Source organism: Urtica dioica, chromosome 11, assembly GCF_054948205.1.
Source record: "Urtica dioica subsp. dioica isolate 48M chromosome 11, U.dioica_male_clone48M_v1_H2, whole genome shotgun sequence".
NCBI lineage: Eukaryota > Viridiplantae > Streptophyta > Magnoliopsida > Rosales > Urticaceae > Urtica > Urtica dioica.
The window spans coordinates 5,838,658-5,910,746 of record NC_142766.1 but is presented as its reverse complement, the minus strand read 5'-3'; the positions used below and the strand labels follow the sequence as shown (position 1 = coordinate 5,910,746).

At 39.2% G+C, this 72,089-nt stretch overlaps 4 protein-coding genes and 1 long non-coding RNA gene across 5 annotated transcripts; 3 read left to right on the top strand and 2 right to left on the bottom strand.

Annotated features, from left to right (window-relative positions):
• The first annotated feature begins 29,886 nt into the window (after positions 1 to 29,886).
• Positions 29,887 to 30,443, top strand: LOC149380856 (uncharacterized). Its single transcript, XR_016293954.1, has 2 exons — positions 29,887 to 29,997; positions 30,116 to 30,443. It is a non-coding gene; the product is annotated as an uncharacterized LOC149380856 (long non-coding RNA).
• Positions 30,444 to 37,864: 7,421 nt separating this feature from the next.
• LOC149380855 (uncharacterized) lies at positions 37,865 to 38,458 on the bottom strand. The gene has a single exon (XM_089601229.1). The coding sequence runs from the start codon at positions 38,456 to 38,458 to the stop codon at positions 37,865 to 37,867; it is 594 nt and encodes a 197-aa protein (XP_089457355.1).
• Positions 38,459 to 41,140: 2,682 nt separating this feature from the next.
• On the bottom strand, positions 41,141 to 43,426 carry LOC149380854 (uncharacterized). Its single transcript, XM_089601227.1, has one exon. It carries the CDS (start codon positions 43,424 to 43,426, stop codon positions 41,141 to 41,143), a length of 2,286 nt encoding a protein of 761 aa, XP_089457353.1.
• Positions 43,427 to 45,074: 1,648 nt separating this feature from the next.
• On the top strand, positions 45,075 to 52,270 carry LOC149380853 (PH, RCC1 and FYVE domains-containing protein 1-like). Its single transcript, XM_089601990.1, has 9 exons — positions 45,075 to 45,724; positions 46,452 to 46,538; positions 46,897 to 46,986; positions 47,405 to 47,485; positions 47,613 to 47,807; positions 48,041 to 50,173; positions 50,606 to 50,752; positions 51,168 to 51,553; positions 51,744 to 52,270. Exons 1-9 carry the CDS (start codon positions 45,656 to 45,658, stop codon positions 51,874 to 51,876), a joined length of 3,321 nt encoding a protein of 1,106 aa, XP_089458116.1. The 5' UTR covers positions 45,075 to 45,655; the 3' UTR covers positions 51,877 to 52,270.
• A 4,294-nt stretch (positions 52,271 to 56,564) lies between these two features.
• Positions 56,565 to 58,872, top strand: LOC149380852 (Tetratricopeptide repeat (TPR)-like superfamily protein). The gene has a single exon (XM_089601991.1). It carries the CDS (start codon positions 56,694 to 56,696, stop codon positions 58,851 to 58,853), a length of 2,160 nt encoding a protein of 719 aa, XP_089458117.1. The 5' UTR covers positions 56,565 to 56,693; the 3' UTR covers positions 58,854 to 58,872.
• The last annotated feature ends 13,217 nt before the right edge of the window (positions 58,873 to 72,089 follow it).

Here is a 72,089-nt window from a genome sequence, read left to right as displayed (position 1 = left end):
ATAACATACCATACCATATCATATCATCACAAAGCATACCATACCATATCATATCATAAACTCAGCATATCATAATATCTCATTCCTAATTTATCATACTATACCATATCGTATCATATCATTACATAACATACTTTACCATATCATATCATAAACTACACATACATAACATATCACTCATAATTTAACATATCATACCATACCACACATATGTCAAACAATCACACAATAACAATAAAAAAATATTATTAACTCATTCAGATCATATATACTTATCGTATTTTATTTTGAACAAATCAGTGTTGCAGTGAGATTATTCTTACCTAGATATTAGAGGTTACGATCGTAGATCGTCGGAGAAATTGGACGCTCAAAACGACTTGGAAGCTAAAAGGGATAAAAAACTATCGGAGATCAGCTAAGAAATGGATTCAAGACATACTTTAGATTCTGGAAATTTTCATAAACGACATTCGACGTGAAATTACTAAAATACCCTTGGCCACTAGGGTTCTGGGGGAAAAAATAAAACTCTGTAAAAACTTCTGTAAAAAAAAGGTAACTATAAAACATAAATTTGAGCACTTTTTGTAAAGGCATCACGGCCAAAAACATCCTTTAACTATTTCTTAAAAATAAAAGAAGTGATAAATTTAACTTTAAAATTTTTGTCAAAAACTATCTGCGCACCGTTTTTAAAATAATCATAAAATAATATATATATTATAAAAATATTATTCGATTACTGATTTAGAAAGAAAACATGTAAAATCGGCGTGTTAAAAAAGAATCAACGAAAAGGAAAAATTATCGAAGCCACATTAAGAGTTTTAAGATCTGAAAAACGAAATTAGGTCAAAACTTTGAAACTGATCTGCTCATCAATTTGAAAATAATCAGAAAATATTATGTATTAACGGAAAATATTTTCTGATTTCGCATTTAGATAGAAGACATGTAAAACTAATTTTTTCAAAAAGAATCGACGAAAAATAATTCTTTTTGAAAGCACGGTAAGCATATTAAAATTAGGGTTTGAATAAATCCAAATAAAAAACTTTCTTTTATAAAGTTGTTATTCATATAAATGTTAAAGAAAACCATAAATTTTCATATAAACTAGATAGCTACAAGAATTTACCTTGATTAGGGATGAAGAAAAAAAAACACTTCTTAAAAGCTTTACACTCTAAACAAGATGGATCTAATTAGTATTTGCTGACTAGGGTTTTTAGGAAAATAAGAGAGGGATAGGGAGGAAAAGGGGAGAGAAGGCTGATGGATAGAATGGCGTGAAAAGAAGAGAAAAATAATTATGGGGTCTGGTGTATTTATAAGACTTTTGGCATAAAACCCTAGCAAAAGACTTAGTCATGAATTACGCGTCAACCAATTACTTTCCTATTAACAAACTCTACGTAATAAAAAAAAAAGAATATACATATATCATATATATATAGATATTATTCCAAAATTGTTGATATTTCTTCCCCACTAACACACGTAACCAATAAAATAATATAATATTATAAAGTATCTAACTTATATATAAGTATATATATATATGTTATATATAACATAAAAGTTAAAACATACGTCAGACTCATAATAACATTATATATAGGGAAATATAACCATACATAATATATTATAGAATAAATTACTGGAATGCCCCCTGAACTATGACCCGAGTCCACAATTGTCTCCTCATAAAAAAAAGTGATCGTCTGTTTACTTTTAATTCTTATTTTGTGTCGAAAACAGTCCTTCCGTCTAATTTTCTCTCATTCTGTTATGTTTTGAGGGTAATATAGTAAATGTAGTGATTTCATTTCTTTATCTTATTTTATTTTATTTTATTACACAACGTCAATCAAACTTAACAAGAAATCCATCAATCTCACACTCAATCATCCAGACCCAAACGTCATTTAACAAAGACCCATCAAAACACACGGCCAGAATACAAGTTCAGAAACAAATCCATCAAAATACAAAATCGAACCAATTTCTCAACATAACTCGCACCAAAGTTGCTCCAACCCATAACAAAACCAACAAATCCGCTCAAAATCGAAAACCCCCAAATCAAACCCTAGAAATCGAATTTCAATTTTAGGGTAAATCGGTTTCTCACCTCTGTTATGCGGAACATAGCTTCCTCGGCACTCTCTTCCTCTCTTCTCGGCGATCTCTCTTGGTCCGGGGTCCTCGGCGGCGCGCGGCGGCGGCTCTTTTCCTCGGCAGAACTGTAAAACAGGTGGTGCTCGGTCTCGGTGGCTTGCTGTCGGCTGAGCTTCCTCTTCCTCAGTCGCTCACTCTCTCGCTCTCTATTTCTCAGCCGCTCGCTCTCTTTCTCTCTCGGCCTTTCTCTCTCGGCCTTTCTCTCTCTCTCGCTCAGCCCTCTTCTTCTTCTTCTTTAGCGTTCCTGGCAAGGTGCGCGTCGGAGACCGGAGTTCGGGAGCTGGCGGGCCACGGCGATCTTCGCCGTCTTCTGTCTGGTCGCCTCGCTCGCCTCGGTTCAGATGAACTTCTTCCGGCGATTGAATCACAAGAAAAGAAACGCTCAGGAAGAGAGAGAGAGAGAGAGAGAGAGAGAGAGAGAGAGAGAGAGAGAGAGAGAGAGAGAGAGAGAGAGAGAGAGAGAGAGAATGAAATTGGGAGGTCTGATCTATGAATAAAAGAAATTGAACAAATTTTATGAATAAAAGAAAAATATTAATAATTGTAAATAAAAATTATCAATTGAATAAAAGAAAAATATTAATAATTTAAATACAACTTGTGGTATCCTAATATTTATATAATATCTAGATATATAATAATATAGATGTAGATATAGATAGAAAAACGTATTTAGGGAGAAGTTCATTAAGGACATTTTAGACATTACATCAAGAAATAAGCTCACGTGGTAAAAAAAACCGAGCAAAAACATAACAGAATGAGAGAAAATTAGACGGAATGACTGTTTTCGACACAAAATAAGAATTAAAAGTAAACAGACGATCACTTTTTTTTATGAGGGGGCAATTGTGGACTCGGGTCATAGTTCAGGGGGCATTCTAGTAATTTATTCTATATTATATTATATTATTATATATATGGTTATTAGATATATCACGCACTCACCCCCCCTTTTTTTAAGAACTGAAACTAGCTAAAAAATAACTTTTCTTATTTGACTAAAAAAATGAGATATCACACAAATGAACATAATTTAAAGAATTCGCAAACCCCGAAGAATATAAAGATATTGTTGAAAATTTTACAATACCATCGGGACACTGTGAACTTCGTAAAGATGTATCACCAACAGACTGCGTGCCTTACTCATGGAAAGTCCCCGATTTCACAACCGATGATGTTGTCTAGGAAGAACGTAGTGAATGTTCAAGTCTGCTGCCAACTTTTTCCGCATGTAATATAAATGAGATGTACTTATATTCTTAAATGAAAAATATTATGTTATATGTATTATAACCATTGAATGAAATAGGTAGCACGGAAGATATATATCTTGGGAAGGAGTTTGAGTCCAAGAAACAAATGAAGCAAGAGGTTCGCATTTTTGCTCTACAAAATGAAGATGGTGACAAATTCAAGTACGCATTCTTTTCTATTGGGCGTGTCGTAGAGGGTTCAAGTCATGTCGACCGGTTATATCATTGGACGGTTCATTTTTTAAGACAAAATATGGTGGATAGTTGCTATGCGCAATTGCGATGGATGCAAATTCGCAGTTATATCCACTTGCATTCGGGGTCATAGATAGCGAATGTCATGCTTAGTGGATTTGGTTTTTGAGAAAGTTGAGAGAAGTTATCGGTGAAGACGTTCAAAATTTGGCGTTCATATCCGATTGACATGCTAGCATCATACATGGTGTCGAAGTTGTGTTCCCTGGTATCCCTCACGGAGCATGCTACCATCATCTAAAATTAAATGTCCAACATAAATTCAAGACCGATCATTGTGGCATTGAACTGAATGCCGCCGCTTATGCATTCAATAAGACCGCTTTCGAAGCTCATTTTTCGGCAATTGAGGCATAAAGATGTCGAGATGGCAAAGTATATCGAGGAAGTCGGTTTTGATTGGTGGGTCAGAACAGTTTTCCCTGGAAAACGGTAAACTCAAACCCTTCTTTTGGTCATTATAAGTGTTTAAATAATTTTATAACGTTGAAAATATGTAATTGTTTTTTTATAGGTACGATATAATGACAAGCAATAATGCAGAAAGCTTCAACAATAAGACATGAATGCTAGAACGTTTCCCACCACCATGTTGCTTGAGTTCATTCGATTCATACTTCAAACGTGGTTTTTTGATCGAGAAGAAATGGCTGGGAAATGTGATACAAGACCGTCCACAAAGTTTCAAGAGAATCTTGCCCATCTAAACGAAAAGGCACAATACGTCGCGGCGTACGCACTCGTCTGTATGAATGTCATGTGAAATACACAAGAGGTGACCTTGATGTGGATTTGTTGAGAAAGACATGCACTTGCGGACTACCACAACTACTTGGAATCCCGTGCGAGCATGTCGTCGCATCTGCATAACACAGGAGTGTCGACATTTATTCGTTGTGCAGTCCTTTCTATTCTAAGGAGACATGGATTGAGATGTACAAGTGATCCATATATATATATATATATATATATATATATATATATATATATATATCCTGTTGGGAATGAAGATCAGTGGAACGTTCCGGATGACATAAAAATCATGAAGGTGTCGGAATCAGTTGAAAAGAAACAAGACGGTCGACCAAAGAAAAGTAAACAAGGAAGGCGAAAGGTTAACTGATACCCATCTCAAGGCAAAAAAAGTTTTTATTCACCGTAAATGTGGTGGTATGGGACATAACAGGAAGACATGCACTTGGAGAGATTGAAAACTTTTTTTTTGTTCTTATATCTTGGAGAGACTTTGTTATGAAATTATGACGTTTGTATTTTATGTTTACAACTTTTGATTTTAAATGTTGAACATTTGAAGTTTATTTTGATGTTTATTATTTATTGTTTAATTTCATACCGAACATTATCAATAAATTTAATGACATAACATGTCAAAAAATTTAATGACATAACATGTCAAGATATTAAATGACATAACAAATTCAAAATATTAAATGACATAACATATCAAAATATTTAATGACATAACAAAATATTCTACATATCTAAAACAAAATTCAAAACAAAGAAATAATAAGAAAACATATCATCGCGCTTGTTGCTGAAAAAATAAGTCAGTCAACCATTTCTTCATGAACGTCCTCATGCTGTCGCTTTGAAGTGTCTAAAACCCCGCATCGACAAGGATGTGCTCCACATACTTGATTGCGAACATCCTGCAATAACCATTGAATGAGAAAATCACAAAATGTTATACACAAAAAAACGCTTAAATAATTATACAATTTGCATACCTTGTCACACATTGTGGCACGTTTTGGTCGACTAGCCATAGGAACGGTGGAAGTCGAATTTGGCTGCCATCTAGCTATCGCTCCGCCCTCGGATGCTCGTTGAACAATCCTGACTCTTCCATAACCGCCGGTAACTCTCGACTCCAATTCTACGTTAACATAATAATGTAAGATAATAAACATTTGGTTCAGTAGAGTACTTTAAATTTTACTAACCTCCATCATCGTGTTGAAATCGTTTGAATTGTATTGCATCTTCACAAGGTCTTTCTGGCAATCCAAGACGGTTATGGTCCACTCTTGGAGATCGACTTGTAACGTGAACCGATGCATGTTCTTGAAGTTGACAACATAAAAAATCTCTCGCGCACCAGTCCACGGAATGACTTGCGAATCTCTGCAGCCAGTCATCGGGTCCAACACGCTTCTGTGATCCCATTCTATGAGCTCCACCTATGTGCCTTGTTCAGCGGCTATCTTCTTATTCTCCTATTGCTTTGTATAACAACCGTATATGTTTTGGACCCACCGGGTATCCATGATATAGACGTCTTGATGATACTCCGCATACTGTCGTTGGCATCTCCAAAGCATATCCAGAATAACATCAATATGTTATGATCGTGTATGAATTAACAAACATATTAATTAACTTTTTTTTATTTAAAAACGTATTAAAAGTCATGTAATTCGACGTACCGTATCTGTTAGCCATTTTCCGTTATCCAATAGGATCTTAAAGAACTCGGTAGACACATCGGTGACCTTCACATAAACTCGGCCCAAGAATTTTCCCTTAAGTTTAAAAGTGTGGGTTCACTTCACACAGTCATTGAAATTAGAAGTTTTTGATTCCTTCAAAGATCTGAACGGTGTTACCCACACCTCTGAGGAGTACTTCGACCGCGTCGGGTCCGTGAAATCGGAGGAGAAAGTATCTTTTCGGTGATGCTTTTGAGATGACGTTCGTACCGAGTCTCTTTCCAGCCTCAGCCTCTTCTGGGCTAGGGTTGACAGCGGAAGCGACTTGTTTGATACATTTGAGCCGTCGAGCACGTTTCCTACTCAGAGAGGGCGGCTTCGTCGAAGAGGGCGTCGAAGAGGACGGCTGTGAATGAGGATGAGGAGGAGGATGAGGACTAGGAGGAGGAGAACTACGCGATCGATGTCGACGGCGTGAACCAGCTTGTGTAGTTGGTAACGGTCCCGGAGGTAAACTTGTCACGTCCTCGAACATGGCGTTTATCCTCTCAAGCATGGAAAGTTGTAAGTTGATGACACAAAATAATTAATAAGAAACTAAACATTTATAAAAACGACTAATTTAGAACTTTATTTTTAAAAACTAACCGAGTCTCGCCTCATTCTCTCTAGCCTGCGATCGTTCGTACTCAGAGCTCTCAAGAGGGTCGTCTGAGAATGTACCATTTGATTCCACATATCCTCCGTCAGTGCAAGAGCTTCAGGATGAGCATGAGCACGCTCAGGACGTTCGGACTGAAATGATGACTAATTAATAACTAATAACTAATTAATAAATAAACGACTAACTAATTAATAAATAAACTATTAATAACTAATAACTTATAACTAATTACTAACTCATTAGTAACTAAACTCATATTTAATTACTAAAATAGAATTTACCTGACGAGGTACTCGCGGAGTATCCGAAATATATTCTTCGTCATCGTCTTCCTCACTCCACAAGTTCTCCTCCTCGTCCTCTTCGGCTTGTCTGAGTACGCCGGCTTCTTTCGCCGTTGACTCTACTAAGTCAATCTCTTCATCAATATTACGTGGCTCAATCATGTCTTTGCCTTCAGTCGAATAGAGCGATTGAATGCGTTGCGTCTCTAGTAGCTCGAAGAACTCGCGCTCTCCGGTCCGTGGTCTCAACATATGAAGAATGCCGAGCTACAAGACAACAAAAAATTATAAATATTTAAAAGTTAGAGATGTTAAGGTATTTAAGCTCAAAGTAATTACCGTTTTTTTACAAGGATCTTCTTAACGTCCTTGCGGGTGACAACCCGGGTGCTGGACCAAGAATGCATCCTCGATACTCGGACACCGGCATTATTCCCGAATTGCTGATCAATCTCCGGGATAGCCTCTACGCCCAATATTGCACGTCGTGCAACTTTCCTGATAAGGAATACTTTGTCTCTTTTTGTTCAACATTCTCTTTGGCGGATTTGTCTTTTACTCGTTCGTAGTATCGCGACAGATTCACTGATAGGGACGACAGAGTCTCGGTCCACGTGATGTCCTCCCATGTCAAAGAATAGAAAAACGGCAAGTCTTCAACCATGTACAGGTACTTGTCGTTGATGGATTTGTTGTGTTCTAGTCCGAGGAGATACCGCAAGACAAACACACACAAACCGAGCTTGTACGCGTTGTTGTGATCTTGACATGTCTTGAACGCGTTTACCAATACATCAAACTTGGCGTTTGACACGCCATTCGAGTAATCCGTTACGAGCCTATCGCTCGTTCACTCATCCTACTCTGCCGCCGCTGGATCATCTTCCATCGTGAATCCGGTTATCAACGCGTATTCGAGCTGTCCGAATCTCATGCTTTTATTTTCCAACCCAAAATGAATCTCTCAACGTTTCATTGGGTCGATCTTTCGGAGAAGAAGGGAGTGTAGGAGTACCATCGAAAAATTGAGCGTAGTTCCCACAAAGAATTGGGCGAACGGAGACTCCACGACCCGATCAAGTAGACCAAGAACGGTGAATTTTTATTTCACCATCTTTAAGTATCCCGAACCACCATATGTGATTCGACCCGCAAAATCGTGCTCGCATAGAAACGTCAATTTCTCCTAAAACTCGATTAACATATAATTATCATGACATATTAATATAATTAAACAAGCTATTTATAAGTCTAATTAAAAACTCTAATAACAATAATTTATTAAACAAATATCAACCATTTATAATAAAAACACACATTAATATAAACAAACATTTATTAGTATAATTAATCTCATATTTTTACTACAACAACTAAACATTAATATAATAAAAACAAACTTAATCTCATATTTTTCCTACAATAACTAAATATAAATATAATAAAAACAAACTAAATCTCGGATTTTTCCTACAATAACTAAACATGAATATAATAAAAACAAACTTAAACTCGGATTTTTCCTACAATCTTTAACTAAACATAACTAATTAAAAACCTTAATGACAATAATTTATTAAAGAAATATCAACAGATATAAGTAAATTTATCATAAAAAACACACATTTACCCTAATATAAAAAAAAAATTAAAAATCATTATTTTGACCAAAGTCATCGGATTTTGATCGAAACCATCCGAAACCATCGGATCTTGACCGAACCATTAGATTTTGACCGAAACCATCGGAGACCGTCAGAGAAATCATGGTCATCGGAACTTTTCGGATTTTGTCGAACATTACCGATGAATCTCGTCGGATTTCATCCGATGGTCTCCGATGAAATCCGATGAGATTCATCATAAATTTCCAGAAATTTTCTCAAACCCTAAGTCCTAAATCCGACCAAAATCCCAAAAATAATCACTCCAATCCACTATAATTACTCTAATCCACTATTCTAACTTCATTCTAACTATCCAACAACATCAAAACCATGAAATAAACATAAAAAGCTAACTTTTTTTTTGTCAATGTGAGATATGGAGCTTTGAACCCGGATTCAAGACCTTGAACAACTTGGAACGCTGGTTTTAATGGTGGTTATAGGTGTTGGACTTGCTCGCAGGTGTCGGATTTCGTCGGACTAGCTCGAAAATTCTTGGATTTGGTTTGATTTGAGAGAGTGAGAGAGAGATGAAGAGTTGAATGAAATGGGAGAGGAGAGAAAGAGAGATGAAGGGTTTATTTTTAATTTTTGGGTATTTTCGTCCAAAAGTTAGACAAAAGTCCAATTTTAGATATATTTTAAGAATTAATGACATTTTTGGCCCCTCGTCTTGGACCTCTTTAACACCATGGTCCTTGATTAAAAAAACCTGCCATTTTGGTCTTTTATGATAATCAAATTTTCAATTATAATCCTTCTGTTACTTTTAGTGTCAAAATAGACAGAAAATGCTTACGTGTCGAATAAAAAGAGTAAAGTTATTAAAATGCCCTTCTCATTTATTTAAGTTTTAAGTTTATTTGTTTTTAGTTTTAAGTTTTGTTAAATAAAAAAAAAGGAAGCCGCACACGTACACATACACATTTACATATATACAGAAACACACTACAGACACATACAGATCGGAAAAAAAAAGATTGAATCCCCTCAGCCGATACAACAACCCAAACAAAATGGAGACTCTGGTCGATCTCCGTGGAGGCTCTGAAGCCGAGCGCGACACGTTTCCACAATGCCACAATGCCACGTCAGCTCATCCGGCGACTCTTGCAAGATGGAGACTCTTGCCACGGAGGCCCTTGTTTCAACGTAATTTTCCGGCGACAGAGGGATCCGAAGCCAATCGCCTATCTCGTGTTCTATTTCCGTTCGAAGCCCTAGAAACTCGGCCTCAGCGAAGCTTGGGCATCGCTGAAACCCATAAAAGCTCGGTGGCGATAAGAACCACATGAAGGCCTTGACGCTTTGACCATTATACAGATATCATCGAAGACATCGACGTGAAATTGAAGGATCGATTCGATGATTCATGCTCTGAAGCCTGAGAAGTGAGAACAGAGAATTTTTTTAGTAATTAGGGTTTGCTTTTCTCTTTTTTTTCTTTGTTTTAGGGGAAAATAAATGGGGAGCAGAGAAAAAATTGGGATAATGCGATCGACGAGCAAGAAGATTTTTCTTTGCTTTTCCCATCTGTACTTGGTCGATCTCCTTCTTCTTCTTCTATTTCTTGTTCGTCGGAGGAGGGGGATGTGAAACAAGAGCAAGAAGACGAGGCAATGCGATCGAGGGATTCGTAGAAGCACTCGTCTTCGTCGTCCTCGTCCCCTCCAGTCTTGCTCATCTCATCGAAGTACAATGAAAGTACTGAGAAAGAGAGTCGTTTGAGTCTCTCTCTGTGTGTGTGGGTTTTGGCGAAATCAGATCCGAGAGAGAGAGCCTATGCTGTTTTGTGTTTGTTTGCTGGTTTTGTGAAAGGTCTTTTTTTGGGTTGGGGTTTGAGTGATTCTTGGGACTAATCTGCAAGTTGAGTGTTTTTGGGTTCCAGATTTGTTTGCTGGTTTTACATTTTGTGGATTTTAGATATACCTTATTATTTTGTGATACAAAAGGGATGGGATATTTGCAACTGAAGTCAGGGAGGATAAGGATTAGATTCAAGAGAACAATATGTATCGTAAGAAAATGAAAAAAGAAAAGGAGAGAGAGAGATAGAGAGAGAGAGAGAGAGAGGGCTTTAATTTTTTTTTTTTATATATAATGTTAATTTACTGCAATACCCTTCTTTAAATTAACACGTGACAGACACATGATCGTTTTCTGTCTATTTTGACACTAAAAGTAACAGAAGGATTATAATTGAAAATTTGATTATCATAAAAGACCAAAATGGCGGGTTTTTTTAATCAGGGACCAAAGTGTTAAAGAGGTCCAAGACGAGGGGCCAAAAATGTCATTAATTCATTTTTTAATTAATGAGTCTAAACATAATATTTTGATAACTATTAGGTCTATGAAACGAAATTTCTCAAATGAATTCCCCTCTTATCCTTTCATATTACTTTCGAAGTTGATATTACTGATCTATCCTCACTTAGCTTGTATATGTTTAGAAACTAATATATAGTTAAGCTTATGGTCTATAATTTCCAAGAATATATAATAATACACAAATATATACCAATTTTCGTGAATTACTGCGGAGCATTTAGCTTTAAAATATTTCTTCAGCTAAACTATTTGGACCAGACTCTGACGTAACCAAAAGCAAGATTTGTCCTCTATAATTGTGAACTCACACGCAAGTGAATGCATGTGCATTTGCATGACTGATTACCTTTTAGTTTTCTGTTCGTGACCACAAGATTTGTTGAATTTTTTTTTTTCCCATTCCGTACTCTAATTAATTTCATTTACATAAATATGGAAAAATATTGAAAAACATTCTGGGTTCCTCTTAGGATAAGGTTGGTTCTATTGGTCTAAATATTTTCAAATGATAATCAGATAAAGCAAAAGGAATATTGTTGCACTATAATTCATTGAGTGAAACTTCAATTTTCTAGCCATCTTGTAATTTGTGTGTGTGTGTGTGTGTGTGTGAAAAAACATTTAGTTATTTCGAACAGTCGTTTATGTGGCCAATCAAAGAATTGATTCTGATAACATGGATGGGTGTGATTAGTTATTTTCCATGGCTGTACATTTTAACTCTTTACAGTGAAACAATTAAAATAAACATTAATTTCCAGCGAATCTAGCCACTCCCTTTTATTCTCAATATTCTTCACCTTTTGAGGGCCATATCGTATACTTACCTACCCAGCTGGCCAATAATGAGTAAGGTTGGAAAAAAAAGGCAGTACTTTTCTCTCTTTGGGAGAACATGGCATGTCTATCTTTGCGGTTCAATCCTTTCTAGACAACTCTGGTCATATATTTTCAGTCATATATCTAGCAGCCAACTCTTGAAACGACCTAGGAGTGAAAAAAAAAACAATCTTGTAAAGCTTCACCACTGACTGGCAATAAGCTGTTATATCGGTAGCTTTTAAGATTTGCAAAAATAAAAACAAAAAATGATAATAATATTGAGAATAATGGCAAATATAAATTCTGAGAAATTCCCCATGCTCTATTGATTTGAGGAATTTTCTCTAACTAAATTAATTAACTTTTCAATCACAAAAAAAAAAAAAAAAAAAAAAAAAGTAGAATTAGCTATTAAATTTTGGGCAGCCGAAATTGACCTCAACTCATAAACAAATAACTAGATAGAAAAGACAAAAAATGAGACTCGGTATAAATATGAAAAATGACTCTCAAACATGGAACATAGACTTTTAATCTGACTCTTTTTAAATCCAAAATTCAGGGTAAGCCAAGACGCAAAAGAATATTAACTTCAGAATTTTTTTTTTTATGGAAATTGTCTTGAGATTTTCGTGCCCAAGCCGCCACGACCAACCCTGTAAAAGATCTCGGATGATAACTTCAAATGTTTGCAATTTAAATCATGCGGAAGTAAACAGCGTCAGACAGACGTTCCCATTGTAAACTCTAGTTGTGAAAATTGTTGTAAAGTCTAAATAGAAGACACTGGTCTGTTTAATCTAAAGTCTAAAAATACTAAAATAGCATTATACATATTAATATGTTCTTATTTTTTGTGTTACTAATTATTATTATTATACAATTAATTTTAAATACATAAACAAAAATGTTTCAGATTCGCTTTGTTTTATAAAAAAAAAAAAAGAATGGTCATCCTTTTGTCTTTTTAGATTTAGATTCTATATATAAATGTTCATAACTTTGTATAGATTTTGCAGTTTTTTTTTTTAAATAAATCGAATTACGATACAAGTCGTCCGGAACAAAATGATCAAGCTTAAATTCAAAGATTGATAACCCGGCCGCAAGATATATCTATCCGTGTCAGAGAGGATGATATTTACAGCTCTACATGAAGTGGATATCTTTTTCCCCACACATGCGTCAACTTTTTGTGAGATTGATTTTTGACAACTATAATTATTATTTGCTCGAAGGTAATAATATTGCTAGAGTGTCTTTTCGTTCATACTAAAGCTTTTTTTTGCCTGTACGCACACTACGCACATACACACACACATATATATATATATATACACACACACACATATATATATATATATATATATACACACATATATATATATATATATATATGTGTGTGTGTGTGTATGTGCGTACAGGCAAAAAAAGCTTTCAATTAGATAAATTTCTACACGTTTGAGATGTTATGCATAATGCTAAAACCTCAAAGCTCAAACCTGGCTTTGTTATTTATTAACCCCACTAATGCACATTGCCTTCAATGACTTGTTTTAGCTTTTTCAAAGCTTTTTTGCAAGACCTTTTTCTGGCTCTCCGTCATGCTCATGCATGTACATATAGAAGCACGCGCAAGCGTGTGCATGCATTGCATATCTCTCACTCTCATTGTCTGTCTGTCAGTCTTTTTTTATCGCGTCCCTGCTTACCACTTAAATTTATATATTACATAAAGTCAAATAATTATACTATACATACGTTTCTGAATTCTGATGACAAAATATTATTAGCTTCTTGGCCTCAATTTTCCTTGTTCGCTTTTTCGCCAAAGAAAACGCACCCCCTTTTTGCGTATATATGAACCACAATCAGCCATATAGTTGATCAACGAAATACAAATCGCCTCTTACACAAACTTAATATTCTCGAAACAGTTTAACACACCACCAGGATTGTATTTAAAGTTCATATTTATTTAAATATCCAAACTTGTGAAAAACCATACAAATAGTCATTCTAATATTTTTACTTTATTAGCAAACTCGAGCTTTAATTATTTTTTAATATAAATAAGCCAGAGTTAAAAAAAAAATTTGTAAAAAATAGCTCAGATTTAAAGGTCTAGAAATATTGATACTGGCCATGAAAATCTATATACAATTGTTGAGAACGTATTTAACCATGGATATATGTTTAAAGTTTAAACGATTCAGATACAATAACAAATGCGAGCCCCTCCTTTGTTCGGGTCTATAAAACACCGCTGATGATGATACACGAAGATGTAGCACCACCTCGTGCCGGACAAAATCTCAAAGCATAGTCTCAAATATTATAGACGTAATGTGACCGTTTCAAGGAACCATGAATATAATGTGACCGGTCGCGACATGATATTTTTAAAAATTATTAATTAATAATCATGATGGTCTTTTTCCGTCATATAAACACAACATTCCCGTGGTGGAACATACAATGACGTCATGAAAATACGTAGCGACGGGAAAATAATCAATTGCGAAAATTTTTAGGGTTATTTTTTACGACAGTTATTGTTCCGTCGTAGAATCTCCATGCCATTTTCTCAAATACTGTCGCGACCTAAAAAATAGCATCACAATGAGATAAACATCTTCACATCGGTTATTCACCGTCGGACACGGCGCAAATTTCTCGGTCGCGACTAGATGGAGTCCACAAGGGTTATTAACCGTCATATATAGGTTCTGTCACGACAATCGAATGGTTTGTCACGACGTAATTAAATTCTGTCGCGATAGGAGAACTTTCAACGACGGAAAAAAACTATCGTGGAAATTCAAAGGTACAAATTATTGGTTTGAAATAGCTTCCCAATTTTTAGCATTCCACGTTGGACCAAAACCGTTGTTGAAAATACTTTAAATGATGGTATTTTTTTCCATTGTGAAAACTTTTACGACGTTGGATTCCACGATGGGAAACAACCATCATGGTAAGCTAATACGACGGATAAAAACCGTTGTGTAATCGCATATTTCCACTAGTGTAATGTGACCGTTTCAAGGAACCATGAATAATATTTAGAGAAATTCCAATGCAAGCAATCGAAATTGCTATATTGTTGAAGTGGCATTGCCACTTCACTTTAATTTGGACAACTTAACATTATGGGTAATAATGATTATGAAAATGATGCAACTTTTTAGGACGGATGCCCACAACATCTTTTTTTAATTAATAAAATAATAAAATACACCATTAGTTTGGGTCGAGTGGGACCCACTTAAAAAAAACGTTTTTAGCTACTCCCTTTCTTTTTTGGGTAAAATGCTAGAATAAATGATGGGGATAGAGAAAAACATAAAGTAAAATAAAAATGATGATGTGTAAAAATTTGAAACTTTATGCATTGGAGTTGCTCTTGTAGTCTAATAAGCCCACTTAAATGAGCTAACAATGATTCCTCGTAATTCCCTATTAAAAAACTATTTCGACATTCGATTCCTCTTTTAAGCTCTTGACACATGCATAAAGATGATTTGAACATTCACTTTAGAAAGAGTTTGTTTTATGTCCCTGAAACAAAAGTATATATCTTAACGACTTAGGTTTTGTTTGGTAGTTAACTCAAACTGTTTTTTGTTTTCTGTTTTCTAATTTTTGTAGTTGTACTGAAAAATTATTTTGCAGTTGTTTTCAAAAAGCTGTTTGGTACAGTTTTCATTTTTGTTTTTGAGAAATTGAAAAAACTGGAAAAACTGTTTGGTACAGTTTTCATTTTTTTTTTTTTAAATGAAAACTATTTGGTACATGGAAACAATTTCTTAACTCAATTTTTTTTTAAACATAAATTTAACTACACAAAATATAAATATGACATTGTTGTTTAGATTGAATACAAAATTTTTTTTGTCATCATAAATATGAAATCATGCATAATTATTCCACATAGCTTGAGCAATACAATCTCTAAACTCGGAATGTGCACGTCGAGCTTGTGTAGTTGCGCTTGTGTACGACGGTCCACCAACTTCTGACGCACCTTGACCTCCGACTCCTTCAGAACTTTCGCCTTCAATATCCTCCGGAGGAACATCTTGATTCCATGTTGTAAACAAAAGGTCTTCGTTTGCGTACATTTTTATTAAATTCTGTTATATAAAACATGTCATAATTATACGAACTTGTTTTTCTAACGGATAACTTGACATATAGTTTAAAATCGGGAACCGAGCTTTTACGATGCCAAAACATCTTCCTATCACGTTGCGTAACGACGAGTGCCTGTAATTAAAAAGTTCTTCTCGTCTACGCATTTGCCTATTTTTTCTGAACTCGGATAGTGATAACGTACGGTGCGATACGGTGCCAAAAAACCTGGCTCATTAGGATATCCACTATCCACTACGTAGTACTGTCCTCCTTGTGGTATTAAAAAAGTTGTATTGTCAGACAGTAATAACTCACGTAATATTCGTGAATCTGACGCTAAACCTTCCCATCCGGCATGGACGTACGTAAATAGCATGTCAAATGTACAAGCGGCCATGACATTCGTCGTACATGTTCCTTTCCGTCCTCGATAATTGGGTTGTTGCTCAGTGGGGACGATGACACCAATATGAGTACCGTCAATAGCGCCGATGCAATCCTTTCAAAGAGAACAAAACTTTAGTTTGATAATTAATATAACTTACGTTAGAGATAAAATAAATTCATTAAACTTACTTTAAACCATGGCCAATATTTTGGGTTGTTGGCAATCTCCGTGGGTGTGATTGTATAACCGGGATGCTTTATGACTTCGGGTGCCAACTGAGTTATTGCATCAAGAACATTTCCAAAATGTCTGCTAACGGTCTCACCAGAGTAATTAAATCGGTCTTGAATGACTCTATTTCGGTCCGAATGTGCGAGAACTTTCATGAACATCATGAAAGACTCTTTCTCGTGATATGTGACCGGGCGGGAGCAAATGCCGAATCAGTCCAACGATTGCTATGAATGGCTCCTTGTACATGCGACACATCTCAAACAAGGGCTCTCTGTTGGGATTATTTAACATAGCATACACGTACTGACTTCCACTTTCCGAAGTCGTTCGCCGGGGTAGGCGTTCAACTCGTTGTGATTCTTCGACCATTTGGTTATGTAGCCTTCTTCGATCGCGCCCTATATTACGACGAAGAATGGCGTCTACCACAATCACGCCGTCGTCATCACTTGAATCCATGGCCTTAGGTTAACCAAACAAGACAAAGATTAGTACAAGACTACTAAATAACAAAGAACACTACTAAATATATAATTCTAATAGCTCTTCTGAGCCGAGCTATTCAATACATTATTAGATGAGGAAATATTTAAAAACACATAAAAGCTATTCAATCCAAATAAAACTCAATCCACATAAAACTCAAATCCAACTTAAAACTCAAATCCAAATAAAACTCAAATCCAAATAAAACTAAAAGTAAATAAACCTCAATCCGAAATAAAACTAAAAGCAAATCTAATCTCAATCCCAAATAAAACTAATAATCATCATTTAAGCCTTGGAGAAACGGTAACGTCACTTCATCCGGGATTGACATGAAAGCAATGCGTAAGTCCTTCTTTTCACAAGCTCCATCATGAATCCGCTGTATTGTTTCAGCGAAAGCGAATCTCGATGCCTTGTAAGCACCTCGTCTCTAGTCATCGAGTCCGCGTGACTAGACATTCTCCGTGCTTCTTTCTCTTCCAAAAATGCAAGCAACCGATCACTTGTGTAACGCTCACTTTCAGTTGGGGATTGAATTACCTCTTGCCACATGTTTTTACTGCTCATCGGAGATTTTCTCTTGCGTGCTGTAGATTTTTCTGTCGTTTGTTTCTCGACCTCCCGGACTTCATCAGTTGAGTCCCCTCCCTCTTCCGCATCAGGCGCACTTCCCGCAGTCGATACACACGGGACCTTTTCCCGAGCGGTAGATGCAGCTTTGCTGATGGCGGCTACCTCGGCTGGTCCCATCGCTAATCCACCGGTTACCGACTTACCAGCGAATATTTCCTTTAGTTTATCGTAGTGCGCCAATCCCTTTCTCTTGAACCTTTTTGACTCGGGATATTTCTGCACAAAACAGAGCATTAACCGGTATGACAAATCAGAAATGGGACAAAAACAGGATAATTTTTATGACTATTCCTCATATATTTCACCACAAACAGGATAATGAAAAGGGTGACAAATCTGCCGAGCATAAATTACATGTTGTGCTAATGACTTTCTCACATGATATCACTGAGTAATACTTTGCATGATTAAAACAAGAGGCAGAGATTATTTTTAACCAAACAATCTGTTCATTATTTTTAGTATAAATTATCATGTTGCTTTCATGGATATGGGCCGGTTATATACAATATACAAATGACGTGTTTAATATGATAAAATATGAACAAGGAAAGTAGCACATCTACTCTCACCCTGTGTAAAACCTTTTATGCTACTTATATTTGGCTTTTATGCTACTTATGCACCAATGTACTGGCTTTGGCTTGGCTTTTTATTTTAATTTATTTTCCCATTTTTCCAGCCAAATATTTTCTTCCACATTTACAATCTACACTGACAAATTGCCAACTCAGAATTATATACATACACCACACGCCATTTTGCAGTCAATATTTTTCACTAAGCTATATTTTCCTACAAATTAACTTTCACTCAATGCATGCTTCTAAAAAAATCATAAAGCCCTGTTAATTTAAAACCACGATCGAGATAAACAAATGAGTATAAACCAGTTCACTATAATTACCTATCCGGGATTGACTACAAAGCCCCCAATTGAACCCCAACTCATTCAGCCGATGACAATATGTCAACACAGACAAAATTCCAAAACAACAACCCCAAAGTCCCAACCTTTGTTCACTTGTCCCCAAACCCTAGCCAATTCTACATTCTACAAACTACACCAACAGAAATGAAACAACAACTATATCGACAATTATTCACAGCCACTACACAGAATACACATTTAGATATATATAACCATAATTAGCAGTACATGTTAAAACATAATACACAAAAAAAGCAACATACCTTTATATGCGTCTCTCAAACTTCGTCATCGGCAGTCACTGTATTTATGTCCGTATCCCATCCAAAACCAGTGGCTTCCGTGAGTCCTTGGAAGATCTTAGTATGACTTTTAAGTCGGTGCCACTTTTGCTTCAATTTGTCCACCTTATAGGCTTTACCAAACTTACCTACCATTTCCAACTCAATTTTCATCTAAGATCGTTTGTCAAATTGAGCTGGTCTCATACGGCCTTGGCCTTCTTCATGACAAAGGTAAATGAACTTAGCCAAAGCCTCTTCAGGCCAATGAGCGCCGTCATCCATTTTTTAAAAAACTGAACCATATAAGATATGCGATGAAATGAACCCGGCCAATGCAGTATCATTTGAAATGAAATGAACACAATAATGCTGTCACGTATATAATAATCAACATACTACTAACTAGACAAGTACCATGTATGGAATATCACTACTAATACTACTAAGTACCAACTAACACAAAAACCAATCTCAGTCGCCGTGAATTAAGAGAAGAAAAAAAAAGAACGAAAGTCAAGCATGAATGATAATCTCACAGAATCACAGCCCAATCTCACATAATCACAGCCCTTCAAATAATCCAAACGACATGTTTTAATCAACAACACTGTTACCATACACATAATTAGCATTTCCATGCATGGATCAAACATGATTGATTTAGTGCAAGGTGGACCCCACTACCAGAATTGTCCGATCCGAGTACAGTAAGCAATGTCATATATATTATTTCACATTGTACTCGTGCTCGTGCCATTTCGTAGATCGCATTTGGTGTACCCATGAGTACATTGTATTGTTTTCCTAGAATTTTGGATAAAATTAAAACAAATAATTAAATGATAATTTACAGTTATTTTAATTTAGTAGACAGCTATCACTTGACTAATTTGCTCGAAAAGTACCTTTACATGAGCATGTATAAGAATTTCAGTTAAATTACTAAATATATATCGAAAACCCACATCAAAGCTAGATTAGAAATCAATTGTATGTACGGGCTTAATCTATCTATTATATGTTTCCCCACCGGCCTAACATTGTGGTTAATATCTGGTTTGTTTAACTCTGTTCCTCGATTTTGTGTTACAAAACCAGAAAGAGGTTTTAGCCCTTCTCTCCAGGCTAGACTTGGAGAATGTTCATTTCACAAATTCTCCTCTCGGTATATATTATTTCATACTATTGAGGCAGAGACAGAGTCAGAAAAATTACATAAGCAAAGCACGAGATAATCCGAACCACATCAAAACCCCTAATTCGAAACCTTTTAATCAACAAAACGGTTACCCTACACATAATTTCAGATGAACAACGACCACAAACCGAGCCCAAACCCCTAATTCGAAACCCTAGAAATCGAGAACAAAAAGGAATTAGATTTTTACCTTTATGTAGAACGCGAACCCACAGAGTCTCGGCCTCTCCTACTCCAACAAATCACTCTCAACCTTATAGAGAGAACAAATCGAAGCCAACTGCATTTGAATGAAGAAGATGAACGAAGAAAAATAAGAACAGATACCTACAAAGGACGAATGGAGAAGAAGAACGAAGAAACTTACCGATAACTCTCCGGCGTCTGTCTGTCTGTCTCTCTCTCTCTCGGATCTGCTCTCAAAACCCTCTTCCGCTTTTTTTTTGCTCGACAATGAGAGAGGAATGACAGAGGATAGTGAGTACACGCGAGAAAAAATTTCGAAAAACACCTTCCTCTTCTTTTCAATTTCCTTTACCCTATTTTCAAAACAACTTCAAAATTTTTTAAAAATTTTACCCGAAAATTTTAACCAAACCCCACTTTCACTTTTTCTTTCCTATTTTCCTATTTTTTTTTAACTTAAAAAGTTAAAAACACTTTTTGAAATGACTACCAAACAAAACCTTAGTTTCTAAGATATTTTCTAACTTATTCTCAAGAAAATATCTTCCATAGTTTTCTAACTGAATTTATTTTGAATAAGCGTAAAACTCATGTAAATAATATTAGATATACATTGTATATAAATATGATTGCATTGCACTATTGGACTTACAAGCTATATATAAAATTGGTGGAGAACTTGGGGCAAACGAACAAAAATTCAATGTATAAGATGCAGAGTTAGTCAAGCATGAGTGAGTAAAACCCTTAGCTTCAACTCTCTCCATTGGGCTCGACCCACAGATTTGCAGTTCTTATACATGAGTACATCACCATGACTAATCAATGACTGACCCATTAAACAAACTCGAGTCTTTCCAGCGTGTTTTGTACTCACTCTTACATTTCCCAAAAAATTCGAATGTCTATTTGTTTAAAAGTATAAATTTGAAACAATTGCACATGAATCATTGATTTATTGTAGTGATTTCTAAGGAGGCCATCCATCTTGCGACTACTCCAAGTCAAGCACTTAATGATGAGTTCTTTTATACGTACGAATTCATTCACAAGACGATTATTTCGAGTCTTTTTTTATTATGGAATTCATAAAAAGGATGAAATTCGAGAGCCGAGATCTCTTGAATGCTTATTGGAGCTATTTATGAGCATTCGGGAGCAAAATAAGTCGAACAGAAGTCTTTCGATGAAGAGATTCGCATAAAGAGAAGTTCACGCGCTGTGCAGCCCTCTCCGCATGCCACGAGTCATTTCATGCTCCAAACAGAAGCTCAGAACGCTTCATCGCGCATTGCACCAGACGTCCGTGTGCCGCGCAATCCGCGGAAAGAGATGAACCCAAACATTGAAGAATTATGCGGACCTCTGCTCGCCGTGCTTTGCATACTGTGCGCCGTGCACACTCCCTCGCGCGCCGCGTTGTTCCTCGATTATGGCAAAGATTGTTACTGTTTTTTGACATATTTGGACCGTTGGATCCCATCCGGACCTATATTGCTCGAAAATAACATCTTAACATATATATATATATATATATATATATATATATATATATATATATGAATAACTTCAAAAATACACATTTTACTTTATTTTAGTTTTTGTTATTGTGTTTGGTTACTTTGGAGAGCTTTTGGAGAAGAGAAACATTTTTCTTCGTCGGAATTGACGAGCCAGCGAGACATTCAAACTCTAATTCCCTTGTTCTTGTTCTTCTTTATTTCTCTTTATTTTCATGCACTTTAGATTATTGTTGAATATCGTATATTAATTAATATGAGTTCGTTCTTCATTTCATTGTTTATATTAATGTTTTTTTATTATTGTTTTATCTTTGATTATGATCATGAAAGCGATTAGAGGCCGGTGTTTTGTAGGGTCGCAATGTCGGCGGGATTGATAATGGTTGGGGGGTTCGTTAGGGTTAGATGATGCTTGTATGTTTCAAATTATGTTTTGCTTTATTTAAATTATGCTTAATTCTTTCTAGTGCTTGATCATCTTTAGAATTGTTATCTAGGATTGTTTGTTTTTTTAGAGAGAGTAAGGAATCGTGCAAATATTCATGTTTTCATCGTTTACTTTGGTTGGTAGAAAACTCTAGGCGATTGTGTAGTCGTTTGAACTCTTATTCTTATTGCGTGTAATTATTTTAATAGGATTAGATGATGATAACAATCTGTTAATTGCGTAGGTTTTCTTGAACACTCGAGAGAGGCTAGTGGATAATTTTGGTAAGAGTGAGATTACCTAATTAGTTCCGATGAAATCGTGACCTCTACTTTCCCTTTATTGAAATCTCATGATTGTTTATTGCTTTTAGTTTAATTAATTTAGTTAATCGTTAAAACCATCTCCCTTTTACTTTGGAATCAATTCGCATTCAAGTTAGACTTAGCCGTTAATTTTTGCTAGTCCTTCTGGGTTTGACATCATTACTGACAAATCTATATTACTCGCCATGACATGTGCACTTGCGTGGAATATTCGCGACACTTAACTTTGTAGTTCTCAAGAGATGAGCATCCCAAAACAAGATGCAAATTGTTGCTATAAGTTGTACCCATAAATCTAGTTAACCCATTTTCATTCTAGCTCCATAGCCTCGAAATCATTACACATAACCTATTCCAGGCAACATGGGGTTGCACAACTTACTTAATCTTTCCCTTGTAGATCATAGGACTGTGAATGTCATGTCTCATATATTTTATGATGTCAGTGTCGCCTACACTTCTAACTTGTTCAAGACTCTAATACCAAATTGTAAGGCCCCGCTTCTAGATTTCATTTGGCCTCGACCCACGGACTTTCGATTCTTATACTAGAGTACATCACCATGACTGCTTTATGGATCGACAATTGAACCTACAAGCCAAGACGAGTCTTTCTAGCATCTTTATACTAACTCATATAATTCCTTGGAAAACGTCTTTGGAAGGTCACCCATTTCGAGACTACTCTAGGTCAAGCACACTTAACAATAAAGTTCTCAAGAGACAAGCTTCCGAAAAGAAGATGCATATTATTGGTATAGGTAAGACCAATAAATCCATTTAAGTCTTTCTAAAGTATGTAGTTCCATACTTATAAAGCCTCGAAATCATTACACCTAACTTTCCCCAGACAATGTGAGATTACACTGCTTACCCGGTCTTGCCTTGCGGATCACAGGACGCCAAAGAATGCCTCGAGATTGGGTTAGGTTCAAATATTTTGAAAAAGAGGCAACTTGCGATTTATCAACTTTAGTAAATTTTCACACTTCTACAAAATGCTAAAGCTAATGTTATCTTTGTATTAGGAACTACTTTATTTATTCTTTCAATATTCAACCTGTACCATGTGGATTTGGAATTTATAACTAGCTTGTGTGGCTTAGATTTATATATCTCTATATTGTGGCTTAGAGTGTTAGGAGAAATAGTTCGAAGGGGAGACGTGGTTGTAATGAAGATCTCGACGTTGGACAACATCGCGGATCCGATGACTAAGGGACTGCCTGAACGTGTGTTTGTCAAACACATAGAAAGGATGGGACTTAGATACATGCCACATCTTCTCTATGTCAAAGTGGGAAACTGTTAGGAATCCTTGCCCACGAGAAGATATTATTTGTAACTTCTTGCTGAAATATTTGATAAAATAAAGTTTTGACATATATTATCTTTTTGAGTTGAAAGTGATAGTATCTTAATCGAAAGATTTATCATTCCATAGTCTCTGTATTAAACTGAGTTGCATGCTAGGCATCCCACTGAGTAATCACCCTTCACTCATGTTCCACATATATGAATTTAGAATATGGCTTTCCAGACGCATATCAGTGGGATCATTCTACACTTGAAGAAGATGTATGACCTGGACAAGCTTTGGTTTGGATAGATGCGTCGTTTAAGGACCGTTACGATACACTAGCCGAGGTCGCTTATGATGATCACAGTGACGCTTGATCTAAATCCTGAAGTAATCATGGACTTCTAGATCATGTTACCGGGTTCTTTGATTCACCACGTTAAAGGCTAATGAAACGCTGACTAAATAGGTGTTTTGGGAGGTTGGGACATGGTCGTAGGAGGAAGTGATTTACAGATACGGAATCCAGCCTTCCTGAAAGAAGGTAAATGTTCTCTCACCTTAGGGTTGATTCCAGAACCGATTGATTGCGTGCACTTCCGAAGTTGGCTTACGTTCGGAAGAATCTTTCGCTGGGGAAGCAACTGTGCTTATGGTATATATGTAACGAGAAAGGTATAACGGAACAAATTGACCAATCTCGATACGGGTTGAACCTGGAGGGTCATGATCACGTACTGACTAAAGCAGTTGACACTCGTCACGATGAGTAAATATAATTATAGTATTAAAGGAGAGTGCAGTCTTGGCCTACACGGTGAAGTACTGACCAAGATTAGACAAATCGATATGTAAAAGAGAAAGAACTATTTCGTCTTTTGATCGAGACTGTTAAGTTTCAAATACTAGGTCCATCGTCCCCGATTCAGTTTCGATAAAGGCGAATAAGAACTTTCTAATAATAATGATTTCATTTTTATTATCTCATAAAGCTGTAATGGTGATTAACACATTAATTCTGAAAAACGGGTATTTACGAAATTAAATAAATATTTATAGTAGTACTATTTATTTACTGTTGGATCAAGTAAATAACTATTTATTTATTGTTGGACACGTAAATAAGAGTTAAATTGGTTTAAAGCAATTGGGCCTTGCACTGAGCACATTTCGGCCTCCCCCTACTGCTTATTGGCCGATTATATCAGTTAGGCAAAATGCCAAATTTTTCTCTTTGTTGTTCCTAAAATAAAGGAGAGATATAATAATATATATGGAAATAAGATTGTCATATTCTCTCATTATTTTTAGGAGAATATTTAGGAGAAATATTTTCCTATATTCTCTCAACAAATAAAATCTTTTATATTTTCATATAGAATAAAATCCTAGACACTGATCTGATTGATGAGAGAAAAAGTAGGTTTTATGAGATGATATCCAAGGGCTGAGATTAAATCCATAATGTGAACACACAGTGTGAACACAATAAAATAAAATAGTATATTCTAGAATATTCTAGAAGTTCTCTACTTTTCACTACTATAAATAGGGTGTTCATGAGAGGCAAAAATTAACCTAATTCTGAGATATAGAATTCGACCAAAAAGAGAGCTCCTGTCCTCTTGACCGACTTCTCCTCTCTCTCCTTCTCCCCTCGAAATTCCATGATTCCATTCCCATAAACACGGTGTGATCTAAAAACGTTATTTGAGATTACAATGAGATAAAAGATTGTTGCCCACTCATATTTCTTATTCGCCTCGGAGATTACGTCTCGGAAGACTTTGGTATCATCACATCGAGTCCGTGAAGAAAAGCTCGCAGGTTTGATCGTTGAGGAACTCAAGGAAGGAAGACTGATTAGGAGAAAGCTTGAAGAGTTCAGTAGCTGAGCAAAAAAAATGTAAGTTTCCTATGAACTTGTCATTAAAATATTGGTTGCTTGTCAAAGGCTCGTAATGTCAATTAATTAAGTAATCTAGATCTTGTTAATAACCATGTTTTAATTAACTTATGATAGCATATTTAATTCTTTCCGCATTTAAATGGTTATTTGAGGTGCTAAAATCACCAACATGGAGAACATTAATTCATGCTGACAGCATAGATCAACATGCTAGGACTGAGGCCGCCGATGTTGTAGCAAATAAAGGTGTGTCGTTTATCAATAAAAATGACGCTATTTCTCTCACTCTTCGTTGAATGTAACATGTTATTTCATAGTTTCATAACCCTTATTATAGCAACTTAAACATGTTTCCTCGTTGATCTAACTTCAAATGAGTCAATCATATTGAGATTGAGGTGTGTACACCATCAAGACTCTCGAGCATCTAATGTAAAAAAAAAATGAATATCATTTATTAAAATGACGAAATCAGGAACTTTGCTCAGGTTGACGTGCGCAATCAATCTCTCTTACTAAAACTAGATTCTCTATGCCCAAACTTTTTTTTTTTTTTTTAATCATCATTTAGTTTGAAAATTGTTGGCTGTAGTTCTTAATAGTATATTATGTTGTTGTAACAACCAATATATTAATTGAAGCTATATTTTTACGTTTCTATTAGTTTTTTTTAAATTGATGTAAATTGTCTTGAAATTATGTAATTACTACATAATAACAAAAATATAATGGTATGCGGAATTATAATAAGAGAAGTTAACGCTTGTCCTTATGTTTTGACAAATTAAAAAACTAATCATAACATAAAAAAATCCACAATGAGTTAAGACAATCTTCAACTCTTCATAACTTATCGCATACTAGTATATTTTTGTTATTCTATAGTAATTAGATAATTTCAAGAAAATATACATCAATTAAAAAACTGATAGAAATGTAAAAATAGAGCTTCAATTAATAAATTGGTTGTGTATCTCAAAATTATGTATATAAACTAGTTTGCAAAAATATATGTACAACATATTTTGTTGGAATTGTTTTCTTAATATTTTGCGACACATACGTATAAATGATATCACTTATGCATCACAAAAGTCATTTTCAAAATATAAGAGACATTTTTATACTTGTTACTTTGAGTTAGCAACATTATAGTGTCACATAAGCCCTTAAAAAATATTTATTATATTTATATTCAAAATATACTTTAAAATCATCGAATTTTAAATATATTTGAAAAAAATAAATAATCTAACATAACAAAATGAATGTATGTAATGAAACATTCGTGAATGTGACAATGTTGACCATGAGTAGAGACGTTTGAGAGGTTTGTGTGTTTGTTTTTTTTTTTTCCCAAACAAGTGGCTAGATTTTATAACAATTTTGATGTAGATTTGAAAACATATTTTGAAGAGAAATATAGTAAATATTTGTAAGGGCTTATGTGACACTATGACGTGCTAACTCAATGCATTAAGAATAAACTATCGCTTATATTTTGTAACTGACTTTCGGAATTCATAAGTAATATCGTTTATACGTATGTGAATGAGATAGTGTTGACCAAGAATAGAGACCTTTGAGAGTTTGTTTTTTCTACAAACAAGAGTGGCTGGATTTCATAGCAATGTCACTATGAAATTTATATGGTCACCCTAGCTACTACCCACGTATGCACATAAACATATAATTAAAAAAAGAAGTATGTCTATCATCATCAAGAAGGGTCTCTAGAGTAATATTCATGATCGTCGCTTTGATCATCCTTGGGCTCTTTATCAGAGTCCTCATCCAATCCTCAAAGTCCTTGTCTAGGTCCTCAACATAATCTTTCATCAGATCCTCCTTTACTTCCTTGATTGGGTCCTCCTCGGGATCCTTGATGGAATATTTCCTTAGTTAGAAAAATCCTCACACGACGCAAGTGTACGTGTCATCAAGTAATAAAGCATGATTAAGCACGAATATCGATCCCACGAGGATCTCATCTATTCTTTGATATTAATTAACTAGGAAATCTAAATGAGTTATGTAAAATGTGGTGGTTTTGATGGTTTATGCTTTGAACTTTATTAAAATTTAAAAAATGAACAGAAACTATGAACAAAGACTTGACAAATGATAAGGAGAGTGAAAGGGTGTGACTTCGTTGGGTTCTTCGATTCGGTCGGTTCTAAGGAAAGTTCATCATTCGGCCTTTACCCTTCTCAAAGCTCAAGCTTAACTCTCTAAAAACTCTCCAAAATCAAGTCTAAACCAAAATGAACAATAGCCTCAAGTATATCATTGTTTTCGAAGAATTCTAGACCCTTGGATGTGACCTAAGGGTCAAAATTACATAAAGGCGGATAAAACGAGGTAATTTATGCCAACAGGCGCGTTGCACCAGTTTTAGGCGTAATGCGCCACTTCAGTGTGACGCGTTGCTCTCAATGCGACCGTCGCGTGAGACTCTGTCCTGAATATGCAATAAATTTGAATTGGCCATAATTTCTTGCTCCGAACTCCGATTTTTGCAAACGAATAATATGCGTTAGAAAGCTAAGGGAAATATATATTCAATTAGGGAAAGAATTAATTTAAAATGATTAATTATGAATCTCCAAATCATGCAGAAGAGAGCTAGCTGTTTCTTATTTTACTCTAACTTGTTCGAAAAGTCTTGAAATCACCATGAAACTGCTCAATTACCCTCATTACACTTGTAGCTCTTTAATAACATACAAAATAAAAAGAAACTACAAAAATAACATCAAAAGCCTCAAGAAAAAGTCTCAACTCATTCTCTAAAAGCATTGATAGGAGGGAATGAATCGCACTTATCAATTCTTTTCCGATTCCTCGATCGGATCCTTCTAAGAATCCTCCTCAAGGTAATTCCAAGTACTCGATAGGAACATCCTCATGTAAAACAGCCACATCCATCTCTGTTTGGTCCTAGAGGCATAATCTCTTCTAAATATTATGCTTAGTATTCCGCAGGACATTCTTGGCGGAACGTAGATACCTTCGCCTACCAAGTTGTGATATTGTCGCGGTTTGTAAACCGGTTTGTAATGTATGATTAAAACTCCATCCAATCGGAATATTCTCAATCACAACCATATTGATCCTTTCAATCCAATGCTGTGCGGCTTCCCCTCTCAAAATGGTGTCTCAACATTGTTAACCTCAGAGATATTTTGATTGTTGCCGAGGTAAAATGTGAGAGTGTCTTCAATGTATTTTCTTAGCATAGATATATGTAGACATCTTGATCTCATGACATGATCGGCGATAAAGTACTCGATACACAACTGTTTCAATTCTTTCACATACTTTATGCGGTCCTACGTATCAAGGACTTAACTGTCCTTTTTTTTTTATCAAACCTCAAGATTCCTTTCAACTGAGTTACCTTTAGAAAGACGTGATCGCCCACTTTAAATTCAAATGGTCGGTGTTGACGGTCGGCATAACCCTTTTGCCAATTTTGTGCAGTCTTCATACAATCCTGAATCTTTTGAATGACCTTGTTAGCTTGTTCTACCAATTTTGATCCTAGAGTCTTGATTTATCCCATTTCGTGCAAATAGATTGGTGTACTACACGTCACTGATATCGACCATTTTACTTGAGGGGGTTTTGACAGCAATAATATCATCTTGTTGTCACTTACCATATTTAGCCCAAAACCAATATTTTGACACATATGTTACTTTGACTAGGAAAGAGAAATAAAAATTTCCTCAATTACCCTAAGCAGCCAAAAATATTTTTAATTTTTTTATATTATATTTTCCCCTCCTTTTCTCTCTATTCTCTCCCGCTCAAAACCCCTACACTCATATTTGACTGCTCTCTCTCTCTCTCTCATCTTCACTCTCTTTCATTTTCTAAAAAAATAAATAATAATTCATTCTTGCTCTCTCTCTCTCATCTTCACTCTCTCTTTTCTGAAAAAAAAAAACCCCTCAGATCTTCATTTCCCTCCAAGCATCTCTCTCATTCACGCTCACTCTTCAATCGCTCACCCTCTTCAGCGTGGGTCCAAGTCTTCTCCGGACACCGTCGTCAGATCTGGGTCGAGTGTCTTCTCCGGTGACCGTCAAATCTTGGCGTCAAATCTGGGTAAGTAGCTTGTTCTTCTAACAACTAAGAGCTATTTTTAGTGATTTCGTTCAGTTTGAACGTGTTCCAAAGCTTTTTTGAGTTTTTACTTCGCCAAAAATGGTGTTTGGAATTTCAGTGTTGAAATTTTCCAGGTGTCACGAAGTGGGTACAACCAGGCGTGTACCAAGAGGGTGGTACTCTTACACTTCTACTGCCTATCAACTTGAATTACCAAAGCTTGATGCAAACCGGGAGTTTTGGGCTACGTTAAGCTTAATGCAACTTCGACACGGGGGTCCCACTTTAATCGCCGCTCTGGGGGAAAAAAATTTGGAGTCAAACCAAAGACAATCTTAGACTAGCTTTTAGTGTAAGATAAAATTAGGGTATGTTTTTGTATTAGTCTTCTACATAAATTGTATCATTCAAGGAGTTATTCAAGTAAATAGGGCATGTTTTTGATTTGTTATGATTTTTTTTATATCTCATGACCCACTGTGTTGATAAAAATTTGGTCTTGGGTTATGGATTTATGGTGTTGCTATACAATATGAGTTGGTCCATCACATAATAGTAGAATTTTGGTGGAATTCAACAACAAAAAATCATCAATAAATCACATACCCAATTCAACAGAACCACTTTATTCTCACATAATTCTCGTCAAGTAAAAAAAAAACAAATGCATTGAAGCTCGCATATATAACAACACTCTAGACTTAACAGTTACATACCAAATCACACACCCAATTCAACAAACTACATTTCCTTCACAGAGAAAGAATCAAGAAAGAATAGTTTCATCATCAACAATGGCGTTCAAGAACCATTCTTTCTTCTTCTTCCTCATCTTCTTCTTCTCATTTTCTTCTTAGCGCCAAAGATCGTATCTTTCATGGGTATCATAAACACATATTTCACTCATTATTACCCACTTCCCGCTATGCTTAGCATATAAACATATTTCCGCCATACATGTATACGTTCACTCGTATTAGATATGAGTATTAAAAAACGGTTATTAACATGGAAAAACATCCAGTTCGTGACACTAGTGTCACGAAGTGAATCCAGTTCGTGACACTAGTGTCACGAAGTGAATCCAGTTCGTGACACCCTGGAAAAACCTGGTAGTGTCACAAACTGGATTCACTTCGTGACACCCTGGAAAAATCGGGAAGTGTCACGAACTGGATTCACTTCGTGACACTAGTGTCACGAACTGGATTCACTTCATACATCAATAATTCAAGACCAAAAGACTTCAATAATTCAAGGAATAATTTATGCAATAACACACAAATACACAAACATTGGACGAGCTTGGTAACCTCTTCTTTCAAGAACAATAAACAAGGCATCAAACACGAACATAAATCAAAAACTCATTTATGTCATCATCGAAAACAAACTCTCAAATTCATACCCACCAAGTCGTTTATTTTAAATGTTCAACTATATCATAATAAGTTAATACTAAACACTAAATCGAGACTTTGCGAGTCTCCGAACAAAAACCGAAGGCCTTTCCTACTCGGCCCACCCTCGGCTTGGTCCTGCCCCGCCTCGTCAACACTCGCGCGACAGCTCTGCCACCTCTCGGACAGCGTCCTCGTCGTCCCGAATCCGCTGCCCCGAGCCCTGTACAGTTACCTAAATCGAGCCTAAATTCTCGACCATCACAACTCACACGCACACCAACGAAAACAACCATTAACTCCTAGTAAACAAAATTCTCAGATTCTAACCATCATCACAAAACAGCTTCACATCATTTCAGTCCAAAGCACAATAAAAGCTTAACAATTTCAGCCAATACACAGCACCAACAGTCTCGAATCATCAACAATTCAGCATCACAATTAAATCTATCATCACACGGCCAAGACCCAAAAATCAAACCCAAACTCGTCCAAATAAATTTCCAGACTCAAACCTATCACGTGATTCTCAGACATCTTCCAAAGGAATTTCCTTAACCATGATAAACAACCAGAACATCAACAACGTCAAAATGCCAAAATTACACTCGGCCAGAAGAAACAATTTCAGAACCAAATAGAATCCGAGCCCAACCAATAAACAAGGCATCAAACACGAACATAAATCAAAAACTCATTTATGTCATCATCGAAATCAAACTCTCAAACTCATTTATTCAAAACCCTAATTTCATTTTTCCTCAAATCCGAACCATAGAGGAAGAGAAATTAAAAATCGAGATTACCTTCTCCGTCGCCGTCTCTCTCTCCTTCTTCTCCGGCGAGCTCTTCTCAGCCGGTGTCCTTGAAGACGCACGGCGGCTCTTTTCCTCGGCGGAGCGCGCGCGAGTTTGAGTTGAGTTCGCCGGTGTCCTTGAAGACGCGCGATTTTTTTCTTTCCTTTTTTGTTTTCTTTTCTTCTTCTCCTGGGTTGAGTTCGCGTTGGTTGTGCCTTCACCGAGTGAGAAGAAGAAGAAGATGAAGATGAAGAGGTGTGCGTGGGAAGTTTTGAGAAAAAAGAGGGAATTTGTTTGGGATGGTTTTTTCGTTTAAATGAATTTTGAGGGTATAATAGTCTTTACCCATTGGTCTAGGTATTACATGTGTCAAATTTTGGGTTTTGGGCTATATTTGGTAAAGGACATTCATTTAGTATTATTAGTGTCAATATCCCTTACTTGAGTTGATCTAATATATATATATATATATATATATATATATATATATATATATATATATATACACATCAAGTCAGTAGCTCATCATTCTTTTTAAAAATAGTCAAAATTTAATTTTACTAAGAAAATAGCCCACCAGATCGAAGTAAATTAAATTAACTATTTCAATTAATTTAATTTATGTCGATTTGGTGAGTTATTTTTTGATAAAATGAAATTTTAGCTAGAATCTAAAAAAAAAAAAATGTTGTCACTCTTGTATGTTTGTCACGAGTCAACTTATTCATTTATTTTTTTTATTTAAAAATTACTGACTATTGTTGATGTCGAAATCTGTTTCTCAACAATCACGATATTATATATATTATATTGAATATATCGACTTATTTATATGAAGTGGATCTCAAGGATTCGTCGTAACTAGAATTGAATTTCGGAGTAATAATGAAGAACGACTAAGATAATAATAGAAAATAAATTGAAAAAATAACTTTTATTATAATTGATCGCGATCGAACATAGAACAACAGAATATATTTTGGGAATACATATTATTGAAGATACAAAAATGATGATGAATAATGTCCCCTGCGAGATCTGCTGTTTCCTTTATTATAGATGAGATCGTTGCTCTTCTTCCGTCGATCTGGTGGACACGTGGTCGGTCTGGAGCGTTCTGCGATGCTGCATGCGGAGTGATTTGGCCTATTCCTTCGCGGGATGGTCAGCTCGGAGACCGCTTCTTCTGGACTCGCGGGGTGGTCAGCTCGGGGACCGCTTCTTCCGGACTCGCGGGGTGGTCAGCTCGGAGACTGCTTCTTCGGAACTGACGGGGCAGATGCTGCGAGCTGGTTTTTGGGTGTAATCCTAATCCGAGCGGGCTGGGCTTGGTTAGATTTTATTCATCAATCGGGGCCCAGGATATAAATCGGGCCTTTGAGAGGTGGCCCAAATTACAAGGATTTATTCTGGTATCCACATTAAGTCCCCCAAAGCATAGTTAATTTATGCGAATATTAAGTATGCTTTTAAATTTCTGAGCTCGAACTCCTGAACTAAATCCCGAACTTGCATGTCCACGTGTCGTAGTCATGACGTTCATAATGACAGGTGTCAAACTGAATTTCTCCTTTCTAGGATGAATCAGTTATGATTCCTACTTGAGTGGAATTTGAAACGACGCTGCCATCCCATCGCTATTAATAAATAGGGCTTTTCGCATTCTAATCGACTTACTCGCTTTTAATCCCTCGAAGATTCAAAATCAGGTATCTTTCGTCTTTTTTCACTCTCTCTTTATTTATTTTTTCGTCAGAGCTTATCTCTCTAGGCGTTCATCTCACTGGTTTTTTTTTTTGACTTCTGACCGGGTTACAAAAGGGTTTTCTTAGATGTCTATCCAAAGCACTCCAGAAAAGCTTGATGAGATTTCTAAGGACCTCAGAGGTCCTACCACGGTTTCTGAGGACGAACTCGTCGGATTTTTCGATGAATTTGATATTCCTCAGAACGTGGCCTTAGCCCTTCCTAGTCCCGAGTTTACAGCCTCAGATACCTCTGCGGGCTATTGTTGCGTATATGAAATATTTTTCAGGGATTGCGGGCTTAGATTTCCTGTGGACCCTTTGCTTTTAGAATATCTAGAAGCCCTAAAAATATCCATTCCCCAAATGTGCCCCAATTTCCTTAGGAAAATATCTGGGTTGATTACCTTAGCCAAGGAGAACGAGGTCGAGCTCACGGTGGCCGACCTGGTTCGTTTAGGTCATATCAAACGTAACTCCAAACTTACCCCGGTTACCTTTTATCTTGCTAATGCTGCGGGTCGAGGTGTTTTAGAGGGGTTACCTGAGAAAGACACTCATTGGGGTCGGAGAAGATTTTTCTTTGAGATAAATGAGCACTCGGTCGGCTCGTTTCATCAAAGGTTACGCCTCGAGTGGGCTTCTTCTCCGGGTATAGAATTAGGATTTGTCATTCGCTACTTGGCTTCTTTATGATATGTCAAGAAATAATTTTTGTGATTTTTTATTTTTACAGCGAAAATCACGGCGCCCAAGGTTGACGCGGAGTTCCTGGGAAAGCTCGAGGTGTTGCGAACTGGAAGTTTGGATTGGAAACACTTTAACTCAGATCGTTTCGTCGAGTCGGGTTATTGGACTCATCCTGAGATTGATCGAGGTGTTCCTGGTGAGTATAATCTATTACTTGATTAGACTTGCAGAAGGTGTTGTATTGATGGGTTTTAAAATTTTTAACCATAGGCGAGGATTGCAAGCGGGGTGGCATGGATGCCGAAGTTGACTATGTGGCTGAGAAGAAAAGACTTCGTCAAGCCAAGAAGGATGCACAGAAAGGCGAGGTAACCCAAATTATCGACGGTTCGGCCGCTCCAGAGCGAACAGCGGAGAAGGAAGATACTTGTGGGGCGAGCTCGCCTGGTCCGCCTGATGGCGTTGGAGTTGAGGGACGCGTTGAGAAGAGTCCTCAACCCGTCCAGGCTGATCCCGAGGTGGCGTCACGATCGCCTGTGAGTGCTGTGAAGAGGAAAGCCGGGGTGGTTAAGCCGACTCCCGAAGTCGAGGTCGTGGCCAAGAAGGGCAAAGGAAAGAAGTCTTCGAAGGAGGGCGTTTTCGTTTCGGCCGCCGAGGTGGAGAAGGAGGAAAAACGGGCTGCCAAAAAGAAAAAGAATGAGAAGGTTGGCTATGTGGGAAGTGGTGGTGATGCGACTATCGAACTGCCGGGATCGGTTGTTCCGATTGAGTCCTCCAAGAGTGACGGGATGGTGGATACTGAAGGGAGCTCGCTCCCAAAGAGTGTTGCTCCAAAGGAGAGGGGCGCGGTGATTGGTCCCGGCGAGCTGACTTCTTCGGGTCCCACGTCCCCTGACGAGGTGCCTAAATCCGACTCGAAGCTAAACAAAGTGGTGATTCACTTTGAGCGTAACCACCCCATCTACGAGGACGGCAGTTCGTCAGCCTTCCTGATGAGGCAGATCAGGTACCCCACTGCGCCTTTGGGCAAAGTAAGGGCTCTGAGGGGTGCCAACATCTATAGGGGGATGTCTATGGCGGCTACGAAGGTATTAACTCTTATTGAGTTGTTTGTATATTATCCAAAAAAAAATTTTGTTGCTGATTTCGTCTGGTGTTTGTCTTAATAAAGTATCAAGCAGAGATCAACAAGGGGGTTTATGCTTATGAGCACAAAATCCGAGTGGCGGAGAGAAGGATTCGCGAACTGGAACGGTCTTTGGAGGCTTCGAGGGAGCGTAACGCCGAGGTGAAAGCTTTGGAGGGAGAGGTGACCGGGCTCAAGGGCGAGCTGGCGAAGAAGGAGGACGAGCTGAAGCATGCTCAACTTGACCAAAAGATGCTCCGCGACCTTGGTATCGAGGCCCAGACAGCTCGTTCAGAGTTGTCAGAAAAGGAGCGGCAGCTTAGCGTTGCTCAATCGGAGATCGAGAAGTACCGGGATCGGGTCACCGCGCTGGAGTCGAGCAACAAGGATTTGAGTGCCTTTGCCAATCGAGCTGCTGCTGACTTCAAGCGGGCTAACGCTCTTATCGCTCAGATGCAGAAGAGTGCCAAGATGATCAAGGCTCAGGCTACTCGATCTGGCCGGAAGGCAGCATCTGCGAAGTATCGGAGCATCATCTCCAAATACCAGGCTCACCTCGCAGCTCGTGAAAAGAAGGCTGTGATCGTGCGGAAGCTTGATCAGTGCCGTGCTGCGGCCGGGGTGCCGGAGGACGTGGTGGCTGGCGAGCTTGATGATGCCACCGAGGTTCTTCAGGAGGCGAAGGACGATATTGCCAAGTTCACCGCGGATTTGTCCGCTGAGCCTCTCCCCGACCTCGCAGGTGTGGAGGATGTGATTTTCACTCCGTACTCGGAGCGGGTTACTCCCGACGGCGGCTCTGAAGATGTCTCGGTTGTGATGGACATCGATCAGTATGGCTCGAACGCTGGTCTGACTATGGCGGGAATTCCTGAGGGGACCGAGGTCGTCCAGGATGTTCCCGAGTCCGGAGCCTAAGGGTTTTCATAGTTCATTCCAGTTGTTTTTTTCTTTTGAATAATTATGAGCCCATTTGTTTTTTGGCAAGACTATTACGCCTTTTTCTTTGTAATAATTATTAGCTCTGATGATTTTGGCCATGGGGTCGCTTTCATCGAGCTCGTACTTTTGTTTGACTCTGGGGTCGGAGTTTTTATTTGGCTTCTATGCATTTATGATTTCTCAACTTTTGCTAAGTCTTTTTATTTCGACTGCTCTTATGTAGGATAGTTTGGATCCATTTGTTACACATGAGGAATTCTTCCCCATACGTATGTATTAATTGAGTTCGTCATGGGTGAGCTTTCAGTTCGCTCAATATACTGCCGAGCTGATTGATCAGTCTGCTGCCTAGTCGTTTACAGGATTTTGCTAAGCCTTCTAACAACATTTAGCGGATGATTTATTGTATCAACTTGATCAGTTCTTATTCGCATTTCTCGGCGAACTATTTCGTTGATTATAGGTTGCATGGGAACTGCTAAGCGTTTTTAGCTTGGTCCTTATGGTTTTGTTATAGGGTAGATCAAAAACTGGATAATCAATCCTATGCCGAGAATGGTTCGGGTTTGCTTGTCGAAGAAACTGTTTTGGTCCGTAGTTGTTTCCTTTTCTTTTTCTGGTGACATGTTGTAAAAACTTGCGTCCCGATTGTGCTTTATGTGTGTCTGAATCTCCGAGGAGTGATGCCTTTATCTCTGCCCGCTGCTTGATGTTCATCGGACTGAGACGTATTCTGATCATACTCTCGATTTGTGAAGTATTGTTTTATATATTGGTTTTCAAGAGCGTGTGAATGATCCTTTAGTGAGGTATTTAGACGCTTTGATGGCCTCGATGCCTATGGGAGGTGTTTGCGTTTTATTTTTATCCCATCTTAATTTTCAGTATTTCAAAGGGATCCCATCTTCGTGTTACCCAATCATACTGACAGCCTCGATGCTGTGAGGATATCAAGGGTCCGTCCTTGATCCTGTGAAGGTTGATGACTTGGTTGGTGGTGATGGGGCACCAAGCGGAGTCAAGAGTCCGTTACTCGTTGTCTGTCGCGTTACAGACCTCGTGTTTAAAACTTTGGATGGGGCTGAGCCTTGGAATCAAGGTTGCCTACGTACCCAATGAATGGGATCAAGCCGTGACGTAGTTCGATTCGGGGTTCTACGTGGTTTAGACGTAGTATTTTTTTAGGTTTACGATGTTCCAAGACCTTAGAACGCGTGTTCCATTCAGAGTTTCTAATTCGTAAACTCCTGGGTGGACCATTTTCGTAATGCGGTAGGGTCCTTCCCAATTTGCTCCCAATTTTCCAACGTTAGGCTCTGCTGTGTTCTGGAATGTTTTCCTGCGAACGAGATCTCCTACTATGAAGTGGCGGAAGCGTAGGTTTTTATTGTAGTGCCTGGCGATGCTCTGTTGGTATTGCAACATTCTGACCATAGCTCGATCTCTTTTTCCCTCGATGAAGTCGAGGGAATCGGAGAGTGCCAAGTTGTTGGCGTCTTCATTCTCGCGTGCACACATCGTCCTTATGGTTTGGATTTCGTGTTCTACAGGAATGACTGATTCGACACCGTGCACTAGAGAGAATGGGGTTTCTCCAGTAGGGTGCCGAGGGCTGGATCGATAGGCCCAAAGGGCTCCCGGAAGCTCGTCAGCCCATCGACCTTTCTTAGCGTCAAGTCTTTTCTTTAGAGAGTTTACGATAGTTTTATTGGCGGCCTCGGCATGGCCATTGCCTTGTGGATATCTAGGTGTAGACATTCTCAGTTCTATTCCGTGGTATGAGCAGAATTGTCTAAACCTTTTTTATATGAATTGGGAACCATTGTCGGTGACGATCTCTTGCGGGACCCCGTGTCGGCAGATGATGTCCTTCCATACGAAGGTCTGGACGTCGATATCCTTGATTAGGGGTAGGGCTTTGGCCTCCATCCACTTAGAGAAATAGTCGGTGAGGGCTAATAAAAACTTTAATCCCCCAGGGGCGGTAGGCATTGGTCCGACGATGTCCATTGACCATTTCATGAATGGGTATGGGGACGAGATTGAAGACAGCGCCTCGGCGGGTTGCTTTATGTTTGGGGCGTGCCTTTGGCACTTATCACAACGTCGGGAGTGTTCTTCGCAGTCCTCCACCATCGTTGGCCAATAGTATCCTTGCCTTTTGATTTTTATGGCCAAGGCTCTTCCACCGGCGTGGTTCCCACAATCCCCTTCGTGGATTTCGGAGATAATGCGGGCTGATTCGCTCTTGGAGATACACCTTAGATATGGTCCAGCGAAGCTCCTTTTAAAAAGAACATCGTTGATGATGCAAAATCTAGCGCAAATTTGTTTCAATTTTCACCTTTTTGACTTGTCGTCGGGCGCGTTTCCCTCTTTGATGTATTTCAGGATGTCGTCCCTCCAATCCCCCACTTCTATTGTCATTATTGTGTTAATGCTAATGGCGATAGAAGGTTGTTTGATTGATTCGACCGGAATGACTCTAGTGAGTCCTGGGTCTGATGTTGAGGCCAGAGCTGCTAAGGCGTCGGCGGATGTATTATCTCCTCTCGGGATCCTTGTGAGTTCGAAAGCTTCGAAGTTCTTTGCGAGGTCCCGTACTACCTTCACGTAAGCTTCCATTCGTTCGTCTCTTGTTTCGAACTCTCCACTAAATTGGTTAGCAACGAGTTGGGAGTCGCAATATGCACTTACTTTTTTTGTCCCGCAGGCTTTAGCTAGTTGCATACCTGCGATTAGAGCCTCGTACTCAGCTTCGTTGTTTGACGCGACAAAGTCGAGTCGGAATGATTGTTCGATTACCTCGCCATGGGGTGATACCAGACGTATCCCCATGCCAGATCCTTGTTTCGATGAGGCGCCATCTACGTTCAAGGTCCAAACACCCTCGTCGGGGTTGGTCTCGGTCACATTTCTCGGCAATTCCACAAGGAAATCAGCAAGAACTTGTGATTTTGCACACGTCCTTGCTCGGAATTCGATGTCGTACTCGCTTAACTCTACTGCCCATTTAGTCAACCTTTCGGATTGATTTGGACTGTGGAGGAAGGTTCGCAGCGGCTGGGTTGTCATTACAACGATCGTGTGTGATTGAAAATACGGTCTTAATTTCCTGGCTGAAGTGACGATAGCTAGTGCGAGCTTTTCCATAGCAGGGTACCTTGTCTCGGCGTCGACAAGGGATTTGCTAATGTAAAATACTGGTTTCTGGTCTCCTCGATCCTCTCGAACCAGAACGCCACTTATGGCAGCGTGCGACACAGCCACGTAGAGATAGAGTGGTTCTCCGATTGCGGGCTTTGCGAGGATTGGGGGTTTGGCCAAGTATTCTTTTAGCTCACGGAATGCTTTCTCGCATTCGTCGTTCCATTTCGACTCCTTGTTTGATTTCAGGAGCTGGTAAAAGGGTAAACATTTATCCGTCGACCGAGAGATGAAGCGATTAGGGGCAGCTATACGGCCTGTGAGTTTTTGTACCTCTCTCTTATTTCGGGGGGACGGCATTTCGCGCAATGCGCGGATTTGGTCAGGATTCGCCTCGATTCCTCGTTGCGTGACCAAATATCCTAGGAATTTTCCGGAAGATACTCCAAACGAGCATTTCTCGGGGTTCAGTTTCATTTGATATTTATTTAATACCTTGAAACATTCTTCCAAATGTTCGACGTGATCATCCTCTCGGAGTGATTTAACTAACATATCATCGATGTATACTTCTATATTCTTGCCGATTTTCTCGGAGAACATTTTGTTTACGAGTCGTTGATACGTGGCCCCGACATTTTTTAGGCCAAAGGGCATTACTTTGTAGCAATAAGTCCCTCTGTCTGTGATGAATGCCGTTTTTTCCTGATCGTCCGGATGCATAAGGATTTGGTTGTATCCTGAGAACGCGTCCATGAAGGAGAGCATTTTGTGCCCAGCTGTGGCCTCGACCAACTGATCAATGTGTGGTAAAGGGAAGCTGTCCTTGGGACAAGCTTTATTGAGGTCAGTGAAATCGATGCACACTCTCCACTTACCATTTTTCTTTTTTACTACTACGGTGTTCGCTAACCAATCCGGGTATTTTACTTCTCGGATTGATCCGGCTTTCAGTAGTTGCTCCACTTCGTCATTGATCACTTTGGACCTGTCGGGGCCGAGTTTTCGCCGTTTTTGTTTGATGGGTTTGAAGCTGGGGTCAACGTTGAGTTGGTGAGACACCACGTCGAGGCTTATGCCTGGCATGTCCTCGGTGGACCATGCGAATGTATTTTTATTTATTTTTAGGAAGGCTATTATATCTCTTCTTACTTTTCCTTTGAGCTCGGATCCGATCCCAACATGGTGGTCTGGGTTAGATCCATCGAGCTGTACTTGGGTTGTTAACTCGGGACGAGGGGAATCCTGGGTGTCTTCCAGGGTGGAAACAGTGGTTCCGACAGTCGTTAATTGCTATGGGGCACCATTCAATAGTTCTTTCTTTATTTTGTGGTTGCTCATGTAACACATTCGAGATGCTTCTTGGCTTCCACGGATTTCCGCGATCCCATTTGGACTGGGAAAGCGAACACATTGGTGGTATGTGGACGGGACGGCTTTCATACTGTGAATCCACGGCCTCCCAAGTATCATATTGAAGGGTGATGGACAGTTGAGAACCACGAACTCGACGAGCTTATTAATTCCGGCTGCTTGGACAGGGAGTTTGATTACTCCCATAGAGGGCGTTACCAGGCCGTTAAAACCGGTCAGCTCTGTTGGTTCTCTTTCGATGTCGATTTCGTCGATGTTCATCCTGTTCAGAGTATTTCTGAAGATCGCGTCCACTGAGCTTCCTCCATCGATCAGGATCCGAGACACAATGCAGTTTGATACATCTAGTTCGACAACCAGGGCATCGTCATGCGGCGTGACCAGCCCCTTTACCTCACTTCCCTTGAAGGAGATTAACACTTCGTCTTCACCTTCCGTGGGAAGACTGGTAGAGGTGTTCTTTAGCTGACGCTGATGAGCCTTTATGGAGTTTATTGATTCCCTACAGAACTTCGAACCTCCAATAATGCAATCGATTCTAGGTTTTGTTTGTGGTTCGGGTTGAGTATCCTGCTCATCATTTCTTCCCCTTTTTCCGGGAGAAGGGTTTCCTCGGGGTTGTGAGTTGAAAGTCTTTTTCTTCAGAGGGGGTCCCAAGTCAATTCCTTTCAGCTCCCCTTTAGCGAATTTTTCTGCTAAGACTTTTCTCATTGTTTCGCAATTGAGCGTACTGTGGCCATTGCTTTTGTGGAATTCGCAATAAGCATTAGGGTCTCTAGTCCATTTCTTATTAGTGGCTTCGCTGCGATTCCCATCGTTCACATTGAACGCGAAGCCTGGTGGGGCCTCCGCTTTCTTTGAGATTGTATTCCCTATCCTGTTGGGTCCTACCCCTTGCGAGTTCCCGGGGATTAGACTTCCCGGTGTACTTTTCTTGATACCATGTTTCTTAGCCAGGAAACTCCTTTCTTCTTCGGCTCTTGTGAAGTTCGATGCGCGGTGAATCGCATCTTCAATGGTAGGTGGCTTGTTGACTATCATCTCTTCTCGGAAACGAGAATCATGCCACAGTCCATTTTTTAGAGCGGTCAAAGCCGAATCGTTATCGATGTTCGGGATTTTTGCCATGATGCTTTTGAAGCGAGTCATGTAGCCTTTGAGGGACTCGGAATTGGTTTGCTGGGTATTCCACAGGTCTGCCATGGTGGCCTCGTCTTCAACGAGCATAGAGTAATGCTTAAGGAATTCGGTAGACAGTTTTTGAAAGCTGCTGATCGAGCCTTCCTCAAGCCTGGAGAACCAATCTAAGGCGGCCTCGGTTAGGTTTTCGGCAAACAGTTGACAATATCCTGCCTCGAGTTCGTGTTCATAAAGATGAGCTCGACCCATGGCAATTCGGAAGGCTGTCATGTGAGACTTAGGATTGGTCGTACCGGAGTACTTAGGGAGTCGGACCTTTCCCGCATCTCCAATCTTGACCTTACTAATCTCTTTTGAAAAGGGGGTTCGTCCTGTTTCGGCTACTAGACAGTCGATTTCAGGGGCCGAGCTAGTGGCAGAATGCATCTTGGAGTGAACAGCGCGAAATTTGTCGTCTACCATTTTGCGAAACAACTCCATTTCGGTCAGCTCGGGCCTGGTGGTCACGAGCTCGGATCCTCCTGGGGTCACAAAAGCGACGGTAGCAGCAGTACTAGTGATTGGCTGGTTTTGCGCTGGAGCTTTGTCTGAGCTCGCGGGGTGATCAGATGACGCGGGGAGTCGGGCTAATGGGACTTCCCTCTCTTCAGCGCCAAGCGGACGAGGTGCGGGCTGAGGTGGCGATCCTCCCGGGGGAGGAGGAATCCTGCTGGAGCTTGGCAAGGATCCCGGGGTGATCACTCCGGGATGTGAATACATCCCTGGCTGAAACACTAGGTAGGATGATCCTATCCCTGACGGGGTGACCGGGATCCTAGAGAAATCCAAACTAGTCACCGTCGGGAGAGCTCGATCCCCTATCTCCAGGGCGACAGGTCGAACTGATGAGTTCGCGATTTCAGCTGCAGCCTTATCGGCTGCGTACGCGGCTCTGAGCGCGGCCTGTTCGGCAGCCAGCGATTCCAAGGCAGTCCGGGTAGATTGCTGGAATTCTCTATTCTCGGTCGATCCAGCGACCAGAGTTTCCAAAAGAGATTTGATCTCGGAGGTAACCTCTCGATTCATTATTTTGTTCATTTTCGTTAGCCATACTTCGTGATTTGAGATTAACTCAATTCTTCGAGGTTAGAATTCTTGATTTCGAGTATGTCCCACAGACGGCGCCAAATTGTTGATGTCGAAATCTGTTTCTCAACAATCACGATATTATATATATTATATTGAATATATCGACTTATTTATATGAAGTGGATCTCAAGGATTCGTCGTAACTAGAATTGAATTTCGGAGTAATAATGAAGAACGACTAAGATAATAATAGAAAATAAATTGAAAAAATAACTTTTATTATAATTGATCGCGATCGAACATAGAACAACATAATATATTTTGGGAATACAGAATATTGAAGATACAAAAATGATGATGAATAATGTCCCCTGCGAGATCTGCTGTTTCCTTTATTTATAGATGAGATCGTTGCTCTTCTTCCGTCGATCTGGTGGACACGTGGTCGGTCTGGAGCGTTCTGCGATGCTGCATGCGGAGTGATTTGGCCTATTCCTTCGCGGGATGGTCAGCTCGGAGACCGCTTCTTCCGGACTCGCGGGGTGGTCAGCTCGGGGACCGCTTCTTCCGGACTCGCGGGGTGGTCAGCTCGGAGACTGCTTCTTCGGAACTGACGGGGCAGATGCTGCGAGCTGGTTTTTGTGTGTAATCCTAATCCGAGCGGGCTGGGCTTGGTTAGATTTTATTCATCAATCGGGGCCCAGGATATAAATCGGGCCTTTGAGAGGTGGCCCAAATTACAAGGATTTATTCTGGTATCCACAACTATTATTTCATCACTCTATCTATCTATTATCTGTTGATATTTCTACTCTTTTTTTTTTTTTAGTAGGGGCACTATCGGCCAAGATTACATGATATATTAGCAGTGCAGAGCGCAGGTGGCACTATCGGCCAATATTACATAGTAGATGACACTATTGGCCAAGATTACATACTTATTAGAATAAATCCTAAGGGGCATGCATTTCTGCATCCCATGTGGGCTTGAACCCATGACTTCTCCGTCGAGGTGAGTGTGAGATTACCGCTAGACCAAGTTAGCTACCACGTTGATATTTCTACTCTTAGTTAGAACAAATTCGTCATATACATATATATTTAAGAATTTACAGTCTAACTATTAAATAATTAAGAATTTAATTTTTAATTTTATTTATTTAAGCAACTTCGAACACAGAGCTACAAAATAAGAAGTTCGACCAAAATTAGTTTTGATGAATTTTAATTAATTTAATTTATTTAGGAAGAGATGTACTATATTTTTGAAGAAAAATTCGTTGGAACTTCTATTACTACGATCAGAGTTTGTTAATTATTTATTGTTGTGATTACAAAAGCATGTTTAAACTATTTGGATTAGAATATGCTTTCATGGAATATAAAGTTCAGACGTGTTTACTGTCTTTCCTGTACCAAAAATAAAGTAAAATAAAGTTTTTATAATATATACATATATATCATACATGTATGATATGTGTGTGTTTGTGTGTGTTTTTAGGGAAGTATCTCTTATTATCTTGCTTGATATTACTATTACAAAAAATGAATAATTATTATCTAATATACGACGTAAATATCATAACATAATTAAAAATAAAATTAAAATAATTTCAATTCTCTTTATCTGGTGAAAAACCTCTCTCTCTCTCTCTCTCTCTCCTCTGCAACTGATAGTCAGATCATATAGTTTTCCTAGATTTTCCCACTTTTTTCCCGTACTTTCTCGGTCAGAATCTCGCTCTCGAGTTCAGCGACTCGGGGACTCAGCAAGACTTCAGCTACTCCGCGACTGTCGGACTCAGTGGACTCCTCAGTCATTCACTCACATTTCGTTCCTTTTCGTTTCGTCACTCAAAGCCTCATCACGCCGAGCTAGAAGCCCTTCGAGCTGAGTTCGCTCGTACCTCCCAACTCGGAAGATTCTATTCGAAGTATCGATTAATTGAATTACTTTTACCATTTGATTCTAAGCTGGTCGTGGTAGCTCTGGAAGAGCTGTAGGTGAGAGATTACGTAGGTCCTCGAAGGAGTGCGCTGTGCTGTTCGATTCGACTGTCGGTGACGATCTGGGACTGTTTGGATGAGTGAATTTGGAGTTAGCGTCAGAGTTCTCGCTAGGGTTTCGTGAATGGCAGGTTCTGCTTCCAAGCGATTCTCTTCCTCGAATCGGAGTCCAGATTTAGGGTTTGATTCGCAGGAAAAAACGTGTCTCAATTTCGCGTAATGTCTCGAACCGATAGGATGGCTTCGGATCTCAGTAGGACTGGTACTGCAGAGAGGGACACCGAACAGGTATTGCTCTAGTGATCTCATACTTTTCTTGGCACGCCTAAGTCATAGCTTGTGCCTTTTATTTTGTTCGATTGTCTAGATGCTAGCAAATGCGGGAAAGTTATACCTATATAGGTTTATAGGTTGTCTGATTATTGTTTAAAGCCACTAGTGTTTATGATGTAAGCTATGATGATGTTGATATTTAAGTCAAATGTAGTCCATAATGTTGCTGTGGCACTTTGAACTAGATTAAGCTTTCCTGCTGAAATCCAACATTCTCGTAGCCTGTAATAACGGAGGACTTGCAACCAACCCTCATTTTTGTCATTTTTTGGGTTAGCTGTTCTAAAGTTTTATGCCCAAATTGATGCTGTCGATAGATTTATTAGTGACGCAAATCCATGTAGAGTTAGTTATTTAGACATATTTCGCATACATCTCCAGTTACTGTGGGGGAAATAGAAAGCTACATGGATGATCAAGAAAGGAATCCCATTCTATCGTACTTCGTGGGAAATAGTGTTTTGTACTCTGAAACCATCCAGTGGATTTTCCTATACCCTGGTAGTATGAACTACCATGCCTCTGCTTTTCCGTATTTCTTCCCCTAGAATTTATTTTTTTCTTTGCTACCTTCTCTTTGTTGTTATATTGTTCTTAATTTCACAAATCATTTGAATTTCCGCATGTTCGTTTGATTCCAATGTGAATCCTCTAATCATCCATGTGAACACCTTTGCCACAGGCTATTACTGCTCTTAAGAAAGGGGCATGCTTACTAAAGTATGGTAGGAGAGGGAAGCCCAAGTTCTGTCCCTTCCGACTTTCCAATGTAAGTGTAGTTCTAATTATTGTTATTTTTTTTTTTTCGTTTTTTTGAAGACTGGTCTTGTCTCTTTATCTTTATTTCCGTATTTGCAATTCCTAATGTGCAAATCAGCAGGCTACTTGCTTGCGGTTTACTCTTTAACACTGTCTACAACTAGTTCTTTTCTTATCAGTAGTGTTTTTTAGTAAATTTTCAATGCGAATGGAATCTAAAACTTGTTGGGGCCGGAAACACACTGGGAATGTGATTTTTTTCCTCTTCCATGTCCTGCATAATTTATTTGCTCATGTCATTGTGTTGTAGCTGGTCATGTAATAAGATTTCATCAACTTATAGCTGTTACTTACTTTATTGATTTCAGGATGAATGTGTCTTAATATGGCTATCAGGGAAAGAAGAGAAGCACCTTAAACTCAGCCATGTATCTAGAATTATCTCTGGACAACGGACGGTAAGTGTTATTTTTAAGGAGACTGTATAATTAATAAGCCCTCCGACTTAAATGTTTTGATGTTTGTTGCTAGAAAACATTAAATTTCCTACTGCACCGATTTTTTTTTTTTTTTTTTTTTTTTTTTTTTTTTTATAAAAAATGCTTTGAGACTTTTGAAAAGTACATTGAACTTTGAACTTATTGTGATCACACTCTGTGTGTTTTCTTTACGTCTGCTAAATTACTGTAAGCAGTATCAGCATCGGTATCTTATTTTGTTTTTTTGTTGAAAATGTTAGCTCCGGTCTCAAAAAGTGAGATAGGTATTTCCATGTCTGCCGATGCATCTAAAATTTGCTGCTTCTATTTGTTTGATAGCTTTACACTTATAAAGAAGATCCTTATAAGAGACTAACTTGTGAATTAACCTTTCCAGCCCATCTTTCAAAGGGATCCACGACCAGAGAAGGAGTATCAGTCATTTTCTTTAATATACAATGATAGATCTCTGGACCTAGTAAGGATTGCGCTTGCCCTTTATATACTTTCTGGCTCTCTTCTTTACTGTTTCTGTCACTTGGTTATGTTTTACGAATTTGGATTTGCCAACTAGAGTATAGCTTATTCCCGTGCCTTGCCTGCAGATTTGCAAAGATAAAGATGAAGCTGAGGTATGGTTTAGTGGGTTAAAAGCATTGATATCCCGTAGTCATCAACGTAAATGGAGAACGGAGTCAAGGAGTGAGGGGATCCCATCTGAGGCAAATAGTCCCAGAACATACACTAGAAGGAGTTCTCCTTTGCATTCACCCTTTGGTAGCAATGATAGCTTACAGAAGGTATGAACTGTGAATTCTCTTACACACACTTATTATCCTTCTTTGCTCTTCTGAAACTCTGCTGATGTACTGAAGGTCTTTAGTTTCGTAACGTTATTTATCTTTTGGTAATATAAAAGAGCTTATATCGTCAAACTCATCATTAATCTTGTCGTTAGTAACTTGTAATACCTTGTAAAGAACAGGGAAACATAATGCCTCTGTACTTATCGGTCATGTTCTATCTAATCCAGGATGGTTCAGATCACCTTCGTCTTCACAGTCCATATGAAAGCCCTCCAAAAAATCTGGACAAGGCACTATCTGATGTGATACTATATGCTGTTCCTCCAAAAGGTTTCTTCCCCTCAGATTCTGCCAGTGCTTCAGTCCATTCTATATCCTCAGGGGGCTCAGATAGCGTACATGGTCACATGAAGGCTATGGCGATGGATGCTTTTAGAGTCAGTCTATCAAGTGCTGTTAGCTCATCTAGCCAGGGTTCTGGTCATGATGATGGTGATGCTTTGGGAGATGTCTTTTTATGGGGCGAGGGCATGGGAGATGGAGTTTTGGGCAGTGGGTCACACAGAGTTGGAAGTTCTTCAAGTGGAAAAATGGATTCTTTGCTACCCAAGGAGTTAGAATCTGCCGTAGTTCTTGATGTACAAAACATTGCTTGTGGAGGACGTCACGCTGCTCTGGTGACAAAGCATGGAGAAATTTTCTCTTGGGGTGAAGAATCAGGAGGCAGGCTTGGTCACGGTGTAGACTCTGATGTTTATTATCCAAAACTAATCGACGCGTTGAGCAATACAAACATCGAACTCGTAGCTTGTGGGGAGTACCATACCTGTGCAGTGACTCTTTCCGGTGATCTCTACACGTGGGGTGATGGTACATACAATTATGGACTTCTAGGACACGGGAATGAAGTAAGTCACTGGATACCGAAAAGAGTTAACGGTCCCCTGGAAGGAATACACGTCTCTTATATCTCTTGTGGTCCCTGGCACACTGCTGTAGTAACATCTTCCGGGCAACTGTTTACCTTTGGTGATGGAACATTTGGTGTTCTGGGCCATGGAGATAGGACAAGTGTTTCCATACCCAGGGAAGTGGATTCACTGAAGGGGCTTCGAACTGTTCGAGCGGCTTGTGGTGTATGGCATACTGCTGCAGTTGTAGAAGTCATGGTCGGAAACTCGAGTTCCAGCAACTGCTCTTCATGTAAGCTGTTTACTTGGGGCGATGGTGACAAAGGCCGGCTTGGTCATGGTGATAGGGATCCAAAACTGGTTCCTACATGTGTCGCTGCTCTTGTTGAACCAAACTTCTGTCAAGTTGCCTGCGGACACAGCTTGACCGTTGCACTTACAACCTCGGGTCATGTGTATACAATGGGTAGCTCGGTTTATGGTCAGTTAGGAAACCCTCAAGCTGATGGAAAGCTTCCGCTCCGCATTGACGGGAAACTCGCCAAGAGTTTTGTGGAGGAAATAGCGTGTGGTGCGTATCATGTTGCAGTTCTAACCTCTAGAACTGAAGTTTACACTTGGGGAAAAGGAGCGAATGGCCGATTAGGTCACGGGGACATAGATGATCGAAATACTCCAACCTTGGTTGAAGCATTGAAAGACAAACAAGTGAAGAGCATAGCTTGTGGTACCAATTTTACCGCGGCTATATGCCTTCACAAGTGGGTGTCAGGAATCGATCAATCTATGTGTTCTGGTTGCCGCCTACCATTTAATTTCAAAAGAAAGCGCCACAACTGTTACAACTGTGGACTTGTTTTCTGTCATTCATGCAGCAGTAAGAAATCTCACAAGGCGTCCATGGCACCAAATCCCAACAAACCCTATCGTGTATGTGATTGTTGCTATAGCAAACTTAGAAAAGCCCTTGAAACTGATGCCTCGTCTCACTCTTCGGTAAGCCGAAGAGGGGTTATTACTCACGGGTCTGAGTTTATTGATAAAGATGAAAAGATGGATACAAGATCGCGAGTTCAACTTGCAAGATTTTCTTCAATGGAATCGTTGAGGCAAGTAGAGACCCGGTCCTCAAAGAAAAACAAAAAACTTGATTCAAATAGTAGTCGAGTCTCACCAGTTCCAAATGTTGGGTCACAGTGGGGTGCTATCAATATTTCTAAATCATTTAATCCAGTGTTTGGATCATCGAAAAAGTTTTTCTCTGCTTCTGTTCCTGGATCAAGAATTGTTTCTCGAGCAACGTCCCCAATTTCAAGGCGGCCAAGCCCACCTCGTTCAACGACTCCAACTCCAACTCTCGGAGGACTTACATCACCAAAAATTGTTCTAGATGATACCAAAAGGACAAACGAAAACCTGAACCAGGAGGTTATCAAACTAAGAACACAGGTATCTCTACTTTGAACTTAGTGTATTATTATCAGTTTTTTATTTATTATTTTTTTATAATTTGCTAATAAATTTTTGAAAAGTGCATGGCTGTGTATGGACCTAGAGCTGGATAATTAAGGCCTTAAGTAAGGAATACCGCCCAATCTTATTTCTGTGGCGAGACTTAGAATGCCTAGGAAGTCGAATCAATTCTATTATCTTAGTCATATTTGAAATTGTTGTTGGATCTATATTTCTTTTAATTGTCATCGGATATTGAAAACTTCAAGCCTGTTTGGTCATTTATTGTTTTGTAAACCTCAAAAAGTTCTGCATTTTGCAACACTTGTTCGAAAGTGAGGATGTCTCTCTATACATTGTGCTTGTTTTCCCTTGCACTATGCTTGCTTATTCTTCCTCAGCACGATGTCTTGACATTCCTTGCCTTAGGTTGAAAATCTTACACGGAAAGCACAACTTCAAGAAATTGAGCTGGAAAGAACAACTAAACAACTAAAGGAAGCAATAGCAATTGCTGGGGAGGAGACTGCAAAGTGCAAGGCAGCAAAGGAAGTTATCAAGTCACTTACGGCCCAAGTAAGATTGATCTAAACATTCATTACTTTTGTTAAAAAAAATTTGCGCCTCTTTTTTTTCTACTAATGCAAACTGTGTATGATCAGATACAGCTATCTTTTCAAACTTAAATGCAAGAGTTCTTGCATAAGTTGCATGTGGATCTTCTATATTTTCACCATTTTTTATGATGTATATGAAAACCTGCTCTACGGCATAAGGTTACACAATTTAATAAACTCATATGCCCTATAAAATAATACTGGAAATATTTTGCCTTACAACTCTTCCATGTATGCTTATTACTCAAATGCTGCATAGTGATTTTTCACATGCCTGTGCTTAGGTTAAACTTCAATATCATCAAGGCTTTCATTTGATTAGCTTTTGTTAGTTTGTTTCTGTTTTTAATACACAAGCATCTATATGGTTGCAGTTAAAAGACATGGCAGAAAGATTACCTGTTGGGGCTTCCCGGAATGTCAAATCACCTTCCGTTGTTTCGTTGAGCTCTGATCTTCTTGGCAGTGACGTTTCAAGTTCTCCTATTGACCGATTGACTAGTCAAATGGTATCCCACGAACCAGATTCAAACGGACCAAACAGCCAATTGCATACAAATGGATCGACTACCTCCAGTAACCGTAATTCAAGCCATAATAAACAAGCCCATGCAGATCCAACATCTAAAAATGGGACCCGGACAAAAGATAGTGAATCAAGAAATGACAGTGAATGGGTTGAGCAAGATGAACCAGGTGTTTATATTACACTGACCTCCCTACCTGGAGGTGCCAAAGATCTCAAGCGTGTTCGTTTCAGGTATGTTATACCTCCAAGTTTCTCACTTAAATGTGTGTTGGGGAACATGACCTTACTGACGATAAATCTTCCACGGGCTTAGTAGAACTGAACAGGACCATCTTTTCAAAACAAACCATGGCGAACATATTTGAACATACATCTTATCGGATATCTGAAAACATCCGTATTTATTTTTTGTCGAATGCAGTCGCAAACGATTTAGTGAAAAGCAGGCAGAGCAGTGGTGGGCTGAGAATCGTGCAAGAGTGTACGAGGAGTACAATGTGCGTATGGTAGACAAATCTAGTGTCGGTGTTGGGAGTGAGGATTTGGCTCACTGACCCTGTTGAAGTATCATATGTAAATGATATGGGTCTTCTTTAGATTCCAGGTATGAGTAACAGTGAAGTCATACTATTTTAATTAGAGTTTGGCTTCCATCCTTATAAAAAGGGTGAGAGAAGCAAAGGCTTGGGTATAGGAGTGGGAATTGGAAGGGTTTGATTGTGTTTTCTTTTCTCGCTTTATCCAATTCGTCTTTGATTTTTTTTTTCTTTCTTTTACCCTTTCTGATTTGTAATCCATTTTTTCCCTAATGCTGCCTTGTGTGGGGAGATTGAGGGTCAGAAATGTAAATTTGTAGTAGGTTGCTGGCTCTTGTTGAAAGCAGCTTCCATGTAAATTCCATAAGCAAATGCATATCTGCAGATTTTAAAGTCGCATTTGTTCCCCGTCTCTTTGGTTTCGTCTTACCGTTTCACGTAGCACATGTATTTGTTTGGTTACCCTACGAGCACCTATCATACTTATTCACAACTAATTTGCACACAAATGATTGAATATTCTTGGTTTCTTCTTATTCAACTATTTCTGATTGCTCACATATGGTATAATAGAATTGTTGCAATTACTAAGCTCCCCCGTGATATATAGCGAACCAATCCATGTTTTTGCATGATATGTCTGGTAAGAGAAATTTAATGTTAAAAAAATACACTAATTTTAGTGTTAAAATAATTTTACATATAAAAGCCACTTTTCAATATTAATTTTTTTTTATTAGATATAAATGTATTTTAATTAAAAAGGGCTGAAACTTTTTCAAGGGCCGGGGTCAACATAGGCCGGCCTAGGGGCCCGACTTCCCAAGTTCATCATAGGCAAATTTATCCGACCTGATTTTGGTTGACCGTTTTTGAAGGAAATATTGTACAAAATAACCATTTGAAACTTATTGATTAACGAAATAGATAAAGTTTCAATTTTTTAGTGCGCAATAGAATTGTTTTCTGAACTTCACACCATTGAGGAATGATAAGTCCTCTTAGCAAAGCTGATTAGGACTACCCTCGAAGGAACTGCTCCCTCCCTCATTAGCATTATGAGTCATCAACAAGTAAATTTTGGAGAATTTGTTGAATGGCATTCTCAAAATTCGAGAATTAGTCATCCGTGGATAAACTCTCGAATCTATGCATGTCGACTGCTGGAACAACAAAAAAAAGTAAATTAATGCATTCAATCACTGACCTTATTTATATATTAGACTCGTAGTGGTTTTTTTTTTCTTTTTTTTTTTTTCAGAGATTACTCTCAAAGGTACACACGCAAACTTTGCCCTATAAGTTATACTTATATTTCCAAAGCAATTGAGTACAAACGCCAACACCGGGACAAAACCGTTAAAGAGAGGAAATAAATATAGAGGAGAAATAATTATAGGGATTATTTACATCAATGCCCCTTGAACTCCTGCACGTGTAACATTATGCACCCTCGATTTGACAATCGTACACAGCCAACCTTAAAACCTTGCATCGTAGCAAACTTAGGCTTTTTGTCACATACTCTTGACGGACGTTGGGTGTGTGGTCACGCTTTTAGCACGTGACAAAGGAAAGTATCAAAATGCCCCTATCGTTGACGAATATAAGACGTAATTTGAGAATTTAGGGTTTTGAAATTCCCAAATTAAATCGGTCGATGAAAATGGAATCGTCTCCGTCTAGAAATAGCGATTTGATGAGCTGTGGTCGACATGATGAAGCTCAATCTTCCGGCGATGCTCGTCGACGACCTTATTGTTTCTGTGGATCGCTGAGCCTTCAACGCACAGCGTGGACCGTTGACAACCCAGGACGACGGTTCTATGGTTGTGCTCGGTATAAGGTATACAAAAATAATATGTATTGGGATTTGACGAGTAAGCTGTGGATCTCATTGTCAAAATGGATTTTCAAAATGTCTAATACACGACCTTATTCCTTTCTGTGGATCTCATTGTCATCTGATTGAATTTGCAGAAGGGTGCTTTTACTGGATGTGGTTTTATAGACTGGATCGATCCACGAATGTGTAAGAGATCGATTGAGGTTATACCTGGATTATTGAGAAAGATAAATCGATATGAAGTTGAACTCGGCAAGGAAAAAGAGTTCGGTCCCAGCGACAGAGATGTGAAGGGTGGAAAAAAGAATGAAAATTGGCGACAAATTGAAGTTGAAACCAAGAAAGTGAAGCTTATGTTGATGATAATTATTGTAGGATTACTGTATTTAATTTTAGTGAAGTAAAATTGTAGGCCTATGTAATCTAAGTTTTTGTGTTTTGGAATGTAATGAAAATGAACTTATTCATGTTCAGCTACGTTCCGTATGTGGAGTTGAAATTTAATGGAATGGCAGTGAACTTACTTACATCTTTTGAGATAAGAAAGTACCAAAATAGAGTACACGTACAATATGGGTTATAAAGTACCAAAATAGATGTTCCATACATAGATGTAATGTGCCCGATTACAGGTTTTAGTACACAAAAAATAAGCCAATGTAATCAGAGTTGTTGTTTCACAAAAAAGACATTGATCTTGGCTTCCTAAAGTTAAATCATCTAGAATAGGACCCTTGGCTGCAATCCATTCTCATTTCTTGGCACCATGTTGGTCTGCAATCGTGGACTCCTCTGCACAATGGCGATGCTCAGCCTTTACTGAACCTTCTTCACATAGACCATTTAAGACCTCTTTCAACCCCTTCTGCTTGTCTGTGATGAAAGTCCAATGATGGCCATTGTTTATTTGCACATCCTCTTTAAGCCACTGCAGAAACCACGTCCAAGTTGATTTCCCCTCGGACTCAACAACAACAAATGCTATAAGGAACATACTGTTATTAGCATCAACCCTATTGCAGTAAAAAGCTGGCATGTATGGTGTCCTTTAATGTGGCAACCGTCAAGACCAATGACTGGTCTGCAACTTCTGAACCCACTCTTGCACCCCTCATAGCAAATGTGTACCCTCTTGAACACAGGGTTGCCTTCATGGACAACATCACAGTCGAACTCAACAGTTGACCTCGGGTTAGAACTTTTGATCTCAGCTCCGTAATCCAAAGAACAACATACTGCTTCTCATAAGTCCCTTGAATAACAAGGTCTGCAGCTTTCTTTGCTCTATATGTCTTCATCCTAGAACATTCCAAAATTTAGTCTCTTTGTACCTTGCTCATAAAATTTGATGTTGACCATGACTCATTGTCTTGGAAATCCTATAGATACGTCTTCGAAAGCCGGGTAGATGTTGCAGATATGTTTTTGTTCGTCCTTGCACATGTATGTTCACCTCTGAACGTTTTGATCATCCAAGTTGATGTCTACCAAACACATGATGCAAAACATACCCAATTACAGTTAGGGCCTCTGCACTCGGCACGTACTCTGTTAACATCATTCTTCTTAAAGTATATTTCTTTACCAGCCTTTATTGAGTACTCTTTGATTGCATCCTTAAACACTTTACCACTCGGGAACACTAGTCCAAGCTTGAACTCCGGATTGCGCATATCAGTGTCTGGTCTAAACTCCGGGAACTTGGGTAATTTCTTCTTTGTATATCGTCGTGACAGCTTATACGTACTACTGCCTCCTTCTTCTTCTTCTTCTTCTTCTTCTTCTTCTTCTTCTTCTTCTTCACTCTCTGAGTCGTCACGTATCCTCACATCGAACTCATCTTCGTAGTCACTGTCTTCATTCAGCTCTTCATTGACTTGGCCTTTCCCTTTCTTATTCAACCTACCGAGTCCGACATCTATCCCTTGTCCGTCAATACCAACTTCATCTTCACTGCGTTCATATCCACTATCTTCTTCTACCGGACCTTGCTCTTCTACATCATCTTCTTCTTGCTCTTCTTCATGTATTTGGTCTTGCTCTTCTTCATCTACTTGGTCTTGCTCTTCTTCATCATCTTCAACTTGCACTTGTTCAGTGCTTGTTCTTTCTCTTGCCCATGCGGATGATCACAATAAACAACTACTTCTCGTGAGATGTCAATTAACTTGCGCAATGAAATAAGAAGGGTTTCATCAGTACAAATGTGCTCATTCTCAGTTGGGGACCCTACTATAGGTAGATAATACTTTACTCCTTTCGCGTACCCTAATTTTTTTTTTCTCAAAAGGTTGTCTAAAACGACGATGGATATCAAATCCAAGTCACACTTGTCTATATAGATGAACCCCACCAACATACGTCATAACTTCATCAATCAATTCCATAGAACCCTCGTGATAAAGTTTGATGGGAACAAAGTCGATGCTAGATCTGAAAAGGTCAAAATATTCCATTTTAAAGTACTATTAAATTACCTTGTATTTCTATACTAATATTCCAATGTCATATACGAACGAATATAAAATGGGACCACAACCACCACCAACAACTCGGGGATATAAATTAAACAGACAAAACCCTATTTTTGGGACCACCAAAACGAATAATCACTACAACACAACCAGACAAAAACCGAAGTTTGAGACCACCACAACGAACATTTACCAACCAAAAACCAGACAAAGACCACTCGATTGCAATAACCCTTTTCATAGAAATAAGTACCATATTCAGGCATTTTTTTCTTTGGCGGCGGCTTTGCAATATACCTTTTTTTCTTCTTATTTTCAAGGCACTAATATAAGTTTTTCTCGTAATCTAGTATTATTCAATACATTTTTGCTGTGCTATTGCAATATATTCATAACACATGCCATGCCATTCTCTACATTTGTTAGTAGTGATCGGGGTTTCTTTAAGCAAGTGATTCTTATGAAATGACACCGAACTCAAATCTCCTAAACTCGGTGCACGAAAGACTGAGAAAATGGACATATCGTCAAATCTTGTATCTCTTCTCAGAAGATTTACGAGTTCCAAGTCAATATTACAAGGCAAGCTCATCCACCAGAAGATACTCACTCTTGGCCTACGACCCAACTCCGCTCTCTGCTCCCGCCTCGTCAACTTCTACTTCTCTTGCCATCTCTACGACTCTGCTGCGAATCTTCTCGTCGGAACCATCGAGAAGCCTACAAACATTACTCTTTGGAATGGCCTTTTGGCAGCTCATACGAAGAACTCCATGTTCGTTGAAGCTCTCGAGCTCTTCCAACAGTTATTGAACTTTCCTTGTATCGCAGCTGATGAATACACGTACCCGAGTGCTCTCAAGGCATGTGGCGAATCGGGCAGAGTTGATTACGGGAAAAAGTTGCATGGTCATCTTGTGAAAACTGGGTTCTTGTCAGATATTTTCGTTTCGAGTTCGTTAGCGACAATGTACTCGAAGTGTAACCGTTTCGTGAGTGCAGAGAAGGTGTTCGACGAAATTCCTGACAGAGACGTCAGGTGTTGGAATGCGGTTATTTCTTGTTATTATCAAAACGGCCAGCCTGAAAAAGCGGTGAGATCGTTTGAGGAGATGAGACGAGCTGGCTTTGAGCCCAACTCGGTCACGTACATGATGATCATCTCGTCCTGTTCGAGGCTCTTGGATTTGGAGAGAGGGAAGAGAATCCATGAAGAGGTGGTGAGAAACGGACTCGTATCGCAGGGTTTCATACGTGATTCTCTGGTGGACATGTACGGGAAATGTGGGTGCTTAGAGCGGGCCAAAGAGGTTTTCGAGCAGATCGCTAGAAAGAACTTGATCGCTTGGAACTCCATGCTCGCAGGTTATAGCTCAAACGGCGATGTGAAAGCTTGCCTCAGACTTCTCAGGAGGATGATCGGAGAAGGAACGAGGCCAAGCCTCACCACTTTCAGTACCCTTTTACTGGGTTGCATAAGGTCGGTTCAGCTTCGTTACGGAAAATTCACACACGGGTATTTGTTGAGAAACCGGATCGAGCCTGATGTCTTCATCAACAGTCTCCTCATCGACATGTACTTCAAATGCGGAAGCGTCTCGGCTGCGGAGAATGTGTTCAACAAGATTATCACAACCCGAAAAGATGTGGTGTATTCGAACGTCATGATTAAAGGGTACGTTGATGCGGGGAGTAACTCCAAAGCCCTTGGAATCTATGACGCCATGAGAGAGAGCGGTCCGAAACCCGATAACATCACGTTCGCCACGGTTCTACCAGCTTGTTCGAGACTTTCGGCTCTCGGAAAGGGAAAGGAGATTCACCAGAGCATCTCGGATGGTAGTTTTGAGAAGCAGGAAGTTATTATAAGCGCTCTCGTCGATATGTACGCGAAATGCGGCGCTCTCGATGAAGCGATTGAAGTTCTCCGCGGAATGCCACGGAAAGACATTGTGATGTGGACCTCTGTGATATCGGCCTACGGGTCCCACGGCCGAGCTTTAGAAGCCATAGAGCTTTTTGAGGAAATGAAAAACTGCAGCGATATCGAAAAACTCGATGGGGTCGCTTTCCTCTCGGTCTTGTTTGCTTGTAGCCACGGTGGACTTGTCGATCAAGGCTACGAGTATTTCAATCAAATGGTCACTGAGCATGGGATCAAGCCGAGTGTAGAGCACTACTCGTGCTTGTTGGACCTTCTCGGGCGCGCCGGGAGATTGCAAGAGGCTTATCAGATTATTTTACGGAACCCTGAGATTGGCGGTGAAGTTGACTTGTTGAGCACGCTACTCTCAGCTTGCCGTTTCCATAACGAGGTTGATTTGGGTGTGAAAGTGGCTAGATTGCTGATCGAGAAGAACCCAAATGACCCATCAGCTTACGTCATTCTCTCAGGTTTATATGGCTCCGATAGGAAGTGGAATGAGTTGAGGGAATTGAGATTGAAAATGAAAGAGTTGGGGATGAGAAAGAACCCTGGGTGTAGCTGGATTGAGATTGACGATAAAAGGATTTACACTTTCTTCGCTAGGGATGATTCTCACCCACAAACGGAAACAATTTATGAGTGTTTGCGATTTCTCGCCACTCAAATTCGGAGAAATGGTTCATGCCCAAGTATTTCGTCGGATTTGGGCATTAAGAATGATGAAGAATATATTGGGGAAATATTATAAGTTACATTTTTTAGCCACAAAGACGCGTTTTTTTTTGTTGTTGTTGTTGTTGTTGTTTTCTTTTAGGAGAAATTGCCTAATTTGCCACCAAATTCATAACATTTTCCCATTTTTCACCAAAACGCTAATTTTTCCCAAAATGCAATCTCTATGTCAAACAATGTTGACATCTAATAGTGAAGGGCAAACATAGATGTCAACATTGTTGACATAGATGATGACATTTTGGGAAAAATTAGCATTTTGGTGGAAAGTTGGAAAATGTTATGAAATTGGTGACAAATTAGGCAATTTCTCTTTTTTTAATACAAAAATATCAATTACATTCGGTTCATTCAACCCAACTTTAATTGACTTCACTATTATCAATTATCATTAAAAGACTAATGACTCCTAACAAAAAAAAAGATTAGGTAACCAGTTAACTAAAATATTTGAGATTGCTATATAGCCAACGTTTCATAAATTTTAGGTAAATAACCACAAACATGACATAACATTCATGATTTGCCCTTTTATTGAAATAAAATGGTGGGGTATTTATGTCAATTTATGAGTGTAAATACATGATTGTTACTATTTATCTAAGATTTACAAAACTTTGGTTATATAGCAATGTGAAATTATAAATATGACTATATACCTAATGTATCCTATAAAAAATAATGTGAAATCTTATTATTAAGGATGACAATGGGTAAGTTTGAGTAAGGCCTTACCCATAAAAAATATTAAAACTATATCTTACTTTCATTTATTGTTAATTTATTGTTAGTAGGTATGGATACGGGTAAACTCTATAAAATTAAAAGTAAATCTATGGGTAGGGTCTGTCCTCTTTTTGGTGTATCTCTTGTCCCTACAATCAAAATAACTCATGTCACTATTTTATTTAATTACTAGTTTATATTTATTTAAAAATAAATTGAAATGATCAAATTAGCTTATATTAATTGGAGGGACACTAAGGGAGACATCAAAAAGGGATGGAGGATCCGGGTTCTTTATCCACTGGTCTAAATACTTTAAATTCAAATTCCCTGCCTTCTTTGCACATGTCTTTGGCTGAACTTCCTTTTTAAACCAAAGTGGGCTGGACCACACTGTTAAGACCAATCCTTGGTGTTTTTATGTAAGGACAAAGTCCTACATAGCTTTTCAGTCCCCCAATTTGTTTAATACAAAGTGATTAGTGAACTTAAAGGGTGTAGGAATCTGCATCTATATTTATGTTTTTAAATAAAAAATAGGATCGATGGAGAAAGGGAGTTACATATTTGAAATCTAGCTCCCGTGAAAGAGAGTAAATGTTCGCTCACCTGATGATTGAATCCATGATGGAATGATTGTCATTAACACTTGCATATAAGAGAAGAATATCCGTTCACTTGAACGAGAGTAAATGTTTGATTCCATAAGGTTAGCGAATTATAACTAACAATATGAATCTAGTTGTTTATTAATTTATTTTATTATAACAAAAATAATATAATGGTTATGATTTTGTTTTATTATAATACAATAAAAAAACATTGAAAGAATAAAGATATGAAAAATTTATAAATAAAGGTATGGTATAGAAGCAAAATTTGATCAACGTACCTGTTTAGAAAATCACAAGAAAATTCTCTCTCTATCTCATGATTTTCGAATTCACTCTTCCTAGACATGTTTTATTTTATTTTATTATTTCAACGATCCCCACGTTGATTCTTTATAGGAAAAAAAGAAGTCAACCGATACTATTTGGCCCGGTCTACCTAGAGAATAGTTTGGAAGACTAAGTTGTCAGTCCGAAAAAGAAGAATGAAATTATATGAGGAGACCGGGTAGATCGCAACGAATGAGCTCATAGTGACGGCATTGTTAGAGAAATTTTTACGTTGTCATTTTATATTTGAAAATCTACCTAGTTAATTGAATAGGAAAAATATTATTTGTAGAAGTCAAGACCCCACGCCTTTAATTCATTATTAAAGCGTATTTAATAATTAATTAGATCATGATTTGAATTGCAATAAATAAACATGTTACATCGTATATGAAAAGAAATCAAATCCAATCCAATTACCAACTGATCAGAGTAGGAGGAATTAGACTAGCTCCGGACTCCTAATAATTGGAAAAGGAGTTGGATCGCTGCGATATCTAACAACTGATATTAGAAGCGACTTGTTGATTTTAATTAGAAGCAACTGGTCACTTTTTAAAGCTCTCCGCTTCTAAAAGCGGCATTGTAGTGTTCTGGAGTATTTGTATAGTTTGGTAGTGTTTCATTGGTTGCTTACAGTTTACGGTATCTCCACACCATTTCGTTTGCTCTTATTAGTCGTTTAGCTCATACTTCTTCTCGTATAGTATTTGAGCTAATGTATTTAAAACCAAATCTTGGCTCTTGATTCATTAATTCAATTCATTCACTCAATTATCACATATCAAATTTTTCCTTTTTCTTTCTTTCTTTCTTTCTTTCTTCTTCTTCTTCTTCTTCTTCTTCTTCTTCTTCTTCTTCTTCTTCTTCTTCGTTCATCTCTGAAATTGGAGATCTGAAATCCAATATGATATCATTGCGATTCCTAGATCTGGAAATATTTCGAGCTCCGTTGACCTCTCTCGATCGCACACTTCTGATTCTCATCATCAATGACAGAACCAGCAGTCTCATTGACTGGGGTCACCAACTCTGGTATTACCGGAATTCCCAAACATAGATTGACAATCGATTATCCACCCTATCATCTCTATCTCCACCATTCATACTCGCCAGAACTGTATTGGTGACTCATGTACTCACATGAGAGAATTACATGCCATGGAATGCTTCGATGTTAATTGTGCTCGAGGTGAAGAACAAGCTATGGTTCATCGATAGAACCATCATGAAACCATCAACATATGATCCTACTCTTCTTCACCTGTGGAAACGCAACAGTAGCATCGTAGTCTCGTGGATTCTCAATTCCATGAGCAAAGAAATTTTGTCAAGCCTTTTCTTTGGGGGCACAACGCGAGACGCATGGAAGGATCTCGAGGAGCGATTCCAGCAGAGTAACGGACCGTGTATCTTCCGGCTGAGGCATCAATTCGTTAATCTTGTTCAAGAACAATAATCTATCCGCCATACTTCGCCAATATGAAGATGACATATGAAGAGCGATGCAATTTCAAACCAGAGTGTTCTTGCATTTGTTCTTATGGAGGAAAAGCGAAGATCCATGAATTATCCCAAAATGAGAACGTTATGCAATTTCTTATGGGAATTGAACGACTCTTCCACACATGCTCAAGGCCAGGTTCTTGCTGATTGAGCCAATTACCCCGATCAATAAGGTCTACGCGATGTTGAATCAAGAAGAGAAGCAAAGTTCAGTCCGCATCAACTCTATTGCCTCTGCTGATCAGACAAATTCTTTGGCGATGATAGTCCAAGAACATCAGAAAAGGTTTAACAAGAAGGAATGGCCAACGTGCACACATTGCAAGATGCTTGGGCACACCATCGACAAATGTTATAAAATTCACGGATATCCTCCACGCTATGAACTGAAATCAAAAGCTAAGTTCAAATATCAAGCTAATACGATGGTAGGTTCAAACTACGCCGGTAGGTTAACTATATTGGTGACATTCACTTTAGTGCTGATCTTACCTTACATAATGTTCTATATCTTCCTTGTTTCAAATTTAATCTCATCTATGTAAGTGTAGTAACTAGAGAATCAGCCATGATTGTCTCTTTTTTAAATGATTCTTTTCTTATATAGGATATCAATCATTCAAGGACGATCGGCAAGGGTAGAAGACGCAAGTCTCTACATTCTTAAACAAGAAAACATCATCAAACCTACTACCTATATGAATAAAGTGTTGTTCAAACATGGCATCGAAGACTCGGTCACTTGTCTTACGAAGACTCGAACTGTTAAAGCAACATTTAGTTTATCACAACCCTAGTATAGACGATAGTAATCCATGACATATTTGTCCTTTAGAAAAACAACATAGATGTTGTCGGTCATTCTAAAAAAATCCAAAACATTAAATGCAACGCGACTTGCGTCGGATTCCGAATCCAAAAACCCAACAAGCCGAGTCAATAAAAAGCTCGTCAAGGCCCAAAAGGAGCACAAAACCCATACAAAGAGGGCCCAAGCTGAGCCCACGCTCGTGCACGTCACAACGTTGCATGGAGCGACCACACGCGATATGCAGGGCTCAGAGCGCGACACACGATGAACTTTGAATCTCACGCGTGCCTCAACAAAACTAGCGCGCGCCTTACAATATGAGGTTGCGCGCCTGGCCATGCGCCCAAGGGCTCCTTAGAGCCTCATAAGCACTATAGAAATATAAATGCGCCTCCTTAGAGGGATCAAGGTACACACACAATTCTCTAAAATTACTAGATTATAGAGTTCTAAAACGTTGTCGAGCACGCTTCGCACACAGTTTCCTCTAATCGAGTCTCCAATCTCCTAAATATTCACTAACGAATATCGGCACCCATCTCAAGCATAAAAATAAGACTAATGTTGAGCGTCGGAGCGCGCGCCATAGACATTGCCTCTGCGCCCCTCTAAGCTTATTTTCTCTTATTCTTTCGCTCATGACGTTATTGAACTAGAGGAGTGACACTCTTGACTTACAAACGCCTCAAAGATTTTGAGGATATCGAGACTTCTCTCCCAAAGGATGAAGAACTCCCCACCGTGAATGTAGCTGGTCCATCAAATCTTCCGCCAAAGATGAAGAGCGCGCCTGCAGTTTCCGTAGAAGGAAACTCCCGACGCTCAGCCCATGACCGACTTGGTTAGAGAGGAGACATCGCAGAAAGTCAGGGTACATTAAGAGCGAGACATCTTAGATGAAGATCGCAGATTCGAGTCGCCAACCAAGATCGTATGGATCATATCACCGCCCAACGCACTGTGCATGGTGAAGACCTAAGAGAACAGCTAAGTTCTCGACCTAACGATCCTCCGGCGGCTCTTACTAACATGAATTTATGCACAAACCAAGGGTCAAACAAAAGGCGACAAGTGACTTCTCCTGAGAAAGGGGCTACTCGGACCACTTTCCTTGATGTCGTCATGATGATCCACAACCTTTGAAACGAAGTCCATGACCTTCGAGAATGCGGCGTAGGAGATAGTGGAGACTAGGGGTTGTCAAGGAATCTTCCTCGCTTTTCACTATCCAAATATTGGCCGAAATCTGCACGGGATACTTGAAACTCTCGAATCTCACACCCTTCGACAAGAAGTTAGATCCTACCTACCACATCCAGCACTGCGAGACCTGGACGGCGAAGCAAGGCGTTACCCCTGGGGCCATGTGCCAAGCCGACCGAGCTCACACTCGCCGAACCCGGCTTCGAGTAGTTCAAGAGCTTGAGACCAGATATCATCCAATCATTCAAAGACCTAAAGGACACATTCTTAGCACACTTTGTTACGTCTATGGTCTAAAGGAAGACTAAGATGTATTGTGGTCCATCAAGCAAGAGAGTGGTGAATCTCTTAGAAGATATCTTGTACAATTCATTGAAGAATCGAATAAGGTTAACGGATTCCACGACGGTGACGCGATAACCGCAATCATTAAAGGCTTGTGCACTAGCGATTTCCTAAAGTTCGTCGTAGGTCGTGTCCCTTCCACCATGGCTAAGTTAATGACTCGAGCAAAGAATTTCATGAGAGTCGAAGATTACCTCGACGACCATAAGAGCAACAACTAAGGCTCTAGCTGCCAAGACGAGCCTGGCCAAGAGGACGGCGACTCCCAAAAAAGACAAAATAAGGGATGTCAGACTTCTAATAGTCAGCCGCCCATGCCCCAGAAGCCTCGACTTTCGAAAAACTTCAGGGGCTACTCCTCGTTCACACCACTAAACACAACGCTGGATCGAATCCATACAATAGCGTGTGTTAAGTTCACCACCTCGGCTCCATTAAAAAAAGGACCATGCGACTGGTCAAAATATTGAGAGTTCCAATGAGATCATGGTTATCTAACCTCTGAATGGTTTCAAGTCAAGAGGTAAATCGAGACTTTGATCCAACGAGCTTAGCTTAAAGAGTTCATGTTGCGTATGATCGGCGCTGCTGGTCCTACCTCAAGCGGATTACAAACTAGCAAGGGAGGAGAACAGCCGCCACAATCAACCAAACCATGATTACTGTTGGCATCGATCCACAACTTCATGTCGTGACCAACATAATGAGTGGTCCACAAGGTGGTGATTCAGCTTTACAATGAAAAAAATTCCTAAGGCCCGTATCTTAAGAAGGCGCCGCTGAACACATCAAACTCACATACTAGGAACCTCCGTCCGTGCTACACGAGGCAATGTACTTCACTAACGAAGAGGCAAAGCGAGTTGGCACCCACACAATGATGTAATTGTCCTTAAGGCTCAAGTGGCTAATAACTTGGTGAATAGGGTTCTCATCGACAATGGCAGCTCCATTGACGTAATTTTCAAGACCATCTTGGAGCACATGAAACTTTGGGGGCTATGCCCGACTCCGATCCAAACACCCCTCTGTGGGTTCACTAGAGAGATAGTCATACAAAAGTCATTATCGACCTTTCGGTCACCTTCAGGACTCTCGGGGACATCAAAATTATTCACATGTTTCTCTTCTTAGTGGTTGACCAGCTATCGCTGTACAATGTCACCTATTGGTAAAATTCCCCACATAAAAGGGAAACATGACCATGGCCGTCGATCAAGCCCATGCCAGAATATGCTATAACCATGGGGTTGACAACAAGGCTGCCAGAAAGACGTTTACCAGGATCTTCTGATTGGAAGACGATTACCCATGCAACCTTAAAGATGCACCGAAGTTTGGGGAACTCGACCCTCGTGATGACTTCCGACGATCTCATCTTGATCATCCTCAATGAATCAAAACTTGACCAAGTTATAAAGATTGATGCCCAACTTTCACTTGATATGAAAACTCAACTTGTCGCCTTCCTCTGGGAGTTCAAGCATGTCTTTGTTGGCATTGGTGCCCAAAAAAGAGTAGTAGTCATAACTCGTATACATTTGATGTAACAAAGTCTTACGAAGACTCTTGCTTGTAACTGCTGAATAATTAATAAAAGTTGAAACTTTCATTCATTCTTCCTCATTTGTTTGAAGCTTTATGATAAACCTTAGTCTTTAGTCCTTAAGAAAACCTAACAACAAATGACGAGTCAAATATAGATTTACATGAACAAACTCTTCATGGTTTGGTTAAAACAGAATATTCACAATCTAAGGATCAAAGGGCTATTGATCTCATTGTGATTGTTAGGAGAATCTATGATGTCTGGTTATGAGACATAGAGAGTTGGAGACTCTATAGTTCTTCCTAGGTATCTCATGAAGGTACTGAATTGACCAGTGCAATTCTAGGGACATTGTAAGAACAAACCATTTAACCTCTTCTGTCTCAGAGTCACTATATATGAATTGCATCATGCTTACCTCAATCCTGAAATGAGACATGTCGTTTCATAGCTTACGTATTCTCATTTGAGAAAGTCAGAGTTCTAGATTGACTATGTGATATAGACAAGACTTAATGGTGAAGTACTAAGTTATGAAGATGTCATGAAAAACTTTGTGAAGATCTCATAGATATGGAATTCATGTACAAGATTGCTGAAATGCAATGTATATCACCTCATGCTTTGTTCCTTGGAATGTGAATAAATGAACTGGCCAGTGTCCAAATTGAGTCATGACTCTTTTGGATGAATCAATGTGACTTGTTAGCTCATCGTCAATACATTGTTTCTAACTTATTCACAAGCGAAAAAGAGTTGAGGAAATAACAACTAGAAGGGTAAAATGGTAATTTTGTAAATCCCATCTAGTTGATGATATTCATGAAGGGTAAACATAGATAATATTCAATGTATCCACTCATTACAATTAAGTAGAATTCTTGAGTAGAAAATATATTCATTTGAACCGAGAGATTCTCAGTGTCAACTCTTTAGTGGAGTCAGTTGACATTAAGCTAGAATTTGGAAAAGGTTTGCAAACTTTTGAGTCCAAGTATGCTAGCTCAAGCTTTGTTCATTTGGATCCATGAGGTTATTGCCACAAGTCAGTATAGTAGGATTAGTGAAACAAGAAAGCTAAGTCAAAACAAGAACTAGACAAGTTTTACGAAAATTGTCTAAAGGGTAATTTTGTCATTTTGGACATAGGATGGTATGAATGTCAATAAATAAGTTTTTGGACATTGTCATATGATGACAATAAATTTAGTCACACGGCCAACTTAAGAAATTGGGCCTTAAGGATTGAATTTCATTTCATGGAATTTTATGTGAAAATTCTAAATGGGGTTTTTTTTTATATTATCATGAACAAATAAAGAAACATCTAGAAGCATGTTCTAGAAGCTCATTTTCGTCCATACCCAAGAGAGAAAGAGAGTTTATTTCGTGCATTGATGTATGAAGATACTTGCCGAAAGAAAAAGTAGAAACAAATTTCCTCTGAGGAAACATGTTGGGAGGCAAAGAGAGAGCCAAAGCAAATGAGGAAACACATCCAAGTGCCTTGATGACATATGTTGGACGTCCAAGTGGGAAAAGAGGAAACAAAGATTTGCTCATGAATATGTGATATTCAATAGAAAAAGAGTAAACTACCTTTTCAAGGCAAAACCTCCCCCTATAAATACCCCACCTCATTCACAATTCAGAACACACGATTTTAGAGATTGAGAGTCTCTCTCTCTAGAATAAAACCGCCCCCTCTCTCTCTATCTCTCTTCTTGTTATTCTTTTGTTTTGGCACCTAGGTCCTCATTAGACCTAGTGTTTTGTTTTAGCTCTTTGGCTCCAGGACAAGTTCTTGAGTCATGGTGTTTAAAAGTGCCAAACACACTAAATCCTAACCATACTCGAAATAATCTAGTGGTAGAAACGTTCGCGGTTACTCACATGTTCAAGAAACCAGATCAAATCAAGATGACCTTCGTCACTTATCGTGGTCTCTACTATTACAAGGTCAAGCCTTTTGGCCTTAAGAACGCGGGAGCTACATATCAACGAATGGTCAATCGAATCTTCGCCTAACAAATCGGAAAAGAAAGGGAAGTGTATGTGGATGAGATGCTCGTTAATAGCCTACATTCAATTAATAATGTACACAACCTAAGTGAGATGTTCAGTATCCTCCGCCGATACAAAATAAAGCTCAACCCTAACAAATGCGCCTTTGGGGTAGGGTCGGGAAAATTTCTAGGCTACATAATCAGCCATCGCGAGATCGAAGTGAATCCCAAAAAGATCAAGGAACCTCAAGCCATCCCTCGAGACACACTATAAACGGCCATAAACAGTGTACCCTAACATGTCCCTCGAGACGCACCTAAGACGTCCCTTGAGACGTACTATAAGCCACCATACACGGCGCAACCTAAGATATCCCTTGAGATGCACCAAAGTCGTCCCTTAATGATCGAGTGACTGGCCCCTGAGCTGTCCCGACTGGTACATGTGCGATCTGAGAACAAGTAGTTGCAAGGGCATTCAAATCTCGAGAAGACTTTGTCAAGCGTGCCTGAGCCGTCTCTTTGGATGAGGAACCTAAAAAAGCAAAAAAGTCAGAACACCGAGCGTGGACGCAAAATCATATAACAAGATGACAAAGGCAATGACTACCTAATAGGTCAAGGCTCATGGGAGAAGACGCATCGCGATGGACTTCATTCGCTTGTGGAAGACTCACGGGTCCGGTATGGAAAACGGGAACCATCCGATTGACGCCATCAACTTTTTCGAGTGAAAATGCTTGCCCACCTTTTGATTGTCCAAATTGCCTCGGGTTGCCTTCATGAAGTCGAGATTATCCACCCTTACGTCGATAAAAAAAGTCAGCCAAGTGGCTGAACTGAAGTGGCGCTGCTCCTAAGGCTTCAAGATGGACCCACACCCAAGCCTTCCAGCCAGTGGCCTCGGTATCGGTGATGAGCTTGACGTTTCGACGATCTCAAGCCATATGAAACCCAGGAAGACCCAGCACCATGAAGAATTTGACGAGATTACATAAATCTTCCATGATCATGGCACACTTTGAATAGCTATGCCACTCCATGTGGCACATTGCGACCAATCAATATAAATCCGGGTGAATCTCATAAGTATACATCCCCAATTGCACGAGGAGCTATTCGACAATGGTCTGGAACAAGCGCAACCCGTACTGAAGACTTGCCATATGCATCGCTACAAAACCCTACCTCGGGAGGAAAGGCTGGTCCTTCGATTATGGGTGAAGAAACGCCGCCAAAGATAGAATGCTGTAAGTATCCCAAAGACTGGTGAACTCATGGTGTGTAATCGAACTCTTGATGTCAACCCCCGCACAGTCAAAGACCTCCAGAGAGACAAGGCCCCCGGTCGAGAACCACTACATCTGTTCCAAGCAACTGGTCGAAGCGCCAGCTTCCACTTCTGAGACTTCTGAATGGGCGCAATTTGACACCAAAAAGGAGCAGTCACCCTCTGAACCGATTGCCACGGCTGCCATGGTCTACCTAAGACGGACCACAACATAACCTTTATCGCTCAGAGAAGTCTTTGAGTCGTCGCTGAGCCCCTCGGACTCCGTCTAAAAAATTTCATTGAACGAGATGTTGTCGAGAACATATTTGAATGGGATCCCGCCAAGGATAAATGAAACAAGATGCGCACCGCCTCCCAGCATGCAGGGGGCATCCAAGTCAGATGCCTGCTGTGGCATGCCATCATCCTTGATCAGGCGCGTCAGGCATTCCCATGGCGCTCTGTGCGAAGCCTAGGCCCTCGCATGCATGATGCGCATACCTGACGCGCGACACGTTTGCGCGAAAAAAAGACATTTGCGACCGCGAAGATCGGGGAATTCACTTTTCTTTGAACACTCGGCGGTAGCGTCTGAAGTTCATCGCCCCGAACCCTCGAACGGCGGACTTGGAGGGAAAATGTTGTCATTCGTTCTCGGAAAAACCAAAACATTAAATTCGATGTGGCGTGCGTTGAATTCTGGGTCCGAAGGCCCAACGGGCCAAGTCACCAGAATTCCCATCAAGGCCCTAAAGAAACAAGGAGCTCATTCAAAACGGGCCCAAGCCGAACTTCCACTAACACACGTTGCAGCCCTACACACAACGACAACGCGCGATGCGCAGGGCCCACCGCGCGACGCGCCATCGTGAATAGCCTTGCCTTCTGCGCGCACCTAAACATAACACTTGAGTGCGACCCATCCGGCGCGATGAAGAGTTGTGAAACGTTGTCGAGTACCCTCCGCACACTGTTTTTTCTAATGGACCACAAATCTCCTAATATTCCCTAATGAATATTGGCCCATATCTTAACCATATCAATTATACTAATGTTGAGCGTCGGATCGGGCGTCAGAGGCACTCACTCTGCGTCTCTTTAAGGTTAGATTCTCTTATTCTTACTCTAAGATTTCTGCAACGAACAAAGAACATTCTTGAGCTAGAGGAGCGACATTCATGACTTACAAGTTTCTCACAATTAGCTCTGATGCAGCCACTTAGTCCGGCCTTGGGTCAAACCACCACAAGCTCTAAACAATTGTTCAATTTTCAGCGATAACATACATTAGTTTTCATGTGTACAAACACCTCAACCAAACTCTGCAGTTGAGCGTAAAGATCAACATTCGTAGCCACATATCTTATCAACAAAACACAATCACCCATCCTTTCTCATCAAAGACCCTATGAGCTTCTTTATGAAAAACTTGTTGGCTATGAGTCCTTACAAGTTTTTGGATGTTTGTGCTCTGCATCCACTCGTAAGGCATACATAACTAAATTTTCCCCTAGAGCAAGAAAGTATATCTTCTTGGGAAATCCCCCGGGATTAAAAAGCTACAAATTCTTAGACCTTTACTTCAAGGATGTCTATATATCTCGTGATGATATTTTCAATGAAGGTGTATTCCCTTTCCATGAAAACATTCACGCCACAATCTGTATGGATCTATACAAGGATCTACCTTTAACTGTAGTTACATCTATGCCTATGACTATTCCAAATTCTCTGGAACATCCTGATCATGACCATGTCAGTACCAATGAATCTGTGAAACATGATACCACTATGCCATAACAAGATGATTCAGATACTATCACACCTGATAACACTCCTATTGAGATAACTAATAATCTAGTTATTCAACCATAAGTAGGAATGAGAAAGTCTTCCAGAACATATGTTGCACCAGGTCTATTTGAAAGAATATTACTGCAATGTGAGCAAATCAGTTTCATGTTGTACTTCTAAGCATTTTATTGATTCTGTTCTGCCCCACACTTCTATCATCAAGCTGTTAAGAGCTCATAATAGAGACAAGCAATGACTGAGGAAATAGAAGCCATGCGTAGCAATAACACCTGGTCAATTGTTCCACTTCCTTCAGACAAGAAGTCTTTCGGGTGTAGATGGATCTACACCAAAAAATTGCACTCAGATGAAACTTTGGCAAGAAGAAAGACAAGATTAGTGGCCAAAGGATACCCACAAAAAGAAGGAATTGATTTCTTAGAAACTTTTTCTCCAGTTGCTATATTAGTCGTAATTAAGTTTCTATTAAGTATTCTTGCCTCTCAAAATTGGGTTTTGGGTCAATTATATATCAGTATTGTTTCTTTGAATGGTGACTTATTTGAAGAGGTTTATATGGAGTTACTTATGGGATATATTCCACAGGTGGAGTCACATGCTCAACCTTAATCTGGAAAGCTTGTTTAAAATTACATAAGTCTATCTATGGTCTCAAGAAAGCTTCAACACAATGGAATTTCAAGTTATCGAAGGAATTCAGAGTGCAGGTTTCAGTCAGTCAAAAGCTGATTATTCTATGGCAGTGGTTCCAATTTTATTGTTATACTTCTTTATTGACGATATTATTTTGGCTGGTCCTAATCAAAGTGTTATAAATGATGTTAAACTGTTTTGAGCTTAGTCTTCAGGTTGAAAGACTTAGGAGACTTGAATTATTTTTCTAGGATTAGATATAGCTAGATCAAAGTCTAGGATCATCATAAGTCAAAGACAATATGCTGTTCAGATCTTGGAGGATGCTGGGTTTCTCGAGTCTAAAACAGTGAATACCGCAATGAATCCAAGTATAACAACATCACCACTGATGAAGACTTGTTACTAGATTCCACTTTATACTGGAGACTTATTGTACTGGCT

Coding starts and splice junctions, on each gene's coding strand:
- LOC149380855 (XM_089601229.1), bottom strand. CDS start 38,458: ATGTCTACACCTAGATATCCACAAGGCAATGGCCATGCCGAGGCCGCC.
- LOC149380854 (XM_089601227.1), bottom strand. CDS start 43,426: ATGAATCGAGAGGTTACCTCCGAGATCAAATCTCTTTTGGAAACTCTG.
- LOC149380853 (XM_089601990.1), top strand. CDS start 45,656: ATGTCTCGAACCGATAGGATGGCTTCGGATCTCAGTAGGACTGGTACT. Junction 46,987..47,404: donor TTATCTCTGGACAACGGACG/GTAAGTGTTATT, acceptor TAACCTTTCCAG/CCCATCTTTCAAAGGGATCC. Junction 50,753..51,167: donor TCAAGTCACTTACGGCCCAA/GTAAGATTGATC, acceptor ATATGGTTGCAG/TTAAAAGACATGGCAGAAAG.
- LOC149380852 (XM_089601991.1), top strand. CDS start 56,694: ATGGACATATCGTCAAATCTTGTATCTCTTCTCAGAAGATTTACGAGT.